General features: G+C 47.2%; 1 protein-coding gene and 3 long non-coding RNA genes across 8 annotated transcripts; 2 read left to right on the top strand and 2 right to left on the bottom strand.

Annotated features, from left to right (window-relative positions):
- Nucleotides 1-28,865: 28,865 nt before the first annotated feature.
- LOC127340644 (uncharacterized) lies at nt 28,866-32,712 on the bottom strand. Of its 3 annotated transcripts, none has more exons than XR_011754475.1 (6): nt 32,576-32,712; nt 30,809-31,003; nt 29,895-30,012; nt 29,706-29,774; nt 29,351-29,593; nt 28,866-29,237 (listed from the first exon to the last, which is right to left on the bottom strand). It is a non-coding gene; the product is annotated as an uncharacterized lncRNA (long non-coding RNA). The 3 variants fall into 3 exon arrangements; XR_011754474.1 differs by having other exon boundaries at nt 29,895-29,960; XR_007874662.2 differs by lacking the exon at nt 29,895-30,012.
- Nucleotides 32,713-32,806: 94 nt separating this feature from the next.
- Nucleotides 32,807-34,792, bottom strand: LOC139838351 (uncharacterized). 2 transcript variants are annotated; one of them, XR_011754477.1, is made up of 4 exons: nt 34,291-34,792; nt 33,763-34,015; nt 33,074-33,149; nt 32,807-32,895 (listed from the first exon to the last, which is right to left on the bottom strand). It is a non-coding gene; the product is annotated as an uncharacterized lncRNA (long non-coding RNA). The 2 variants fall into 2 exon arrangements; XR_011754476.1 differs by lacking the exon at nt 32,807-32,895 and having other exon boundaries at nt 33,012-33,149.
- Nucleotides 34,793-54,575: 19,783 nt separating this feature from the next.
- On the top strand, nt 54,576-59,427 carry LOC127340642 (uncharacterized). Of its 2 annotated transcripts, XR_011754479.1 has the most exons (7): nt 54,576-54,817; nt 55,395-55,540; nt 55,660-55,815; nt 56,503-56,688; nt 57,342-57,527; nt 58,811-58,973; nt 59,203-59,427. It is a non-coding gene; the product is annotated as an uncharacterized lncRNA (long non-coding RNA). The 2 variants fall into 2 exon arrangements; XR_011754478.1 differs by lacking the exon at nt 55,395-55,540 and having other exon boundaries at nt 59,203-59,425.
- A 1,655-nt stretch (nt 59,428-61,082) lies between these two features.
- On the top strand, nt 61,083-61,929 carry LOC127339027 (E3 ubiquitin-protein ligase SINA-like 10). The gene is made up of 2 exons (XM_051364932.2): nt 61,083-61,145; nt 61,207-61,929. Exons 1-2 carry the CDS (start codon nt 61,083-61,085, stop codon nt 61,927-61,929), a joined length of 786 nt encoding a protein of 261 aa, XP_051220892.1.
- The last annotated feature ends 10,160 nt before the right edge of the window (nt 61,930-72,089 follow it).

The following is a 72,089-nucleotide window of genomic DNA, read 5'->3' as shown; positions in this document are numbered from 1 at the left end:
TTCAGTACAATGTATGCTTACATAGTTGATATTATATTGATCTCTAAGTGTAGAAACGCCGTAGCTGTGCCACGTTCTACGGGTTTGGCTCGTCCTTTCCTTTCTTCTTGTCCTTCACCGTAGGCTCCTCTTGGAATTACTTCAAGAACTATGTATGGCCCCACCCATGGAGACTCGAATTTTTCATGGCTTTCTTGCTTGAGTCGAAGTACTTGATCGCCTACTTCAAACGACCTGGGCCGCAGACGTCGACTGTGATAGTTCTTGAGATTTTGTTGATACGTGGTTACTCTTGAAAGTACTTCATCTTTGGCTTCGTCGAGTGCGTCTACATCATCCTCGAGTGCCTTCCGCGAGGTTTCTTCATCATATTCTGCAACTCTGGGAGAATTATGCTCTATTTCTATCGGGAGCACCACCTCGGCTCCGTGAACCAGGAAAAACGGAGTTTCTTGGGTCGTTGTGTTGGGTGTTGTTCGTATGCTCCATAGCACATTGGGTAGCTCATCCACCCAAGTGTGTCATGCTTTCTCCAGTGGTGTCAGCAATCGCTTCTTGATTCCATTGCAAATAATGCCGTTTGCTTTTTTGACTTGGCCATTGGTTTGCGGGTGCGCCACCGATGCAAACTGTAGTTTGATACCTACGCCTTCGCAGTACTCTTTAAATTCTCGAGAAGTAAAATTGTTGCCATTGTCCATAACTATGTTGTTAGGGACACCGAACCGAAAAACTATTCCCTTGATGAAGTTCACCGCTGATGCTGCGTCTGCCGATGTTACTGGTATTGCTTCAATCCACTTTGTAAATTTGTCGACGGCTACCAGCAGATATACGTGTCCTCTAGGCCAGGACTTGTGCAATTTTCCGACCATGTCTAAGCCCCATTGCGCAAAAGGCCACACCAATGGTATGGGCATTAGTTCGCTGCTGGTGAGTGAGGTTTGGATGCGAACATCCGCACGCTTCACAAAGCGCACGATTTCCTTTGCGTCCTCTATTGCTGAGAGCCAATAGAATCCTGCTCGAAAAGCTTTGGCTGCTATTGCTCGGCTGCTCGCGTGGTGGCCGCATATTCCTTCGTGTATGTCCTTCAATATAACTCGCCCTTCCACAGGTGTGACGCACCTTTGCAGTACTCCTGAGATGCTTCGTTTGTATAGTTCTCCCTTGACCACGGTGAAGGCTTTGGATCGTCGAATAACTCGCCTTGCTTCGACCGAATCGTCGGGTATCTCTTTCCTTATGATGTATGCTAGGTACACTTGCATCCAGGGGATTTGGATCATCATGACTTCGTCTGGTTCCTCTTCATCTTCCGATGTATGTGTCTCTGAAGCTGCTGGAGCCCCCGAGTCTTTTTTGGACTTTTCCTTTTTCTTTGGCTGTTTTGGTACTTTCTTCGCCTTGGTTGATCTCTCACTTATCTCTTCCCAGAAGACTCCCGGTGGTATCGGGAGGCACTGCGAACCAATGTTTGCCAAAAAGTCGGCTTCATCGTTGCCGAGCTTCATCGATGTGATTGACTTCACAGCCGTCAAAGAGTTTTTCGAGTTCATTGTACACCTCCTTGTATGCTATCATGCCGTCATTGACCACGCCGCACTTGTTCATCACCTCGTTGAGCCACCAACTCGAGAGTCGCCGAATATTTTTAGGTGGATGGCACCACACGCCTTGCCATCTTCATCCCGTGAATCAAGGCTTCATATTCAGCTTCATTATTTGATGCGTTGGGAAAGGTCATCCGCAGTATGTACCTCATTTTGTCGCCTTGGGGTGAAACAAGTATTACGCCTGCTCCGGCTCCTTCCAGCCTCTTGGACCCATCGAAATTCATGTGCCAAGTACGCGATAAATCTGGAGGTCCCGTGTTTTGCAATTCCATCCACTCTGCGACAAAGTCAGGCAGAATTTGCGACTTGATCACCTTTGTTTTTTCATATGTGATGTCCCAAGGGGAAAGCTCGATTCCCCAAAGGGAGACACGTCCCGTAGCTTCTGGATTGTTCAATATATTTGAGAGAGGGGCCTCGTTGACCAAGATTATCGGTGTGCCGAAAAATAGTGCCTTACCTTTCTTGCTGACATGAAAACTCCATAAGCCAGCTTCTGATACTACGGGTAGCACTGTTTGGATGGTGATAAGACATCACTAAGGAAATATATTGGCCGCTGCACCCCGTGAATCTTTCCTTCTTCTTCTCGCTCTACCACGAGGACTGTGCTGACCACCTGAGGTGTGGCCGCAATGTATAACATGAGAGGTTCTTTGTCCTTTGGAGACACCAATATTGGTGGTGTTGAAATTGTGCGTTTGAGATGCTCAAAGGCTTTGTCTGCTTCTTCGTTCCACTCGAACTTTTCTCCTTGCTTGATGAGCGCGTAGAAAGGCAGCGCCTTTTCTCCCAACCTTGCGATGAATCTGCTCAATGCTGCGACTCGCCTAGTCAACTGCTGTATTTCCTTAAGCTTAGTTGGTTTCCTCATCGTCACGATGGCTTGTATTTTTTCTGGGTTGGCCTTTATTCCTCCGGGTCGATACCAAGTATCCGAGAAGTTCTCCCGCATGAACTCCAAAGGAACATTTCGTCGGGTTCAATTTGAGGCGAAACTTGTCTAGGTTGTCGAAGGTTTCTCGCAGATCATCGATGAGAGAGGACCCTTTCTTTGTTGTAATGCCGACATCGTCGATATATACTTGAACGTTCTTGCCAATCTGCGTGCCGAGACATTTCTGCATCATCCTCTGATATGTGGCTCCCGCGTTTTTCAACCCGATGGGCATTGTCATGTAACAGAACATGCCATAAGGGGTTATGAAAGCTGTTTTGACTTCATCTTCTTCTTTTAAGCGAATCTGATTGTAACCAGAATACGCGTCCAGGAAGGAAAGACGTTCGCAACCCGCTGTGTAGTTGATAATTTGATCGATCCTCGGGAGGGGAAAGTGATCCTTTGGACAATGTTTATTGAGACACGTGAAGTCGATGCACATGCGAAGGACCTCAGTGTTTTTCTTCGGGACCAAGATCAAGTTGGCGACCCACGTGGCCTCGGTGTGCAGCTCCTTGATGAAACCAGCTTCTTTAAGTCGACGGATCTCAGATAACATAGCTTTGTGGGTTGGTTCGGAAAAAACGCCGCAAAGGTTGTCGAATTGGTCTAGCTCTTGGATCTAGATTGAGAGGGTGCTCGGCAAGTTCCCTGGGTACTCCTGGCATGTCAGCTGGACACCATGCGAAGATTTTCCAGCGCTCACGTAGGAACTCGACGAGCGCGCTTTCCTATGCGCTATCCATGTTTGTCGATGGCTGTCGTTTTCTTGGGATCCGTCGGGTGAATCTGCACTTCTTTAGAGTTCTTGGAGGTGTCGAAAGCTTGCTCCTGCAAGGATCTACCTCCGTCGTGTAACACATCGTAGTTGGTGGTGAGCTTGGATGCTTCGTACTCAGCCTGCATCCCGAAGGTTTCGGAAAGCTTATGGAACTCCTTGTCGCATTTATCTGCCAAAGCAAAGCTTCCTTTCACCGTGATTGGGCCATTGGGTCCAGGAATCCTCCATAACAGGTATGTATAATGCGGCACAGCCATGAATCTGGCATACACGGGTCGTCCCAAGAGAGCATGATACTGTGATGGAAAATCGATAACTTCAAACTCCAGCTTCTCCCTCCTGAAATTTTCTCGAGTTCCAAACTGTACGTCGAGTAAGATCTTTCCCAGGGGATAGTTTGGCTCCTCAGGTGTAATGCCATGGAAACGCGTGTCCGTTGGTGTCAAATTTGCTAGATAAATATTCATCTTCCTCAAGGTATCCGCGTACATGAGGTTCAGACTGCTTCCTCCATCTATGAATATGCGCGAGACCTCGAATCCCGCAATCACCGCTGCTAAAATCATAGCTGATTGTCCTGGTCGTGGAACTTGAGGCGGGTGGTCCGCTTAAGTGAATCCTATGTCCTGTGCCGACCAATTAAGGTACTCGATGGTTGGTGGAGGCATCTTCTCTGCCATGTATACCTGCCGTGAAATTAACTTCTGCGCCCTATTCGAGGGTCTGCCTTTCTGAATCATCGACACTGCTCCTGTTGGGTCAATGTAGTCACCATTGTTGCCTGGAGGTGCCGCCAACTGCAACTGATGTTAGTTTGCATTGGTAATTGCAGGTGGTGGTGGCAGGTGAATTTCACTCCTTGGCCCCTGTACATACCCCCTGTTTGCCGCTTGAGTGTTGGCGTTCTCCGCGTACCTGTGTAAGGCTTGGAAAGTTCGGCAGTCCTTCTGAAGATGGCCTGACTGTCTTTTTCCTTCACTGTCGAGGTAAAAATGCATCTGACACGGCCCGTTCATAAGATCTTCGGGAGATATATTGTATGGCCTTGGAAACCGTGGTCGATTATTTTGCCTGCTGGAGCCTGGCGCATCTCTATGATCATTGCGCTGGTCGTTGTCTCTCTGATAATCATCTCGATGATTTCCCCCATTATTTCCTCGGAAGCCAGCCGCCACTTGGCTGGGACCGTCATTATCTGAGAAGTGGCGATAACGTCGCCTATTTTGATTGTTGTTTCTATTGCGATCCTCTTCGGGTGACCTATGTCGTTTGTTTTGGACAGCGTCTTCACCATCCGCCCAGCGATTCGCTATCTCCATGAGTTCTGCTATTGTCCTCGGGTTGGATCTACCCAAGTCCTCGATTAAATCCCTTCTTCGCATCCCTGCGACAAATGCATCGATTGCTCTTTCATTGGATACGTCGTCAAGTTTTTTATGATGCTCCATCTCTGGATATACGCCCTCATCAACTCGTCATACTTCTGCTTGCAGGCCCTCAGCTTCTCTATTGATGCAGGCTTCTTGCACGTGGAATGAAAATTTTTCACGAATAAGTCCTCAAAAGTCTCCCAGCTGTCGATGGATCCTCCTGGTAACTTCTTCATCCAAGATCTTGCGGCTCCACTAAGGTGAACTTGGATGCTTTGCATGGCTGTTGCTCTAGTTCCGCCCATCAGCTTCACTGTTTCCTGGTAGTTGACCAACCACCATCCGGATCTTCCAATCCATCGAACTTTTTATAGTTATCAGGTAGCTTAAAGCCAGAGGGAACCCGAGTTTTGCGAACCCGTCGGGTAAAGCAAGGGAGTCCACACATGTCTTCTTTGCTAACTTCCGGTGAGTACCGGCGCTCTCTTCTATTTTCACGGTCCCTCTCCTGTCGTGCTCTATCGACTCGTGCTTGCGTCACTGTATTTCTTGCGTCACCTTCTCGTGGAGGATCTCGCACCGCCGTAGTGGGTCGAGGACTATTTTGTCTTGGAGCACTCTCGGGTTGCGGTGTACTTGATCCTTGTATTGTTGTCCCCATGATTCCAACTCCTGCCATGGCCATGTTATACAATGCTTCCCTCGATCTCCTCGCAGTGGTTTGGATGCTAACATGAAAGCATGTGTTGCTAGATATCCTGCTTCTAGCGTTTTTGGGATGATGTGCCCTCTCGTGTCTATTGACATAAAGGACATGTCGAGGTTTTGGATCAGGTTCTTTCTTTCATGCTCAGGCACGTTTGCCAGTCGAGATTTTCCTCTTGCATGGGCGTCTCTGTGATTGTCTCCCGACGTTCCCGATTATCGACTTAGTTCGGCCCTCGCGCGCACTTGACGCAGAAGCTGCGGCTTCCCTTGCTTCGAGTACTCTTCTCTGTTTCCCTAACTCTCTTCCGACGCGAGCGAGTTTATATTGGTATGTTTGCAACTCTTTTGGTGTAGTCGTGGTAGTCATCGGCTCTGTGCCATCCATAGCCCTCTGAGCTCTATCCCAAGCTGCTTGCGATAGTTGTACCTTCTCTCGCGGCGTGGGACCGACGTATTTGTTACCTGTTCCGCGCGTGAGATCTGCAGGGTCGATGTATGGATTGCCCAAGTCATCGAAAGCTTCCGACGCTTCGTCCTCTTGTCGGCTTGATTCCCCGATTGCGTGACTTGATGATATATTGTAGTTGTGTATTCATCATCTTCAGGATCGGTGACACCGTCGTATTGATCGGTGAAGACCTCCCGAATAGAAGTAGATCTGTCGATGAAGTCGGTTGTCGATGCTTTCCGAGTCGCTGCTCAGATCGGAGCATGAACGACCCGAAAGACATGCAATGAGCAGATTGGCGAGTTCTTCGCCGATGGCGGGCTTTATAAAGCTTGGCAGCAAAACCTGCTCGTCGCCCGACTCGATTGATGATGATGATGATCCCGAGAAATCGGAATCGCCGCTAACGGTCCCGAAAAAATCGGTGCCGCGAGACGATGCGATCCTTCTTTCCCGACGCGGAAGTGGAAACTCCCGAACGTCATCTCCATCGACTCCTCCAGATCGGCATATGCATGCAAACGGGCGGGAGGGTGAGGAACAAAATCGACGAGATCAGGTTGGGCCTGTTTACTTCCGTCCATCACGTTGCTTGCTGTCGATGATTTTGACGATGTTGACGATGCCATCGAGATCACCTCCTTGTCACCTCTAATCCCCACAGACGGCGCCAATTGACAAGGGATTAACTTGTCAATTCCTACAGATTGTAGACTTAGGGTTTCGTAGAAAGTAGAGGGCAAGTAGATCTCGAAGGTTCAGCCGAAAAGGTGCTCGACTATGAAAAACTAGGGTGTATGTTGACAATGGATTCGATTCTCTCTTTCTCCCTCGGCTCCCCTTTATATAGGAGGTGGAGCCGAGGCTTTCGTATCGTATAAGTTACAAACTCCGGGAGACTATTTGAGTCCTTCCCGTATAATTACATGACTCTTTATTCCTAATCTAGCTCTATCTTCTATATCAATGTTTACTGGGCTTCCGGGCCTTGAAAGCTTCGGGTCGTAGGTCTCCAAATATCCTCGGGTACCTTATTCGGCAGGCCCATTGGGTATGCCTACGTCAATCCTAGATGGATATAAACCCATTGCAATGGAACCTCCACCATACTCATACCATGGTTCCATTGCCCACCACATAGTCATATTCATAGTTATGAAAATAGTATTTTTGCTTTTCATGCAAGAGTGATAAGTATAGTACTTTGCAAGTAATTTGATAAAAATACTCAAAGTGACATGAGCAAGCGATGAACTTGCCTTTCTTGACTGCAAGATTATGCAGTCTAGGACTTCGATACGGGATAACTCTAAATTCTGAAATAGCATCATCGTCCGGTAAGGACAATGTTTAAAAGATTAGCAAATATGCTATAATGCATAAGTATGAGATGTAATCGCTCTAAGCGTGACCTAACTCCGATGATTTATGATTAGTGAGTTGGAGTGATTGGTTTAGGGTGTGTTGCACTTTTAGAGTGATTCCACAAACAAGGTTCTTATTAGGGTTTGGTTGTCTTAGTATCATAAACAAGTGGTATAATGCATCATAACAATCATACACACCAAGAAATAGTAGTTGCATTGTAAGTAAAAAGCAGTTGTTAATTTTAAGTCCTATAGTGCATGGTTGATGATTACTTATTATATACTTCAAAAGAATAACTTTTGAAGAACATGTTCCTTAATAAAGAACAAGTATGATAATTAGGGTTGTGGAGTTCTATGGTTTACTATGGGTTCCAAATTAGTTTCTTGAGTAAGTATTAGATGGATCACAACAAAGTTGGATTGAGTTCCTGGTCATGTAATGGTTGCATGGTTTGGGTTAAGCAGGGGCATATTACGCAATTGATTATAAATGGTTGCTACCATGGTTGGTTATATCTTACTGGTGATAGGTAGCTACTGTTTATAGGTCCTATTAGGCAGTGGTTGTTGACTACTTTTTGTCTACTTCAAAAGAATAACTTTTGAAGAACATGTTACTTAATTAATAAGAAGTATTTCAATTAAGGCTTATGGTTCCTAGGGTTTGCTCTTGGATTCACTAAGTAAGGAATAATTGGTTCCTAAATAGGATGATTCATAATTCTCTAGTACTTGTAGGGTTTAGTGGAGTATGGGTAGGTAATGCAAAATATTGGACATGGTTTCTATTGGAGTTCATCACAATGGTGTGATCCTAAATATGGATAATCATGGGTGATGACTTTGAGTATAGGAACTAGGGTTTACATTTTTAAGTGGTCCTACTTGATCATTTAGGTTTTATTAGTATGAACACATGAAATACCAACTTATTAGTAATAAGGCTTATATTATTTTATGAGGACATGAACATGTATTTAGTTGCTAATTATGGATCTATAAGTCAAAGGAAAATAACATGATCATATTTTATAATTCTTAGGGTTTAAGGTTAGAAACAATTTAGGTTTTCATAAAATAATAGAGTTAGGGTTTGATTCACAAAGGAATTAGGGTTTTAGGGTTTCACATGAAATTATGAGGTTATAGTTTTATTTATAATGGAACTAGGGTTTCCTATTTGTGACACAATTCTTAAGGTAATAACTTGGTGCTAAAGTTGAAGTTACTAACACCTTTGAATTAAGAAAATAATAATGGACTTAACATTTTAATATTTTTTAAATGATTAATAATTAAGATAAATACCATTTAAGGTTTAAATCCTTCTAACAAGGATTTAATAAGATAATGATAAAAGAAAATTATTTTTAGTGTTTTATTTATTTACTGAATGGTTTTTATTTATTTTTAAAGGTTTTACTAATTAATGAATTTTATTTGAATTTAGGCTAAAAGAAAAGGCTTAAATAATAAAGGTTAAACAATTAAATTTTTATTTAAAATAAAATTTTCATATTATATTTTTATTGGATAGAGTTTATTTTTATGAGCAATTTGATATCTCATTTGTATTTTTCTGAGTTGAAATGAATTTTATATAATTTGGCAAACTTTCAGATATTTTTTGGAATTTGAATTTAAAACGAAAATATTAAACCTACCCGGCTAAAGCTACCCGCAGTCACTGATTGGTGGGCTAGTGTCCATGTAACATGCCACGGTGGCTTTGACCGAGGTCAAAATCAACGACGTGGCATGGTTCACGGTGGCTGGGACAGACGTCATCGACGACGATGATTTCGGCCGTGCGAGGGCGAGCGACTGGTTCCGTTCGAACCAACATGCCAAGACGAACTAAATGGTGGCGGCGCCGCTCCGGTTAGGTCACCGGAGCTTGGCCGACGACGAGGTACCACGGCGGTGGTTGCAGGTGAACGGCATGGCATCGCTACGGGACATAATCGAGCAAGGCGAGTATACCACTCGATTGAGGAGCTCACCAGGAGCACGCAGAGGTTGACGGCGAGGTCGGAGATGTCCTGAGTCACCGGAATCGATGGCTCCGGCCGTCGGAGAAGATGAGCTCGGCGAGGATGCTCCGGCTTGATTCCTCGCGCAGGTTGGGCATGTCGAGGGTGGTGAGGACGACAAAGGACCACGACGGTGCTCGGGGAGGCTCCAAACATCGGCGACAGGTGGTGGTCGGGACAAGCTGGGGTTTCGGTATTTCTCTCGATTGGAACGAAGAGGGGTCGTAGAGAGGGCTTCATCGCCTTTTATATCGCCCCTGCGTGCGCCGGCGGTCAACAATGGCAGCGGCGGCCACGGGACGTGGAGCTTCGGCGTCGTGCCGTCGATCTCTCGTGCATTTGAACGAGGCGGAGATGAAGACAATGACAACCTCCTCGCTGGATGGATAAGCGAAGCGGTACGGTGGGCTGGGCCGTGGCTGGGCTGCTCCTTGGGCCAAGTGTTGGTGGGCTGCTACGGCCACAGTAGGGCTCTCCTCTCTTTTCTTTTATTTATTTCATTTTTCTGCTTTATATTTTCAGTTTTAAAATCTAGTTTGTTATTCAATTATGTTTTGCATATATTTCTTATTTGAATTTTACCAGAATTCATCTAAGATACTTTAGAGATTATTGTTGTGTATTACAAAATCTAATATGGAGACTAAAACAGTTTATTAATTACTATTGGGGTTTGAATTAAATATCTCAATAGGTAAGATTTTGAATATCCAATTTGAAAGTTTTAAATTATATTTCAAAAGGCCTTTCTGATTACCTAGTGATAGGTAGGACTTTAAGTGGGATTTCTTTGGAAGAGTTAATTTACAAGGTAAGTTTATAATTCAGGTTCTTATTTATGAATGTGATTACTTGCCTATTATTTTATGTGCTCATTTATCTGATAACTTGGGAATTAGATTAAATCTATTCCAAGTTTACTACCATTATTATCTTTAATCTAGCTTTGAAATATCTAGAGTGGCTATGGTTCTCATCATGGTTGCCTTTGGTTATAAGGATGAATGGTTATTCTCACCATATTAAGTATAGGGTTTGGCACTAAGGTTTTCATTGGGATCACCCAAGTGATGCTCAAGTTAAGTTTGGGACATGGAAATATAGTGCCATGGGTGTGCTGATGTCATGCTAAGATTACTAGGGTTTTCTTTATGCTTACACATTGAAGCATAATTGAAATGGGAAGGTGGTCTAGGGTTTCCAAGTATTGAAGGACATGGGAGTTAATGGATATGTTGAGGATATGCTAGGGTTTGCTCTTCCTCGCCATTGGTAGGATAACATCTTTAAGATAATTGTAGGGTAGACATAAGTGCTTGGCTAGGTAGGGTTCTATTGTCATTCATTTGGTTCTTTCTACTAAGGATGTTGAATATGATCTAAAGTTGTTTACTAGTAGTTTCCCTATCATTTTATGTGATGGATGATATCTACTTATCATGTAAAGTTTTATCTAATACTAATATATTTGCAAAGCATGATCATGCATTAGAGATGATCAACTCATTCACAATAGCTTCTTACCTAAGGGTTTATGATCATTACCAAATTGTGATGATCAAGGGTTTGGCTTCCTAAGGTATTTCTGATGAATGGGGTTCTCATCTCCAATATCAAGTATTGTCTTGATCAACTAGGATATAATACTTCTATTATACTTTCTTGGATGGACATGGCTATGGTTGACTCAATAGTTTATATCCCAGGGAAATGCCTGGGATAATAACTTAGAGTTCTTCTCAGGGAATGATGATATAATCATCTGGGTATATGGATAGTTCTCTCCCTCAAAACCAAGTCTTGGCTCACTGACTTGAGTGTAACACCATAGCTTGAGCTCTTTTATATGGGACTGGATTATTCTAGGGTTTATGGTGTACTCACAAGATCTCTTTAGGTATCTAGACTAAGGCTCCACTTGGCTACATTAGTTGGATTAGACTCTTCCTTACTTCATCAACTCATGGATATGGTCTTATTCCATTTAATACTGGATTATCTCACCACTCCAATATGAGATAGATTATATCCTAATGCTTTAGTTCAAAAGTTATCCATAATTCTTTAATAGGCATAGCTAAGGTTGGCATGAATGGTTTCTCTCATTTGGGAATGACTTAAATAATACCCTAAGGTTATGCTCCAAAGATAATGATGTGATCATCAAGATCTATGATTAATATAAATGGTTTCTCTCTCTAGGAAATGTCTTGAATAACACCCTAGGGTTCTTCTTAAAGATGATGATGTGAGTATATGGATATATGGCCAAGGGTTTAGCTCAAGTATTGACATTGATTCTCTAATAGATTTATAACTCTCTCTTCTCTAGATTATGATATATATTAATTTGGATAGAGAAGAATAGAATAAGGGAAACTAGAGAACAATACGAGTGTTGATCTCCTTGTCATGAATCCAAGAATTAAGTGGAATGAATACCATGAGGTTCACGGTAAGAACATAGATTAGGTTAAGACATGGGAAAGATAAGTCAAGAATAGTTTCTCTATTTTATTATTACTTGATTTACAGTTGAATAGATGTTCATATGTTATGGCAATGAATACCATATTATGATCTTTTATAAGATCAAGTAGTTGATCCTGGATTAATGTGTTATTGGGTTAGTTTTAGTTCCATTTGATCTAACCCATAGATTAATTCATCTCTACCCAAAACAAGGTTTTAGCAGGGTCACATTGAGGTTTATATCGCTTGACTTGATGAGCTACTTCAATTCCATCAAGTCAAGTGAAACTTCAGTTACTGTGACATGTTTTATTTGAAAGCGTAAAAATTCCCTAGATTTTCTATGCATGAATGCAATGCACACATTTGTTTCCTCTATTTTTGTAACCCCAAATCCTGGGATATTACATCGGCAGAGACATGAACGTGGAGGGTGCTGGGGGAGACGCCGACGCAGCTCGCGCTGCCAGCACCTCTTGGCTGATGCGCTTGCGGTACATCTCGTGCCACGCCCGCGTGAACGGGTCCATCTTCTCCATGTCGGCCATCAAGATCTTGGATTCTTGAGACATCTTGGCCAACGAAAGTGTTGGAGATATGCCCAAGAGGCAATAATAAAGTGGCTATTATTATATCTTTGTGTTTATGATAAATGTTTGCATCCCATGCTATAATTGTATTAACCAGAAACATTAATACTTGTGTGTTATGTAAACATAAAAGAGTCCCTAGTAAGCCTCTTGTTGAACTAGCTTGTTGATTAATAGATGATCATGGTTTCCTGATCATGAACATTGGATGTTGTTAATAACAAGGTCATGTCATTAGGAGAATGATATAATGGACACACACCCATAATAAGCGTAGCATAAGATCATGTCATTGAGTCCGTCTTGCTATAAGCTTTTGATACATAGTAACCTAATCCTTCGACCATGAGATCATGTAAATCACATACACCGGATGTGTACTTTGATTACATCAAACGCCACTTCGTAAATGGGTGGTTATAAAGATGGGATTAAGTATTCAGAAAGTATGAGTTGAAGCGCATGGATCAAGAGTGGGATTTGTCCATCATGATGACGGATAGATATGCTCTGGGCCCTCTCGGTGGAATGTCATCTAATTAGCCTGCAAGCATGTGACAAGGTCACAAGGGATGACATACCACGGTACGAGTAAAGAGTGCTTGTCGGTAACTAGGTTGAACTAGGTATAGAGATACCGATGATCAAACCTTGGATAAGTAAAGTATCGCGTGACAAAGGGAATCGGTATCGTATGTTAATGGTTCATTCGATCACTAAGTTATCATTGAGTATGTGGGAGCCATTACGGATCTCCAGGTCCCGCTATTGGTTATTGATCGGAGAGGAGTCTCGATCATGTGTCTGCATAGTTCACGAACCGTAGGGTGACACACTTAAGGTTCGATGTCGTATAGTAGATATGGAATATGAGATGGAGACCGAATATTTTTTTGGAGTCTCAGATGGGATCCATGACATCACGAGGAGGTCCGGAGAATAAGATTCATTTAAGGCAAGTTATTTTTCGGGGTTCGAAAAAGTTTGGGATTTTTCCTGTGGAAGACCGGAAGCTTCTAGAAGGTTTTGGAGGGTCCACCCATGGGCCCACGACCCCGGGAGGGGCCACCTGAGCGGAGGGGATGCTGCCTAGCCCTAATGGGCCAGGCGCACCAGCCCCTCAAGGCCCAGGCCGGCCATACCCCCTAGGGTTTAGGGGAGACCCTAAATAAGGTAGGCTTGGGGGGAAGGAAACTTCCCCCTCCCCGTTGCGCCGGCCCTAGATGGGTTTGGCCTTGGGGGGGGGCAACCCTAGCCGACCCCCCCACTATATAAAGAGGGGAGGGGTGGCCGGCCAAAGCCCCCACCTGAAACCCTAAGTCTGCCACATCTCCTCCCTCCCAGTTTCTCCTGTTCAGGCTTAGGCGAAGCCCTGCAGGAATTCTCCTGCACCACCACCACCACGCCGTCATGTTGCTGGGATTCTGAGGGATCTACTCCTCCGCTGCCCGCTAGAACGGGGAGAGGAAGGATGTCATTGACACCGTACGTGTGACCGAGTACGGAAGTGCTGCTGGATTGCAGCACCGAAACGATCGTCTACATCAACCACGAGATCGGATCTCGTTAAGGCTTTGGATCTTCGAGGGTTAGTCTCTCTTCTTTATCGTTGCTCTGATCTCATAGATTAGACCTTGGACTTATTCGTCTTTGCGGTAGAATTTTTTTGTTTTCCATGCATCAAACCCTGATTGGTATGACCCCGCCTTAAATGTCATGATTGTGGACAACAATGATGATGACCCTGCGACGTATGAGGAAGCAATGATGAGCCCAGATTCCAACAAATGGCAAGAGGCCATGAAATCCAAAATGGGATCCATGTATGATAACCAAGTATGGACTTTGGTAGACTTACCTGATAGCCGCAAGGCTGTCGAGAATAAATGGATCTTCAAAAGAAAAACATATGCTGATGGTAATATTACTGTCTATAAAGCTCGACTTGTCGCGAAAGGGTTCCGACAAATTCAAGGAGTTGACTACGATAAAACTTTCTCACCTGTAGCGAAGCTAAAGTCTGTGAGGATATTGTTAGCAATCGCTGCATTTTTCGATTATGAAATTTGGCAGATGGATGTCAAAACAGCGTTCCTTAATGGTGACATTGAGGAAGAGTTGTATATGGTACAACCCAAAGGTTTTGTCCGTCCTAAAAATGCTAACAAGGTATGCAAACTTCAGCATTCCATTTATGGACTGAAGCAAGCATCCCGGAGTTGGAACCAACGCTTTGATAAGGTGATCAAAGACTTTGGATTTATACAAACTCAGTGAGAAGCTTGTATTTACAAGAAAGTGAGTGGGAGCTCAGTAGCATTCCCGATATTATATGTAGATTACATATTGTTGATTGGGAATGATATAGAACTTCTAAGTAGTGTCAAAGGCTATTTGAATAAGTGTTTTTCAATGAAGAACCTTGGAGAAGCAGCGTACATTTTAGGCATCAAGATTTATAGAGGTAGATCAATACGCCTAATAGGGCTTTCACAGAGTACATAACTGGATAAGATTCTAAAGAAGTTTAGAATGGATGAAAGCAAAAAAGGGTTCTTGCCCATGTTGCCAGGTAAGATTTTGAGTAAAACTCAAGGTCCGGCTACGGCAGAAGAAAGAGAAAGGATGAACAAGATCCCCTTTGCCTCGGTAGTAGGCTCTATCATGTATGCCATGCTGTGTACGAGACCAGATATCGCACATACTATTAGTTTGACCAGCAGATATCAAAGTGATTCTGGAATGGAACACTAGACAACGGTCAAGAATATCCTGAAGTACTTGAAAAGGACTAAGGATATGTTTCTTTGTTATGGAGGTGACCAAGAGCTCGCTGTAACCAGTTACACCGATGCTCGTTGGAACACTAATCCAAATAACTCTAAGTCTCAATCTGGGCACATGTTTATTTTGAATGGTGCAACAGTGAGCTGGATGTGTGCCAAGCAAAGCGTTGTGGCGAAATCTTCAACTGAGTCGGAATACATAGCTGTTTAGGAGGCTTCATCAGAAGCGATATGGATGAAGAGGTTCATTACTGAGCTTGGTGTGGTTCCTAGTGCTTTGGACCCGATGACCATCTATTGTGACAACATGGGTGCCATAGCCAATGCACAGGAGCTAAGGTCACACAAGAAGCTAAAGCATATCAAGCTGCGTTTTCATGTGATTCGCGAGTATGTTGAAGATGGTGACATAAAGATTTGCAAAGTACACACAGATCTGAATGTGGCAGATCCGTTGACTAAAGCTCTCCCTAGAGCAAAACATGACCTACACCAGAACACCATGGGTGTTAGGTACATTACCATGTAATCTAGATTATTGACTCTAGTGCAAGTGAGAGACTGTTGGAGATATGCCCAAGAGGCAATAATAAAATGGTTATTATTATATCTTTGTGTTTATGATAAATGTTTGCATCCCATGCTATAATTGTATTAACCGGAAACATTAATACTTGTGTGTTATATAAACATAAAAGAGTCCCTAGTAAGCCTAATAGATGATCATGGTTTCCTGATCATGAACATTGGATGTTGTTAATAACAAGGTTATGTCATTAGGAGAATGATATAATGGACACACACCCATAATAAGCGTAGCATAAGATCATGTCATTGAGTTCGTCTTGCTATAAGCTTTTGATACATAGTAACCTAATCCTTCGACCATGAGATCATGTAAATCACTTACACCGGATGGGTACTTTGATTACATCAAATGCCACTTCGTAAATGGGTGGTTATAAAGATGGGATTAAGTATTCAGAAAGTATGAGTTGAAGCGCATGGATCAAAAGTGAGATTTGTCCATCATGATGATGGATAGATATGCTCTGGGCCCTCTCGGTGGAATGTCATCTAATTAGCTTGCAAGCATGTGATAAGGTCACAAGGGATGACATACCACGGTATGAGTAAAGAGTGCTTGTCGGGAACGAGGTTGAACTAGGTATAGAGATATCGATGATCAAACCTTGGATAAGTAAATTATCGCGCGACAAAGGGAATCTCGGTATCGTATGTTAATGGTTCATTCGATCACTAAGTTATCTTTGAGTATGTGGGAGCCATTATGGATCTCACCTGACACGGAGGGGTTGCAGGCGGAGTCGACGAGGCGAAGGGGAGGATACCGGACGAGAGTGCTACACGGCTGGGCGGGCCTTGGCGATGGAGAGGTGCAGATCGAGCCATCATTTGCAACCAAGAAGAGGGGAATTGAGATCCTGTGCGACGGAGAGGAGGGCGTGGCGGTGGGCGTCTTGGAGGAGGAGGGCGCGCGGTGGTGGTGGGCAGTTGGCCGGGGTCCGTGGTCGTGAGGTCGAGGGCGGAGCTGTGGTGGAGGGCAACGGGGGTGAGCCTCAGCTGTGGGAAGGAAGGGTGGTGTTGCAGGCGGGGGCGGCGAGCCGGTGGGGGGGCGGCGAGCCGGTGGGAGGGCGGCACAATGGCGGAGGTCGGGGGCGAAGATGAGTCTAGATGAGTTCTTGTAGGGGGGATTTATTTGGAGAAATATTAATATAGAGACTCTGTCAATGAAAAGAAAATTGTACATTAGCGGGAATGACTAAAAAATTCCCTCCACTATTTTTTCACTCTTAACCAAAATAACCAGATTGATAGAGAAAATATATTTATTCCTTTTTGTGAAAAAAAACATTAGATCTATTGGTCAAACTAGCAGAATAGCCACCCCTAAGAAGTAAAGAAAATAAGTCAAGATCCTTTTCTAGTGGAGGTTTGAGAATTAAACGCCAAGAAAAGCCGGAGGAGGGGTGACGGCGTGGTGTGCATATTTCTTATCGCTATTACATTTGTGTGTCTTATAATTTTGTGGTATATGTATTTTGTACATTTTTCTATTGATTTATGACTTCACACCATAAATTCTGCCACTGCAACTATATTAGATTAGTGATGGCACGGGTGCTCTATAATTTTATTTGTTTGTAGATTGTTTAAGTCATCCGATAGATGCATATGCATAGATCATGTTTTCTTTTGATAAAGGGGTGTACCAATTTATATTTTCACTTGTAAAAATATACATATCTAATATATAATATTAGGAAAATAGTTACATATCTACGCTTACTTGTTCCCATATACACAATTTTCAAATTACAAAGAAATTGGCTTACTATCCAATACTATTTTGATACATAAATATTATGTGACTCATGGTTCTAGTTTCGCACCGAGCCCCAAAGAACTCTGGATCGGCTTCATAATAAATCTTGTAACACTCAACACATGATTATGTGTTACTCTCACTAAAGTGTGTAACACACTCCCAACAACACATATTTTTGAGTTACTATTTCACTATACTTGTATCACATTACCTTCCACACATATTTATATGTTACTGTGTCGATATCTCTGTAACACAATTTTGGGTCTTATATATGTTCTGTTACTGTCGGTCGTTGGCACACAAATTATTTGTTACTGTAATTTTCTCTGTAACATATTTTACTATGTGTTACATGATTGTGTTACCAAAGCTCTGTCCTGTTGTAGTGGGAAGAAATGGCTCAACTCCGCGAGCACTCGCCATATTTTCTCGGGGAGATACCCTCGAAGCATCACCGGCATCAGCCGCTCAATCCATATATGATAGTCGTGACTCTTGAGCCCGGTGACTTTTCCCGTCGAAAGATTGACTCCCTTGCTCATATTCGAACAATAACCATCAGGGAACATCACAACGTATTTTAGCCACTTGAATGCCTCCTTCTTTTGGATGGAATCAAGGCAGAAGTCGGCGTGCGGCTTGAACCAATTCTTTCGACGGCCAGTAGGACGTTGCATGTGTAATTTCTTCCTATCACAGAGCTTCTCAACATCGACTCTAGCCTTGACATTATCCTTTGACTTCCCGGGAATGTTTAGGCACGTGTGAAATAAGGACTCCGCGACATTCTTTACGGTGTGCATCACATCGATGTTATGGGGAAGTTCGAGGTCCTTGTAATACTCGAGCTTCGTTAAGGCTGCCTCGTGAGTCCAGTTGTGCGTTACACCATATCCCTCAAATTGATGGCCAGCTTCCGATGCCGCTGGCACGAGAGCACGTAGCTCGGCATCAACAGCTATACCATCGAACTTTGGCACCTCTGTTACTTCATGCACAACTTTGCCTTTCTTGAAGTTCTTTTGTCTTCTCCAACGGATGCCTCCATTTGAGGTACTGCCGATTCGTGTCAAACGCAACATACTTGCGACCCTTATTTAGCCAAAGGAACTCAAGTCGATGCCGCACACCGGGCATGGCCATTTACCAGCTGTACACCATCCGCATGTTAGGGCGTACCGGGCATGTCATGCATGGTATACCGCAACCAAACTTTCATGCAGAAGTTTGTCTTCGATGCTCGCCGTACGTCAACATCCCGTGGTGCCAAGAGTGGTTCAAATCATCCACAATCGGCCGCATGTAGACACTCAAGTTCTTCCCCGGGTAATGGGGCCCCGGAATGATCAGCGACAGAAACATGGTCTTCCTCGTCATTAGGACTCCGGGAGGGAGATTGAGCGGAATTACAAACACGGGCCAACAACCGTAATTGGCATTCGACATACCATATGGATTGAAGCCATCCGTAGCTATCGCAATTCGACATTCCGAGCATCCGCTGCCCTATGGGGGTATTTTCTATCAAAGTTCTTCCATGCATTGCCATCGGATGGATGTCCCATCTTCGTCCGCCCCTGATTGTCCTTTATTCGAGTCCCCATCTTGTGCCACATCATCTGTTTGGCGGTCTCCTCGCTCAAGTAAAGCCGCTGGATTCTTTTTATGAATGGGAGATACCGAAGAATCGACTTTGCGATCTTTGACCGCCTCACCGACCATCCTTTCCCGTTACCTCTTCATACCTAGAGGCCTTACAAATGGGACAAGTACTTGTCCTCCGCAAACTGTTTCCGTAAGAGAACACAGCCTTTTTCACAACAGTCTATCCTTTGATAATCCATGTTGAGCGCCGACATGAGTTGCCTCGTCTCATGCAGGCTTTTAGGCGTACAATGCCCTTTGGGCAACATGTTACCAGTTGTTTTCAGACTTGCTTCAAGCCGTCACGGGTGGTGTTGTACCAGGTCTTGTCGGCTAGACATTGGGAGATGGCATCGAGCTGAGAAATCTCGGCGCCATCGTACGTAGGCGTCTTAGCAGCGGCTATCATATCATAGAAGGCCTTCGCTGCCGCTCGGTTCCTCCGGTTCGAGGTTCCTCCGGTTCGCGGTTCCTCCCGTGAAGGTGGCGACTCGGCATGTGGGCATCGATAAGATCATCTAGAAAGTCTCTAACACCATCGTACTCATTGCCATTGAGCCGCTGCCGCATCACCTCACCTCTGTCACGTTCGTGCTCATCAAAGTCGATCTCGCGTGACGTAACGAGGCATATACCCATATTGCGTAAGGTGTTTAAACTTGTCATCCTTTCCACGACGGTGATGAGTCTAGCTCCGATTGCTGGGGCAAAGTGGCTGAACCTTCTGTTTTGTAACACGCGCCAACTCCTTCACTAAATGCCAAGTCTTCCTTATCCACTCATCTGTTTTATTAGTCGCACTAACACGGCCGGTGTACATCCATCCATTATCAGCCATCCTCTGCTCTATTGGAAGCCAAACGACAAGCATAGCATTTATATCAAATAGGAAAATGCATCATATTTTAATTTTTTTAACAGGCAAAACGAATGCATCAACCTACATCTCTACTAGGTGGGCTCCTAGCAGCCGCCGGATCCGTAGATTGAGTCGTTCTCCATGCTCTACCCCGGTCCGAGTCAAAATTTCGGCAGCACCTCCTCGCTGCTCTCCCGATACACGTCTCGCCAAAAAGACAAGAGGATGTGCATCCGGAGAACAACGGTGAGGCGCTGCCGAAATCCTGACTCGGACCGGAGCAGCATGGAGAACGTACCCAACTACGGATCCGCCGATCGTCTCAGAAATGCCGCAAGCGTTACAGTTGAAAATATGCCGACCACTAATGCATATTTATCCGCGTAACGCTTGAGGACGGGAAGTGACACCTAGGTGACGCAACTTGACTTGGAAAATGAATCTAGTGACATAAATAAAATGCGGAGAAGAAGTTGGAAATTTTGCTCACCCTCGGCTGTAGAGGAAGTAGTCGAACAACCGACTGTCGATGTCGGTGACCGTCGAGAAGCGCATCACGCCGGGGTGCTCACGACGAGGCGGTCACGGCATAGCCTATTACAAATCCGCATTCAGGGTCAGCGTTAGTGGAATAGAAACATAGAATCTACATACCAAAAGATGACAAATTCACAAACTAGCAACTGAACAAATAAACTACAAACAGCGGCGCATCATATCCCAGTAATTTGACAGCAATTGGACAATATTTGTGTCTTAGAGCAAGTCCAGTAATTGGAGTTTGGAGAAAACCTCACTTAATTTCCCAAACAATTGGACTTCATCCACAAATTAATTGGATAGAAAGCAGTACCAAATAACAAACAGTAGCAAGCACTAGCAAAATAAACAGAGAACTTATGCAATAGGTTTCAAATTCAGTAATAAACACTCAAGCTGCAGAATTTGGAGGCTGCCATCGCGCCGCATATGTGGGCAGTCTAAGTACTATTCGACTTTGGAGAAGACAAAAGTGTACCCAATCAGATCTAAACCACCAAGTTATTGCAGCCATGCAGTCAATCTAGCTAGTACTGCTCTACAAACAGCGTCAAATTTCTAATACAACAATTAAAGCATAACAAAAATGAAAAAAAAAACAGGGGCTAACCTAGCTTACCATGTGCAGGCCGGGTACTGGGCAGGGGTGCGAGGTGGAGGAGGGCGGCGCGAGGAGGAGGCCGGCGACGGGAGGAGGGCCGGGCCGGGCAAGGAGGTGGGCGGCGCCGGGAGGAGGGCCGGGGCGAGGTTGGGGACGAGAGGAGGGCGCGGGGCTCGGGTCGAAACGAGGAGGAGGGCACGGGGCTCGGGCGGCGGCTCAGGTGAGGAGGAGAGGGCGGCGGCGCGGGGCTCAGGTGAGGAGGAGGAGGGGCGGCGGCGGCAGCTCAGGTGAGGAGGGGCGGCGGCGGGCGGCGCGAGCGGTAGGTGGCGGCGCTGGCCACGAGCGGCGTCAGCGCGAGCAGCGCAGGTGGCGGCGGCGGCAGGAGGCGGCGGCGTCGGGCAGGAGGCGGTGGCGGCGGGACTTGGGAAGAACCTGAGCGGGAGTGGGAAAACGCGTGCTAGAGGTGGCCGACCAGGTGTGTTTTTCCCAGATCCCGATCCCTAGCTATGCCGAGGGCCAGGCTATGCCGACGGCTGCCCTCGGCATATCCACATTTTTTTTTTCAATTTTTCATTTTTTCTTCTCTCAATTATTATTATAATATAGTATATTAATTGAATATGTAGTACCAATATAGTATAATATATTGGTACTACATTTTTTAGGTCATAGGACATGTCTATCGGGCGCGCGGGTGGTCTCGCGCAAAACGGCCGCCGGGACATGCGGTATGGCCGCACCGGGCGCTGCGCGCACCCGTCCGCCAACGCGCGAAACGGAAAACATTTAGCACATAAAATGACGCGTCCTAGACCTAAAAACATTTTTCCCTCCATTTATTGAGCGAAGGAAAGTGTCGCCCCAGTTCAAATCCGGTCAGTTTCCAGCGGATTCGGCGGGGCACCGCAGGAAGCGGGTGGGATTCCCAGATGGCTTCCGCGCGCATATGGCATGTGATAGGTGGTGCGTAGGAGGTATCCTACCGCTGCGCGGAGGTCCCGCGCGATCGAAATGCGCACCATGTAGCCGATTCACAAAAAGCCATTCCGCACCCCGAAAATGGAAAAACCGTCGCCCGTGGTTCGGATTGGAAATCCGCGATCGGGGCCTTGCTTCCCATCCTAAGGCCCAAGCACGTGCCAAATATGGCCTCGTTCCGACAAACTATGTGGTGAAACGGGCCGTTTCCTACTCATTTCCCCTAAAAGCCATAGAACTCCGGACGAGATAGCCCTGTTCGTGAAGGGTTTTCCAAGATAATTGCCGTATCCCAGTTCCGTCTTTTGCAGTGGTTACTAGGACACATAAAATGACGCCATGTGGCTCCGCTCGATTTTTTGGCTCCGTTTGCTTTGCCAACTGCGCAAAACGGGGCCGCCGGGACATGCGGTATGGCCGTACCGGGCGCGCGCGTGCACCCGTCCGCCAACGCGCAAAACGGAAAACATTTAGCACATAAAATGACGCATCCTAGACCTAAAAACATTTTTCCCTCCATTTATTGAGCGAAGGAAAGTGTCGCCCGCTCAAATCCGGTCGGTTTCCGGTAGGATTCGGCGAGCACCGCAGAAGCGGGTGGGATTCCCGGATGGCTTCCGCACGCATATGGCATGTGATAGGTGGTGCGTAGGAGGTATCCTACCGCTGCGCGGAGGTCCCGCGCGATCTTGAAATGCGCACCATGTAGCTGCTTCACAAAAAAACCCTTCCGGCACCCCGAAAATGGAAAAACCGTCGCCCGTGGTTCGGATTGGAAATCCGCGACCGGGGCCTTGCTTCCCATCCTAAGGCCCACGCACGTGCCAAATATGGCCTCGTTCCGACAAACTATGTGGTGAAACGGGCCGTTTCCTACTCATTTCCCCTAAAAGCCATAGAACTCCGGACGAGATAGCCCCGTTCGTGAAGGGTTCTCCAAGATAATTGCCGTATCCCGATTCCGTCTTTGCAGTGGTTACTAGGACACATAAAATGACGCCACGCGGCTCCGCTCGATTTTGGCTCCGTTTGCTTTGCCAATCGCGCAAAAACGGGGCCGCCGGGACATGCGGTATGGCCGTACCGGGCGAGCGCGTGCACCCGTCCGCCAACGCGCGAAATGGAAAACATTTAGCACATAAAATGACGCGTCCTAGACCTAAAAACATTTTTCCCTCCATTTATTGAGCGAAGGAAAGTGTGGCCCAGCTCAAATCCGGTCATTTCACGGATTCGGCGGGGCACCGCAGAAGCGGGTGGGATTCCCAGATGGCTTCCGCGCGCATATGGCATGTGATAGGTGGTGCGTAGGAGGTATCCTACCGCTGCGCGGAGGTCCCGCGCGATATCGAAATGCGCACCATGTAGCCGCTTCACAAAAAGCCCTTCCGGCACCCCGAAAATGGAAAAACCGTCGCCCGTGGTTCGGATTGGAAATCCGCGACCGGGGCCTTGCTTCCCATCCTAAGGCCCACGCACGTGCCAAATATGGCCTCGTTCCGACAAACTATGTGGTGAAACGGGCCGTTTCCTACTCATTTCCCCTAAAAGCCATAGAACTCCGGACGAGATAGCCCTGTTCGTGAAGGGTTCTCCAAGATAATTGCCGTATCCCAGTTCCGTCTTTTGCAGTGGTTACTAGGACACATAAAATGACGCCACGCGGCTCCGCTCGATTTTTTGGCTCCGTTTGCTTTGCCAATCGCGCAAAACGGGGCCGCCGGACATGCGGTATGGCCGCACCGGCGCGCGCGTGCACCCGTCCGCCAACGCGCGAAAGGGAAAACATTTAGCACATAAAATGACGCGTCCTAGACCTAAAAACATTTTTCCCTCCATTTATTGAGCGAAGAAAAGTGTCGCCCAGCTTCAAATCCGTCGGTTTCAATGATTCGGCGGGGCACCGCAGGAAGCGGGTGGGATTCCCAGATGGCTTCCGCACGCATATGGCATGTGATAGGTGGTGCGTAGGAGGTATCCTACCGCTGTGCGGAGGTCCCGCGCGATACTGAAATGCGCACCATGTAGCTGCTTCACAAAAAAAAGCCCTTCCGGCACCCCGAAAATGGAAAAACCGTCGCCCGTGGTTCGGATTGGAAATCCGCGACCGGGGCCTTGCTTCCCATCCTAAGGCCCACGCACGTGCCAAATATGGCCTCGTTCCGACAAACTATGTGGTGAAACGGGCCGTTTCCTACTCATTTCCCTAAAAGCCATAGAACTCCGGACGAGATAGCCCTGCTCGTGAAGGGTTCTCCAAGATAATTGCCGTATCCCAGTTCCGTCTTTTGCGGTGGTTACTAGGACACATAAAATGACGCCACGCGGCTCCGCTCGATTTTTGGCTCCGTTTGCTTTGCCAACTGCGCAAAACGGGGCCGCCGGGACATGCGGTATGGCCGTACCGGGCGCGCACGTGCACCCGTCCGCCAACGCGCGAAACGGAAAACATTTAGCACATAAAATGACGCGTCCTAGACCTAAAAACATTTTTCCCTCCATTTATTGAGCGAAGGAAAGTGTCGCCCGCTCAAATCCGGTCGATTTCAGCGGATTCGGCGGGGCACCGCAGAAGCGGGTGGGATTCCTGATGGCTTCCGCGCGCATATGGCACGTGATAGGTGGTGCGTAGGAGGTATCCTACGCTGCGCGGAGGTCCCGCGCGATACCGAAATGCGCACCATGTAGCTGCTTCACAAAAAGCCCTTCCGCACTCCCGAAAATGGAAAAACCGTCGCCCGTGGTTCGGATTGGAAATCCGCGACCGGGCCTTGCTTCCCATCCTAAGGCCCACGCACGTGCCAAATATGGCCTCGTTCCGACAAACTATGTGGTGAAACGGGCCATGTCCTACTCATTTCCCTAAAAGCCATAGAACTCCTGGACGAGATAGCCCTGTTCGTGAAGGGTTCTCCAAGATAATTGCCGTATCCCGGTTCCGTCTTTTGCAAAGTGGTTACTATGACACATAAAATGACGCCACGCGGATCAGCTCGAATTTTTGGCTCCGTTTGCTTTGCCAATTGTGCAAAACGGGGCCGCAGGGACATGCGGTATGGCCGTACCGGGCGCGCGCGCGCAACCGTCCGCCAACGCGCGAAACGGAAAACATTTAGCACATAAAATGACGCGTCACACTTGTACATATATGTTAGGGGCAGATGCAAGTTTTCCAACAATTCTGACGCTCCGGTGATCTGTATCTTGGGAAACCCTAGGGCGGGGACCCCGCAGATCTACCCCTATAGCTTTCTCCGTGTGAGGGTTTACCAATGGACTTTTTTACTTGCTTTGGTTTGTTTAGGACATATGTACATGGAAACCATAGGTTGGGCATACTTTACCATAAAATAGGCTCTGTTTGAGCCGTGGCGGGAGTTTCCACATACAGATCCAGGATTTTACCAAGTTCTAGCCCATGTATGCCGGAAATCGTCAATGCCGGGTACATGCAAGGTTAGCCAAACCTTACATCACACTTGTACACATATGTTATGGGCATATGCAAGTTTTCAAACAATTCTCACGCTCCGTGATCTCGTATCTTGGGAAACCCTAGGCGGGGACCCCCGTATCTACCCCTATAGCTTTCTCCGTGCGAGAGTTTACCAATGTAATTTTTTACTTGTTTTGGTTTATTTAGGACATATGTACATGGAAACCATAGGTTGGGCATACTTTACCATAAAATAGGCTCCATTTGAGCCGTGGCGGGAGTTTCCACATACAGATCCTGGATTTTACCAAGTGTTGGCCCATGTATGCGGAAATCGTCAACAACGGGTACATCCAAGGTTAGCCAAACCTTACATCACACTTGTACACATATGTTATGGGCATATGCAAGTTTTCCGGCGATTCCGACGATCCTATGGTCTGTATCTTGAAAAACCCTAGGGCGGGGACCCCGCAGATCTACCCCTATAGCTTTCTCCGTGTGAGGGTTTACCAATGGACTTTTTTACTTGCTTTGGTTTGTTTAGGACATATGTACATGGAAACCATAGGTTGGGCATACTTTACCATAAAATAGGCTCTGTTTGAGCCGTGGCGGGAGTTTCCACATACGTATCCCGCATTTCACCAAGTGCTAGCCCATGTATGCGGAAATCGTCAACGCTGGTACATCCAAGGTTAGCCAAACCTTACATCACACTTGTACATATATGTTAGGGGCAGATGCAAGTTTTCCAACAATTCTGACGCTCCGGTGATCTGTATCTTGGGAAACCCTAGGGCGGGACCCCGCAGATCTACCCCTAGGGTTAGGGTTAGGGTTAGAGTTAGGGTTAGCAATGTATGTGGAAACCCTAGGGTTAGGGTTAGGGTTAGAGTTAGGGTTAGGGTTAGAGTTAGGGTTAGAGTTAGCGTTAGGAAACCGTAGGCGGGGACCCCGCACATCTACCCATATGTACATCAATAGCAAATGTTGGGCCTAGTGGCTCCTGTTGACCCGTCTGCGAAGAGCGTCACTGTGGGACCTACATATGCCATCTACCAATTCTTAAAAAATAGAACCATTTTTTACATAATTCATACTAGTACATAAATAATACAAACATAATATAAAGTAATATAAGAGAGGAAAAATAAAAAATAAACCCTACGGCGGGGACCATGCAAATCTACCCCTAGGGTTAGGGTTAGGGTTAGCAATGGACTTTTTCCTTTTTGGTGATGCACTATGCGGGAGAGAAACGACGGGAAAAACTTGGCAGAAGAGAAAAAGGGCGGGAGAGAAAGAGTGGGAAAGTTTGGCAGGAAATCGGGCGGGAAAAAGAAAAACAGCGTGGTTATGCCGACGGTGGCCCTCGGCATAGACTTCGAGTGTGACATCATCTGGCAGGAGGAGAAGAAAAAAAAATGGACATGCGCTACACCGACGGTGGCCCTCGGCGTAGGCTTGACGTCGTTAGAGGGACGTTAGGGCACGGTTGGGCTGGGCTGTCTACGCAGGGATACGCCGAGGGGCAGGCATACGCCGAGTGCCACCGTCGGCGTATGCCTGGCTACGCCGACGGCTTCACTACGCCGAGGGGTGAGCCGAGGAGCTGGGCTGGCCGGCCCGTACGCCGACGGCCCCGATGTTTGGCCGTCGGCGTATGACACGGCCGCGTCGGCACCTCGTGCGATTCCCGTAGTGGCTAAGGCAAGCCACAAGGCTCCATCGATATCGGCTGGTGGCCGCCCACCAGGCTTCGCCCCGCTTAGTCTCCAGGCTTTGCCGGATGGGCCACCGCGTTTCCGCTGCGTTCCCGTGCACAGCCGCCCGCGCTCCCTTCCCCTCCGCAGACCAGGCCGGCGGCGCCCCTCCGCCACCCCCGATCTCCCGTACTCACTGTCGCGGAAGCCGATCGATATTGTGGGAAGAAAGTGGGCACCGACTTCCTCGACGTCTTTGTGGTTTGTGCAGGGACGCCAACCTCCGAACCTCCTCAAAAACAACCATAGCCTCAAGGTCGCCAACACGATCGACCTGCGCAGCCTCGCGGTGGCAGCGTATTGGTAAAACAGAACTCCGGGCAGTACGGGTTGTATCTTGCAGGCTCTGGTGCACGCCGTAATTGGAGCCGAACTTGAGAAGGTAGAGAAGTTGACCATGGGGCGACTACAGCAAACTCCACGGATCCATCCTTTGATATATCAAACAAATCAACCAAAGAAATACATACCGATCGAGCCGACAAGGAAACAAATATACGACCGTGAGAGGCCGGGAAGAGCGGCTCTCGAGTCGCGACTAGCTATGATGGCCAAAAAGCAGAGTATCATCTCCTCTCCTCTCCTCGACGAGTAAAGAGTCAAAGTCTAAGTCGTCACACACGACGCACGCGTTGGCTACACCCCCTCCTCATATTTATAGGCAAAGTTAAGGTTCGAAACTCGGAAAACTGGCGCCACTTTTTCGTCGCTACTTTTCGCCTCCCGCCGTTTCTTCTGCCAATAGCTCATGTTCCAATCCATCCGTCCATCACCATTAAGCAGATGCTATGATGGACCGTCCACATCGTGTGTTGCCACGGATTGATGACATGGCATGTCAAATAAGGAAACCTCCTAGCTATTTACTTTGGGCGATTAATGTCATTCCCAGGAATCTTGCATAACCGGCCGGCAGGACGTCTGATTTGGACGTGGCTTTGTTTGGAAGATCATTAACTCCAGAGAAATTAATGCCGAGCGTAGTAAGGCAAGAGAAACGTGATTTATGTACGTTACACCGTTTGCTTGGAAAGGACTTGCTTTCTTTGCGCGCCTTCTTTTTAAGACCCATGATTTTTTCCTCGCTATGTTTCATGAAGCTATTCTGGCTTTTTTCCCTAAAATTTCGGTGATTAGTTTCCTGACCACATCCAGTAACTAGCTCAATTTGGGTGCTCCTCGTATAGAGTATTTCGGTGATTAATTAGTTTCCTGAACATCTAGTAACTAACTCAAATGGAATGCTTCTCATATACATTATTCAGGTGATTTGTTTCCTAACCACATCCAGTAACTAGCTCAAACAGTATTCAGGTGCTCCTCATATAGAACATTCCGGTGATTAGGAGGAGTCAAGATGTGGTCATCGTTTCACAACTCGGCAGAATCTGCTGCTTAGATCAATACACAGCTAGTCAGCTACCATCACATACAAAAAATCAGGTTGTCAACCACACAAGCTGGATAAAATGCTCAAAACACCCATGTCGGTATAGCCTACACCTCAAAAATACAATTCCGCAAAGAGAAGATATAATAATCAGTAGCTACACAATTTATTATGACAAATCATTAAAAAAAGAGTGCATATTATTAGACCAGAGCAAAGCTGAGAAAGTTACATTGCAATTATACGGCCAGACTTGCTAGCAGCCACGGGAACCAAACTGACTCAATCACTAACCAAGCTAAATTATGCCAACATATATATTAGCTACTTGACACATGCAACCTGCCCATATCAGAGAAGCACTATCCGTTCTCATATCCAGAACAAGCATTATACTTTCCGCAACCAAGGTTCCCTCCTGGCCACCTATGCGTCCTTCACTGTCGCTGCATACATGCCGACTCCACTTCTCCCCTTCGCGAGCGCCATGGCATTTGACAGATCCAGCATCACGTCCAGCTACCACTGGCCAAAGAAGGCTCAGCTCGCCAAATACCTGCAAGGCAACAGACAAGAAATGCTCAACAATTCTTACCATTGCTAAGAGTATTATAGCTATGGTAGCCGAACAACACACATAGCCGACAAGTCCAGAAATGAAGGGTCTACCTTCATATGGTAGAGCCACCTAGATTAAGACAGGCAGCAGTGGCCTTGGGAAGAGAGAAGCCGGCATTTCCCTCTGCCTTCGCTGGCTCTGGTACAGCCGCACCGATAGGAACCGAGTCTGGAGCAGCCTTGAACTCCAATTCCTGGTATTGAAACATGCCCTCTCGGACAGACCACGTTGTTTTGGGAAGACCGCTAGATCCGCCAATGCTCCGTCAGTGATATCGCGCCTCAGCTCCATGCCTGCAACCCAAAAAGAAGGTGGAAAGTGAGGACGGTAGCCTATGGCCTGCACGCAAATAGTTGGGCTCACGACATACATGGGGTCCTTGGCATCGAAGTTATAAGTCAGTACCTGATGCTTTGGCAGACACTCCAACAAACAATCCTCAACCTAGACACCAACAAGCTTTCTTGTTAGCACCTGAAACAAGAATAGTATTCCTTGTACGCCATCACACAAGTTGTGGAGAGAAAAACTCGATACAATCACAGAGATGAATACACTAAAATGCACGGAATATACAAGAAAGCTTCATCATACCGGGTGGCACGCATCAAGAAACATCTCCTTTAAAACCTGTCCAGGTACTACTGCTTCTACAGTGCACTGTTTACCAATGAAAGTAGGCACTACTTCAAATTGCTTACCCCAAACAAAGCTTCGCAGAAAACGCGAGACATTAGCAAAAAGTATCTATAGTGTAGTAACCCAACACAAAACTGATGCATGATGCAGATAGGCAAGACTCAAGAGTGTCAGGAAACAGAGCTTTCGAAGATCTTGACTTCATCAGAGGAAGGAAAAAAGGAATCACCATAAGCTCAAACTATTTACAAACATAAGTACAACCGTACACTACTTCTACCTAATGTACTGGCATTTGCAACCAGGTGCTGTGGATATAACTCCATGTGAAATCAAAGCTCAAAAATATCTTGAACATATACTTGATTATAGCAGCAAATCATTCTAAAGTGCATGAATCAGACTAAATCATTTGTGTATGTATAAATAGCACATACTAAGTAATCTGACTCAAAAAAAAAAGAATGTGCGCTTCATCGATATACATGGACACATATTATTGATCATAACTTGTTCAATAGTACTCAACACATCTTCCCAAACAAAAGCTGCCCTAATCACTTGATAGGGGGATTATCAGCAAAGTTAGTACAGCAACATCGTGGATGATAAGTGTGTATATGCATGTCCACACCCTCCAATATATTAAAGGGTTAACCATTAAAGTACATTTCTTTCGGCAGAACTATATATAGCTAGGGGCAGCCTGCTACGCAGACTATAGATCATATCGATGGATGGAGCATCATCCAACTGCCAATCCAGAGACAAATCAATATCGTGTAGAGTATAAATGAGAAATTTTCAATCACCAGGCAGCACACATGCAGAAGGAAGATAAAGGAAGAGCAGGGATGGAGGAATCTCACCTAGAGCAACAATCGATGATGACCTGGAGCCACCACCACAGGGAGTTGATCGCAACCGGGGTCATGGTCGCACAGTGAGATGGCAAGGACCAGGACGAGGTGAAGCTCTTCAACCTGCAAACGGAGGTTGAAATGAAGAAAGACGAGCTCCAGCCGCCCGCCTCTGTGTTTTCCTCCCTTATATTGCTCGAAAAACTATACAAGACCAAAAGCATCATAAGGTACAGAATGTGGAATGTGTCCACGCTTGAGAACTGAACTAAATTTCTTAGCCCTGATGCTAGACCTAGTTGCAAGAGGAAACACAAGTGAACTGACAATACAAATGATAAATCGAAGAGTACCAAACAATTAAGTTCTCCTGTAACACATTGTGACTTTTTACCCCAGAATAATTCTCCAGAGTACATAATACAATGCCTTATAGACAAAGGCTTCTGCATGCCTATACATGGGAGAAACAACAAAATTTAGTTTCTCGTTTAGTTTTAACACAAAATCATCAACGTCAGTGATTTAATGTTTGCAGCAGATCTAAAAACTTTCATCAAAACAGTACATATTTATTTTAAGCACAATATCGGAAAAAAATCTCTAGATGCAAGGAACAATCCCAGATTATGGTATTATGGTAAATAATATTTCGTTGACTATCTCAGATTTCAGGATAACCAATAATAGATTATAACTAAGGGCACTACACATATGGGATTCACAGGGGCCTACACGAGGACTCTTGTTCAAGCACACATGCAAAACCTCGGAATCCATTTGTTGATGCCAAATGGCACCAGCAAGGCTAGCAGGTTCCTTCATGCAACTTCCCATTTGCATGCCAATGGAGAAAAAGAAAAATGAATTGTTGGACATATAGTAAGTGGATTAAAAATACCGAATCCTGGTTCAAAGTGTCTATGAGAAATCCATAAAATACAAAAATTAATGACTTCCTTTGTTGATATAGCTAGATGTATATAATGCACACCGCAAAAACAATAGCAGAACGGAAATCAAGAACCGTGCAATCCTTAAATTTTCGAGCTAGTGTAGGCCCAGCTTGGAGAAACATCAATAGTGCTGAAGAGCTGGACTTGGGAGTTGGGAAAGCTAGGGGCTGCCTACATATGCCTCTATCTGCCCATTCATAGCTATAATATAGCCATCAGCAACATTGACCATTCTCCAGAAAGCATTAGAACTAGACTTGACATCTAAATCAGCTACCTGTGCACGTTCGCCATAAGTTGTCAAATTTCTTCAAACCATTGGGCTTAACATTAAAGAGATCCAATAGCAGATATCTCATTTTTCTATATGTATAACTATCATTCTGTACCATCGAATTTGGGGTCACACTTCAAATTCTATCAATAAGTAAAGTGTTCAGACAACAATTTCTTAACGATCTGCAAATGTTATCACTGTCATTTATTCTCTTGCATAATAACACTATATAAAGTATACAGTAATGCAATCTAGAAATATGGTATAATTAGTAAGTTTTTGTCACCGGAAAATCATGAACCAAACAAGACAAGAGATGCAGAACTGTGGTCAACTACTTCGTCCAGTAACAAGGAGATGTAATGCAGGGAAACTTTAGGAGTAGCATGTATTTTGTATTAACTTTATGAGACATTCTCATGATTCTGTTTTTATAAAATGTATCTTGGAGACTGAAAACACCAATTTCCCATGAGTACATATTCGGGGAAAGCACAAACACATCCAACTGGAGAAGAACAGATCAAGGAGTGGATAACATACATTAGGTGCTTCAGGATTTTAGACCAGCCGGGACAATTCTTCGGCATGCACCAAGCTGTAGAATGCCCTCAGCGATTGGAACAACAAGTCCAGCACCTACCACATCAACGCCATCACAAGGAAGAATAAGACCCATCTGCGTATGCAATTGACAAGGACATGAGGAAATATTTCAGAACGGAGCAGCTGATGACAAAGGGGGATTAATCAGATTTAGTTCCAAATTCTATACCTCCTTGACGCTTCCGACGGCTTTGGAGCAGGATGACGAGAATTTGATGTTGGTATGAGTAGTCCGGGGTGTGAATGAAATCACTGGCCTGCAAAACATACACAAGCATTTGAGGTTCATGGTTGAGAGTTTTCTAGCAAAACAACACAAGCTAGAGTTTTTCATGCACCTCAGTTGGCCCCGATTTGGCCTCCGCATATGCATTCCCGGAATATCAAGCGGGAGACGCAACAACTAGCAGCATGAATTTGGTGGCGGCGGCGGACCAGAGGTGTTCTGTAGGCCCAACGGAGCCATGGTACACCGGATGATGATAAGGAGAATCCAGAGTCACCAACTTGCCTATAATGCCATCAAGATAAACAACAATGAGTAACAGGATCAGAGTTTCAGAACAAGGATAATAAAGACGTATATCAGAGTTTCAGAACAATGAGTAATGGGAATTTTTGCCTCATGACAAAAGCCATGCACCCGTGCTAGCTTTTCGTAGCATCTTTTTTACGAAAGAAGAAACAAATTGGTGGGCATCAGATGTATATTTTGAATCAGTTACTTAATGATCAATAAGTAGTTTTTTTATTGCATATATTAAAGTTCAGATTTTGGAGAGTCATATGCCAGCTCTTTACAAACAAAGAAGTTATATATCATCGTCATCGACTAGCTCTAAGAACAGCGGTAGTTGCAAGAAGATGGATAATGCCATGGCCATGAAAGAGACAAAATGTCCATGCTCTGGATACAGTAACAAAAGATCTCAGTTTCAGCAACAAAAGTCACTCTAAAAATGAAATGGTGATACAAGATTCCAACTTAGTGTTATACCCTGACAATATCTAATTGGTGTGGAAAAAAACTTAAGGATAGCAGCCAATTAGCCTACATAGAATAAGAGCTGATAGTTGCTACAATAAACACTGAGTGGAGGTCTCATATAAAATGTGTAGCTCACCACGAGACTTGCTTCAACCTAGGCAGACGGCACCCACTCGTCCTCCTGCATCCCGCAAGCCGCCATGACATCCCGCACCTCAGCCGTCCCAGAGCTGGCATCGGTGCATGCATTCCCGGAATAACCAGCGGGACAAGTGATGACTAGCATCAAGATGTTAGTGGCGGCAGCGCTGACCAGAGGCGTTCTGTAGTCCCATCCGAGCCGTGGTACAGCGGATGATGATAATGAGAAACCAGAGTCACCAACTTGCCTATAATGCAATCAAAACAAACACCAATCAGCAACATGATCACAGGTTCAAAACCAGGATAATGAAGACGCTAATTTTATGCACAACTAGGAGATGATGTGAATTTTTATCATGCAGGCCATACAGTCGGGTTCACAGAGAAATTTTTCGTCAATTAGGTACGACATGGCAGTGTTCACAGAGAACATTTTTGCCACAATCTAGTCATTGTCCACCACTCAAAAACATCAAATGCGCATGGTCCTGGATAGCTCTAAGATCAGCTCATGAATTACCTAGTAGTGCATACGTAGCAGAATTGGACAGGTTCAGAGAAGTCCTGTTCTGGGCGTCAACTACAACTGCATCTACTCCATGGGCAGTGATGCTGCAGGCAAACTCCATCCTCGCGGCGTGCCACGGAGGAAGGACCTCCATGGCTCGCGTCGCGGCCGCCGGCACGTCCTCGTGGCCGGTACCGTACCCCTCGCCGGCGTGAAGAGGACGGACCAAACCGCCTCGGCCGTAAGGGTGATGCGGACAGGCGAGTTCGGCGGCACCGCGCGCACCGCACCAGCGAACAAGCCGGGCGCGAGATGCCATGGCTCCTGGGCGGCGCCGTGCGCATCTCCCATCAGCGATTCTGCAGTGGCGGTCGACCTGATGGTGGGTGGGGCGAGTGGGGGAGGAATGGGGGAAGATGGGAGCGGAAGACTCGGAGGGGATGAAGTGCCGGAGTTGGGGCAGACGAGGCGGCCGCGGAGGGTACGCCGGCGAGGTGAGCGGCGGCGGCGGAGATGCTGTAAAGTTCAGACCTTGTTTTTTCTTAGGAAGACAAGTACAGAGATGTAAAGTTTATTTCGGGCCCAAAAAACACGGGTACGTAAATGGCACGAGTGAAAATATTTCCCCGGTTTTGTTGTGCACGCTACAATTACGGAGCTGATAATTACACTACACGGCTTGCCAATTTAGGGAACTACATCATCACCCCTAATTGGTGAAGATGGCACAATCTGCAGTAATCGTACATGTTCAGAATAAACACTGAATCGTAAGGGTGACGCGGCTTCTATCGACTTCGTTTTTCCTTAGGGCATCTCCAACGGGGCGACGTGTGCGACCGTTTGTGTCCGCGCGGACCGAAAATACGTTCGCACTGCCCTCGCGGCGGCACATCATGTCCGGCGTTCGCCGCGGCGCAAATGTGCGGCACGTTATGCGTCTCCGCGAACGCTGCGGTCGCGCTAGCGTCCGCCGCTTCCCCACGGCCCATCCGGCGACCATGGTTCGATCGGCCTCGAATTAAAGCACAACAAGCGCGCCAATGTCAACCGCCGGAGTGGCAACCACGGAGATCAACCCGCCAACCACCGGAATGAACCGCCGTCGGACTCGGAGAGCGAGGGCAAGCTGCCCGGATGGCTGCATTGGTAGGAATCCACTGCGACGCCAAGCGATCCAGGCTCCACGCCGAGTGAGGAGGAGGAGGACTGAGGCGCCGATGCCAGCGACGGCCAGGAGGAAGATGGAGGCGGCGCTGGCTGCGACGGCGAGGAGGAGGAGGAGGAGGACTCCGACGCCAGGTTCGCCCGGCTGGAGGCACAGGAGGCGGTGGACGACAAGGCGGCTGCAAGGAAGGAGGCCAGGGCCCGGGTAAGGGCGCAAGCGCGGGCCGCGCGTGGTCATCGTCCGTTCACCGACGACGACGACGAAGACGACACTACGTCCGACTCCAACTCCTCCACGGACGCGTCGTCCGCCGCCCTCTTCCGACGAGGAGGTGACAAGCAAGAGGCGCAGGAGTGAGGACGACGAGGCAGGTCCTTCTAACAAGGAGGCCAAGAATTAGTTTTTAGTTTACTTGTTTTTAAATTTGTTCTTGTTTGTATGTTAAATATGTTTGAACTTTTTTGATTCGAGTAATCTATCCGGTGAAATATTTATGGCAGCAACAAGATCATTCAGTACTACTTGTTTTCGCGTTTAAACTTGGTCATTCATACAAATTGGTGAGTCCTTCAACAAAAATGAAAAGAAGGAGCAGGAAAGTTGCATGTACAAAATGCGTTGGAACTGGGGGTGACCCCGACGCAAACGGACATTTCACGCCTCGCGGATATTTTCGCGTCCGCTAGACGATGCAAACGGACGCCCGCAGACAATTTGAACGTCCGAAATGCGTCGCCCCGTTGGAGATGCCCTTACCAAGGGCAACCAGGTTCAGAGATGAAGTTTAGCTAGCTGTTCATCTCGCTCAGGTTAAGAGGAACACAAGCTCTTCTCCTCCATCAGAAATCCAACAAAGTCAAACTACTGAGTAAAACTAAAGAGAAACGATGCGTAAAAAGAGGCCAACAGCAGAAGATCGGATAGCAATCAAGAAGGGACAGACAGACCACGTACGTACGCGCGCGTGCGTGCTGATTAATTAGCGAGTGTCTGACGCGCGGCAGCCAGCGCGCGCGGACAGACATATCGCACCACCATGTCTCCAACCGCTGGCTGAACCACGAGTCCACCAAGCGATTACTCTGAAGAAGAACATAACAAGCCTGTGTGACACCACCACAATTATATCAGATCAAGAAAACCAGGTTCGGTTTTTCCTGACGAAGGCAGCAACTCAAAGACAACCAGGTTCAGAGATGCAAAAAAGGTTCAGAGATGAAGTTCAGTTAGCTGTTCAACTATCACAGGTGAAGATGGCCTGCCTATGTTTAGGACACACTGAATAACACTGCATCATAAACCACCACCACAAGTGCCCAATAAAATAGTTTGGCTGCAACATTTGTGCTAGAGGATTAGACACTTGAATTGGGATTGGGAAGTGAATACGTACTTCGAATTAAGAGGAAACCTCAAGATCCAACCAAGTCAACTGAGAAAAATTAAGAGGAACAATGCAGAAAGAGAGACCAATAACAGAAGAAGATCTGAGAACAACCTTTACGTATGCTGCTTAGCAAGTGGCAAGACAGGCAGATATATGAGTTTAAGCAAATTGGCAATGCACGACTGTGTTCCAGCCTTTGGTTGCCGGACTGTCTCGCGCCGGAAAATGTGTATGACTAATTCTACATGAATTTCATGAGCTGAAGATGAAGGAATTCGTGGTAGAGGTCGTGAGGTCTGTGGCCGGAGAAGGAATGATGTGACATTGGAGGAATGAGGGGATTTATATCGCGGGCAGCGCATCGGCGGGACGAACAGCGGGGAATGCGGAGAGACGACAGATGGAAGCGCGATCCGTGTCACGAGCGCGAGGTGAAGCTGCAGCCATCGGATCGATCGCGGGAGAGGCCGCGTCAAGCACAGGGCTGCACCCAGGATATTGATTGACTTTGCATGGCCTTAATTGGATCTGATTTGATTTCATTGTGGAGAGATGTTCGCCTGGATTTCCTCTTCCGATCCAGCCGCAAGGGATCACATGATGCCGCGTTATTGGGAGAAGAAATTGAAGTGTCCGCGAGTTAGAAGCAAGATAATAGCCTTCAATTGACTATAAGACATTAAATAATATATTTTAGATGAGTTGGAGGAGAGAGAAGAGGAGAGAGAAGGGAGGTGGGCTAATTTCTTGTCACGATAGGAAACGCTGACGATCAGCCGGGGATTAGAAATCTAATCGTCCCTCCTCCGCGTGACGCATCGCCGGGCAGACATGGCGGGCCCCATCCCATCTTTCTTCTTCCCTTTCTTTTCAGCCACACAGCGAGCCAACCAACTACGCCTCCCCCCGCACACGCATGAGGAAAGCAACCGCGCCGCCGCCGCCCGTTGGCCGGCCTCGCCCCAACCGCCGTCCTTCGACCGGCCTCCGCGCCGTCTCCTTCTCCCTGGGCTGCTGGACGACATCCGCGCCGCCGCCTTCTCCCCGGCTCTCGGCCGGCCTCCGCGCCATTGAGGCACTCCAAGCGGCCGCGGCCGCCGCAGCTTCGCAGCCGCCGCGGGCCTTGCAGCTCGCGGGCAATTGATTCGCTCCGCCGCGTTCCATCGGACCCGCCGCCGCGCCCGGATCTCACGCCGCCGCGCCTTTGTGTCGGCATGGAGCAGATCGTCGTGGCGCTGGAGCTGCCCACCGGTGGGAGAACACGTTGAAGGGGCAGGGGCACCGAAGACTTATTTTGTGGTGTTGCTACAATTTTTGTGTTCTTTTGCTACTATAGCATATTATTTTTGCTACCATGTCTCCGATGAGGTCTCCAGTGACATCTCCGGCGAGGTCTCCGATGAGGTCGCTTTTGCTACATTTAGCAGACCTTTTTCGCTACAATATTCTATTTTTTTTGCTACAACATCTCCGGCGAGAATCCATTGAAATTAGTGTTTGCTACATTTGTTATAGGTGTTTGCTACAATAGTATATTTTTCTGCTACAAATTCTCCGGCGAGGTCTCCGCGAGTCTCCGACGAGGTCGGTTTTGCTACAATAGCAAAACCAAGTTGCTACAATCTTTGTGTGTTTTGGCTACTATAGCATTTTTTTTTGCTACTAAGTCTCCGGTGAGGTTTTCAGTGGGTCTCCGGCGAGGTCTCCGGCGACATCTCCGGCGAGTCTCCGGCGAGACTCCGGCAAGTCTCCGGCGAGGTCTGTGTTTTTAGGTGAAAACAGAGTTTGCTACAATTGAACCGTTTTTTGCTACTTTGGTGCATTATGGTAGCAAAAGTGGGAGAGGAGACTGGTTGGTTTGATCTGACGGCCGGAAACGTTTCAGATCTGTTGATCGGACGGTTGGGGACCTGGGGATTAGATTTCTAATCCCCCGGGGGACGCCCAGCACTCCCCTATGCAATAGCCAGCTCTTGCACGTGCTCCTAGGCACCTTGTGAGAGTGAAAGGTGGGTCATATATTAGTAAAGTACTACATTCTTATAGCCAACTATTGTACATGTTAGCTATATGATGACTACAAATAATATGACAACTTGTTATAGCCAACAGTTGGCTATACTATTGGAATTGCTCTTAAGGGATTGGTTCTGATTTACCTTAATTGGCTTGTTGCTTTAATCTCGGATAGATCGTCGCACGGATTTCCTTTTCCTATCCGGCCGCGCGCCATGCATGTATCTACCAGGTGGGTACGATTCCTTGGGTCAGACAATCGCTGGCTATTTGCCCATATAGCTTGGTGACTTCTTTTTTTTCTCGATTGGCTCCATTGTGATTAATTAGCTAAGTATGTAAATGCTCTTCACTCTATCTAATGTTCCATATGTAAATGAGTAAATCTATGCAAGAGCTAATGAATCAGTTTGGAAAAATGTTACTTAATTTCATCTATATTGTCTATCCTCCCTCTTAATATTAATGGGTTAAATAAATGGAGCACACATATCTCCGTACACATATCTATGAGGCGTGACAACCTTTCTTCATAGAACAGGGGAGTCGCGAAAACAGGCATAGCCAGCGGTCAGTTCCATGCATCGATCACATGCTCCAGCTTCCGCATCACAGCCTTCGCCATCGACGGTGTGGTGAGGAGGCTAGCGAGCGGAACCGACATGCAAAGGTGGCGAGGACGGCGTCTACTGCAATGGTCGGTTCTACTCCATCGCCTACTTTGGCGACCTTGCGAAAGGCATGGGAGCACGACCATTAAGCTTGCAGCACGTTCACAGTAGAGGTGTCAACCAAAGGTTTCCCATTGAAGTGGATATATTGGAAGTACATTGTGGGTTGTGGCAGCGTCATCTGATAGTCACACATGCAATGACTACGAGGAGACCATGGACGTGAACCACTGGCCTCGATGGACGTGTGTGCTCCTTCAAGGTGAGATACCTCGACGTCGATGGCGGGGAGTGGCCTCCCGTCAAGTAAAACCATCTCCTTCCCTCCCACTACCCACCAATTGAACACCGGCCTCCAGGCCCACCCTCCTCAGATGACCCATGTGTTTCGACACCGTTGCCGAGCTCCACCATCAGCGCCGCACATCTAAAATCAACTTAGTAAAACATGCTCACATACATGCTTATCTAGAAAAAGTTCAGCCATCATTTTCACGCCAGAGGGTATATCATAGATTTCTTGCATAATACAAGTGCAAATAAATACATCTCTACTTTTAAGTAGGTCTAAAATATGTATATGCGTATTCATTTGCTAGATTCTAGTGGTGTACTTCTACATGGAGTGCTCACTCAAGTGAGGAGCAAGTGCATAGTATTCTTAAAATGTCACCGAGTACCTACAGGAAAACACATCTTTTGTCGTGTACTTTATTCTTCGTCGGGTGTTTTTTCTCGGGTACACCGCAAAGATGCTCTTCGCTGGGTGCCAAAAACCAGTACACAAAAAAGAATAATTTGCCGAGTGTTAACACCCGGCAAATAATAAGAACCCGACACAATAGGGAAAATACACTCGGTAAAGAAAAACACACGGCGAAGAGGATTGCCATGTGGCAAGTAACGCTTACGGCTGACAGGAGCATAACGGCGCCTTTCTTCGCCGGGTGTCTCCAGTTAGACACCCGGCAAAGAGCGTCTTTGCCAGGTGTTTTCTGAAGATACACGGCAAAGAAAAAAATTCAGGAAGGCGCGAGCTTTCTCGCCCAACTATGTTTTTCTTCGCCGTGTGTATTTTGGACGGTACACGGTAAAGAACCTCTTTGCCACACATTACATTAAGGTACTAAGCAAAGACATCATGTTTCATCCCATCGAGTGCGGTAGTTAACCTATTGGGAGGTGCGCGAAACCAAAATAGATGGGCACATAAAATGACGCCTTCCGGAGCTAAAAATGTTTTTCCTGAAAATCAGGGGCATGGAAGAGTGGTTGCGTAGTTCAAATCCGGCCCATTTCTATCGGCATCGGCTGGAGATGGCGGGGGGGATCCTACGACTTCCCGGAGAGTTAGCGTGTGGGGCGGGTGTGTGGAACGCGCTGCGCACGATTTCTTCTATCCTTGTGCATGGGTTCCTCAACCCTAGTTCACGCCCCATTTACCCACTTCACAAAAAAACCGTTTTTGGCACTCGGTAAATGGGAAACGGGTTTTCCGTGGTCACGTTGTCAAAACCCCGCAAACAGCGTTGATTCCTGTCCTAGGGCACACACATGTGCGCGATATGGCCTCGTTCTGGCAAACTATGCATGCCCGTTGGCCATAACCTAACTCGTTTGACCTAAAAACCCATAGAACTTTCGTGATAGCTCATTTCGTGAATGTTTTTCCGTAATAACTTCCCGATTCCAAGTTTGATTTTTCCTCATATGTGGGTCACATAAAATGATGCCTCGGAAAGGTCTCACATTTTTCTGATTTTTTTTAATTAGTTGTGCTCAAAATGGGATGCACCAGACGTCTCATTTCGCCGCGACGTGTGCGGCGGTGCACTTGTTGGGAGGCGCGTGAAACCAAAAAAGATGGACACATAAAATGACACGTTCCGGAGCTAAGAATGATTTTTCCATAAAACCAGCGGCGGGGAAAGTGGGCGCTTAGTACAAATACGGACGTGCGTCGATGGCGGGGAGTGGCCTCCCGTCAAGTAAAACCATCTCCTTCCCTCCCACTACCCACCGATTGAACACCGGCCTCCAGGCCCACCCTCCTCAGGTGATCCATGTGTTTCGACACCGTTGCCGAGCTCCACCATCAGCGCCGCACATCTAAAATCAACTTAATAAAACATGCCCACATACATGCTTATCTAGAAAAAGTTCAGCCATCATTTTCACGCCAGAGGGTATATCATAGATTTCTTGCATAATACAAGTGCAAGTAAATACATCTCTACTTTTAAGTAGGTCTAAAATATGTATATGCGTATTCATTTGCTAGATTCTAGTGGAGTACTTCTACATGGAGTGCTCACTCAAGTGAGGAGCAAGTGCATAGTATTCTTAAAATGTCACCGAGTACCAAATATCACTACAGGAAAAAACATCTTTTGTCGTGTACTTTATTCTTTGTCGGGTGTTTTTTCTTGGGTACACGGCAAAGACGCTCTTCGCTGGGTGTCAAAAACCAGTACACAATAAAGAATAATTTGCCGAGTGTTAACACCAGGCAAAGAATAAGAACCCGACACAATAGGAAAAATACACTCGGTAAAGAAAAACACACGGCGAAGAGGACTGCCATGTGGCAAGTAACGCTTACGGCTGACAAGAGCATAACGGCGCCTTTCTTCACTGGGTGTCTCTAGTTAGACACCCGGCAAATAGCGTCTTTGCCAGGTGTTTTTTTAAGATACACGGCAAAGAAAAATTTCTAGGAAGGCGCGAGCTTTCCCGCCCAACTATGTTTTTCTTTGCCGTGTGCATTCTGGAAGTCTTCGCCGTGTGTATTCTGGATGGTACACGGTAAAGAACCTCTTTGCAACGCATTACATTAAGGTACTAGGCAAAGACGTCATGTTTCGTCCCGTCGAGTGCGGTAGTCAACCTATTGGGAGGCGCGAAACCAAAATAGATGGGCACATAAAATGACACGTTCCGGATCTAAAAATGTTTTTCTTGAAATTCAGGGCAGGGAAGAGTGGTTGCGTAGTTCAAATCCGGCCCCTTTCTATCGGCATCGGCTGGAGATGGCGGGGGGATCCTACGACTTCCCGGAGAGCTAGAGTGTGGGGCGGGTGTGTGTAACGCGCTGCACACGAGTTCTTCTATCCTTGTGCATGGGTTCCTAAACCCTAGTTCGTGCCCCATTTACCCACTTCACAAAAAACTCGTTTTTGCCACTCGGTAAATAGAAAACGGGTTTTCCGTGGCCACGTTGTCAAAACCCCGCAAACAGCGTTGATTCCTGACCTAGGGCACACGCATGTGCGCGATATGGCCTCGTTCTGGCAAACTATGCATGCCCGTTGGCCATAACCTAGCCCGTTTGACCTAAAAACCCATAGAACTTTCGTGATAGCTCATTTCGTAAATGTTTTTCCGTAATAACTTCCTGATTCAAAGTTTGATTTTTTCTCATAGCTGGGTCACATAAATGATGCCTCGGAAAGGTCTCACATTTTTCTGATTTTTTTGAATTAGTTGTGCTCAAAATGGGACGCACCAGACGTCTCGTTTCGCCGCGTCGAGCGCGGCGGTGCACTTGTTGGGAGGCGCGTGAAACCAAAAAAGATGGACACATAAAATGACATGTTCTGGAGCTAAAAATGATTTTTCTGGAAAATCAGCGGCGGGGAAAGTGGGCGCTTAGTACAAATACGGACCTTTTCCAGCAGCATCATCGGGAGATGGCAGGGGATCCTATGGCTTCCCGGAGAACTAGCGTGCGGGGCAGGTGTGTGGAACGTGTTGAGTACGTGTTTTCTATCGTTGTGCATGGGTTTCGCTCAACCCTAGTTCGCGCCAATGTACCTGCTTCACAAAAAAACACATTTCGAGACTCGGAAAATGGAAAACGGGTTTTCGTGGCCACGATGTCAAAACCACGCACACATTTTTGATTCCCGTCCTAGGGGCACACGCATGTGCGTGATATGGCCTCGTCCTGACAAACTATGAATGTCTGCTGGCAATAACCTAACCAGTTTGACCCAAAAGCCATAGAACCATGTAGGTGATAGCTCATTTCCTTAATGTTTTTTCGTAATAACTTCCCAATTCCAAGTTTGATAATTTTTCATCGTAGCTGGTCACATAAAATGACTTCTCGTGAAGGTCTCAAGTTTTCTTTTTTTTTTGAATTTTTTGTGCTCAAAATGGGACGCAGCGGATGACATAGGCATGCCGGAAGGGTCTGCCGAATAAAGTACCTAAGGTTATCTGGAGGCCCACGTCCCGAAGAATTGAATGCCTAGAAGCCCATAGATCCCCGGTAAGGGGAATAGAGTTGTATTAGGAATCATGTAGCAAGATAGGAAAGGCCCAATGCGCCTCTCGACAGTTTGTAACTTGTACGACACGGAAAGCCTCGGCTCTACCTCCTATATAAAGGGCAGCCGAGGGTGAAAGAAATGATCGAATCTATTGTCAACACACACCATATTTTCTGAGTCTAGCACCTTTTCGGCTGAACCTTCGAGATCTACTTGCCCTCTACTTTGTATGAAACCCTAAGTATACAATCTGTAGGCATTGACAAGTTAATCCCTTGTCAACGGACGTCTTGTTTCACCGCGTCGAGTGCGGTGGTGCACCTGTTGGGAGGCGCGTGAAACCGAAAAAGATGGATAGATAAAATGACACATTCCGGAGCTAAAAATGATTTTCCCAAAAAAATAGGGGAGGGGAAATTAGGTGTGTAGTTCAAATCCGGCCCATTTCCAATGGCATCAGTGGGAGATGGCGGGGGATCCTACGACTTCCCGGAGAGCTAGCGCATTGGGCGGTGTGTGGAACACGTTGCACAGGCATTCTTCTATCGGTGTGCATGAGTTTCCCTCAACCCTAGTTCACGGCCATGTACTTGCTTCACAATAAAACCCTGTTTCGGCACTTGGAAAATGGAAAACGGGTTTTCCGTGGCCACGATGTCAAAATCCTGCACACAAAATTGATTCATGTCCTAGGGCACACGCATGCGCGTGATATGGCCTCGTTCCGCCAAACTAGGCATGCCCGTTCGCCATAACCTAGCCCATTTGACCTAAAATACATTGAACTCTGTAGGTCATAACTCATTTCGTGAATGTTTTTCCATAATAACTGTTGTATTCCAAGTTTGATTTTTTCCCTCGCAGTTGGGTCACATAAAATGACGCCTCACGAAGGTCTCACATTTTTCTGATTTTTAAATTAGTTGTGCTCAAAATGGGATGCACGGGATGTCCTATTTCGCTGCATCGAGCGCAGCGGTTGACCTGTTGGGAGACGCGCGAAACCGCAAAAGATGGGCACATAAAATGACACGTTTTGGAGCTAAAATTGATTTTTCCAGAAAATCAGGGGCAGGGAAAAGAGGACGCGTAGTTCAAATCCGGCTCGTTTCTAGCGGCATCGGTTGGAGATGGCGGGAGAGCCTACGACTTCCCGGAGAGCTAGAGCGCGGGTCGTATGTGTGGAACATGTTGTGCATGCATTCTTCTATCCTTGTGCATGGGTTTCCCTCAACCCTAGTTCGCGCCCCATTAACCCGCTTCACAAAAAAAACCATTTCGGCACTCAGTAAATGGAAAACGGGTTTTCCGTGGCCACAATGTCAAAACCCTACACACAACATTGATTCCCGTCCCAGGGTACACCTATGTGCGCGATATGGCCTCATTCCAACAAATTATGCATGCCCGTTGGCCATAATCTATCCTGTTTGACCTAAAAGCCATAGAACTATGTAGGTCATAGTTCATTTCGTGATTGTTTTTCGAGAATAACTGCCAGATTCCAAGGTCACATAGAATGATGCCTCGCACCTGGGTCACATAGAATAATGGGTTTTCCGTGGCCACGATATCAAAATCCCCCCGCACACATCGTTGATTCCCATCCAAAGGCACACACATGTGCAAGATATGGCCTCGTTCCGGCAAACTATGCATGCCCGTTGGCCATAACCTAGCCTGTTTGACCTAAAATCCATAGAACTCTTTAGGTGACAGCTCATTTCGTGAAAAAAAATTCTGGAATAACTGCCTGATTCCAAGTTTTGTTTTTTTTCCTCGCAGCTAGGTCACATAGAATGACGCCTCATGAAGGTCTCACATTTTTATGATTTCTTTTCAATTAGTTGTGCTCAAAATGGGACGCACGAGACATCCTGTTTAACCGTGTCGAGCACGGCGGTGCAACTGTTGGGAGACGCATGAAACTGAAAAGGATGGGCACATAAAATCACATGTTTCGGAGCTAAAAAAGATTTTCCAGGAAATTAGGGGCATGGAGAAGTGGGCGAGTAGTTCAAATCCGGTTCATTTCTAGAGGCGTCGGCTGGAGATGGCGAGGGATCCTAGGGCTTCCCGGAGAGCTAGCGCGTGTGGCGGGTGTGTGGAATGCATTGCGTAGGCGTTCTTCGATCATTGTGCATGGGTTTCCCGCAAACCTAGTTCGCGGCCATCACTACTAGGAAAAGGCCTAGCCGTAAGATGGGTGTTAGTGGCGCACTAGGAGGGCAGTGCGCCACTACTACTTAGCAGTGGCGCACCGGAAAGTGGTGGGCCACTATAAAAAATATAGTAGTGGCGCACCTCTTCTGTGGTGCGCCACCACTAAGTTTGACCATGGGTTTGACCCAGCCTTATACATAGCAATGGCGCACCATGTAGAGGTGCACCACAGCTATTTTATGTAGCAGTGGCGCACCTCTACATGGTGCGCCATTGCTATGTAAAGGGGATGATGGAAATGCCAAACATTTCCACCACCAACCCCCCTCCCCCCCCCCCCCCCCCGTGGAACGCCTTTTCGGGTTTGGAAAAAAAATGAAATAGATAGAAATTTCAAAAAATAGAATCCTTCGAGATGCCCATGTAATATGTCATCTAGGTTTAGTGCAAATTTAAAAAAATGAATTTTGATATATTATGCAAAATGGCGTCATCTTTCGGTAAAACGGGATTTCTGGTTGCATACGATCTCCGATGAAAAACTTTTTATATCAAAATCTATCTACGCGAAATTTCCTATTCGAATTCAACGGCCGTACCGTTTGGACAAAAAATGGATTCCTCAATTGGAAAACAGAAACGGGACTTTTTGCAGGTTTTAGATTTTGATGAAATTTTTTCAAAAAATAGAAAAAAAATTAGCGGTGGCGCACCCATGCCTTGGTACGCCACAGCTAAGCTTCCCGCCCACGAATTTCAAAATGGCCGAGATTCAAAGTGGGAGGAGCTAGCCACTTACCCCCTCCTCCCTCCTCCCTCCTCCTCCACACTTCTCCTGCTCTCATTCTCCTCTCCTCCTCCTCTCCTCTTCTCTCCTCCTCTCTTTTCATCCTTTTCCTCTACTTCTCCTTTCACTCCGGCGACCTCCTCACTATGTCGACCTCCGGTGGCCTTACTTTCCGGCGAGCTCCTCCGCTATGGTGACCTCCGGTGACCTTACTCTCCGACGACCCTACGACGACCCTCCGACGATCCTCCGGCGACCCCCGGCGACCCTCTGGCCTCCATTACCTCTAGCCTTCATCCTCTTGTTCATCCTCTCCTACATCCTCCATCTCCTCACCTCTCTTCACCTCTCCTACCTCTCTCATCCATCCTCACCGGCGGCTAGGCTAAGAAAAATGAGAATGAACATTGCACAAATAATTCTAGCAACAAAAACGAGAAAAATAACGAGCCAAAAAAATTCGAAACAAAATGTGCCAGATCCAGATCTAGAAATTTCAAATTTTAGTAGTGGCGCACCTTGTTTCTGTCTAGTGGCGCACCTCAGACATTTAGGAGTGACGCACCATGAAGCTAGTAGTAGCGCACTACCTGGTGCGCCACTGCTAAGCCAAATAGTAATGGCGCACCACTAGTGCGCCACTACTAGGAGTTAGCAGTGGCGTGATAACAGTGGCGCACCACTAGTGCGCCACTGATGGCTATATGTGGTGCGCCACTGATTGCCTTTTTCCTAGTAGTGCATGTATCTGCTTCGCAAAAAAACCCATTGTCACTATGTCCAAATCCTGAACACAACGTTGATTCTCGTCCGAGGGCACACGCATGCGCGGGATGTGGCCTCGTTCCGGCAAACTGTGCGTGTCTGTTGCCCTTAACCTAGCCCGTTTGACCTAAAAGCCATATAACTCTGCACGTGATAGCTCATTTCGTGAATATTTTCCGGAATAAATGTTGTATTCCAAGTTTAATTTTTTGGCTCGCAGCTGGGTCACATAGAATGACGCCTCATGAAGGCGTTCTTCTATCGTTGTGCTCATAATAGGAGGCACTGAGCGTCCCGTTTCACCACGTCAAGCGCGATGGTGCACATGTTGGGAGGCACGCGAAAACTAAAAGGATGGCAAATAAAATCACATGTTCCGGAGCTAAAAATGATTTTTCTAGAAAATCAGGGGCAGGGAAAAGTGGGCGCGTAGTTCAAATCCGACCCGTTTCCAACATCATCGACGTGAAATGGTGGGGATTATATGGCTTCCCGGAGATCTAGCGCACGCGTGGGGGTGTGGAATATGTAGCTTAGGCGTTCTTCTATCATTGTGCATGGGTTTCCCTCAACCCTAGTTCACAGCCATGTATGTGCTTCACAAAACAAAACCCATTTCGGCATTTGGAAAATGGAAAACGGGTTTTCTGGGGCCACGATGTCAAAACCACGCACACAACGTTTATTCCCGTCCTAGTGCACACGCATGTGCGCGATATTGCATCGTTCCAACAAAGTATGCATCCATGTTGGCCATAAGCTAGCCCGTTTTACCTAAAAGCCATAGAACTCTGTAGGTGATAGCTCATTTCGTGAATGTTTTTCCAGAATAACTGCCTGATTCGAAGTTTGACCTTGCGGGTGGGTCACATAGAATGACGCCTCGCGAAGGTCTCACATTTTTCTAATTTTTTTGAATTAGTTGTGCTCAAAATGGGACACACGGGACGTCCCATTTCGCCACGTCGAGCGCGGTGGTGCACCTATTGGGAGGCGTGCGAAACCGAAAAGTATGGGCACATAAAATCACGTTCCGGAGGTAAAAATGATTTTCTAGAAAATCAGGGGCACGGAAAAGTGGGCGTGTAGTTCAAATCCGGCCCGTTTGTAGCGGTATCGGCGGGAGATGGCGGGGGATCCTATGGCATCCTAGAGAGTAGCGCTCTAGCTAGGTGTGCGTAACGCGTTGCGTAGGCATTCTTCTATCATTGTGCATGGGTTTCCCTCAACCCTTGTTCGCGCCCTATGTACCTGCTTCACATAAAAAACCGTTTTCGCAATTGGAAAATGGAAAACGGGTTTTCCGTGGCCATGATGTCAAAATCCCACACACAACGTAGATTCCCGTCCCAGGCACACATATGTGCGTGCTATGGTCTCATTCCGGCAAACTATGCATGCCCGTTAGCCAGAACCAAGTCCCTTTGACCTAAAAGCCATAAAACTTTGTAGGTGATAACTCATTTCGAATGTTTTTCCGGAATAACTGTTGTATTTAAAGTTTGTTTTTTTTCCTCGCATCTAGGTCACATAAAATGACGCCTCGCGAAGGTCTCACATTGTTTTTTAATTTTTTAGTTAGTTGTGCTCAAGATGGGACGCGCCCTGTTTGCCCGCGTTGAGCGTGTCGGTTAACCTGTTGGGAGGCCTGCAAAAACCAAAAAAGATGGGCACATAAAATGACATTTTTCCAGAAAATGAAGGACAGGGAAAAGTGGGCATGTAGTTCAAATAAATCCCATTTCCAGTGGCATTGGCGGGAGATGGCGGGGGATCCTACGATTTCCCGGAGAGCTAGCGCACGGGGCGGGTGTGTGGAACGTATTGCGTTGGTGTTCTTCTATCGTTGTGCATGGGTTTCTCTCGACTCTAGTTTGCCCATGTACCTGCTTCACACAAAAAAAAACTGTTTCGGCTCTTGGAAAATGGAAAACAGGTTTTCTGTGGCCAAGATGTCAAAATCCCGCCCACCCCCATCCCAGGGCACACGCATATGCGTGATATGGCCTTGTTCTGGCAAACTATGCATGCCCGTTGGCCATAACCAAGCCCGTTTGACCTAAAAGCCATAGAACTCTTTAGGTGACAACTCATTTCGTGAATTTTTTTCCGAAATAACTGTCTGATTCCTAGTTGATTTTTTTCCTCGTAGCTGGGTCACATAGAATGACGCCTCACGAAGGTCTCAAATTTTTCTGATTTTTTTTCAATTAGTTGTGCTCAAAATGGGACGCACGGGACACCCCATTTCGTCGCGTTGAGCGTGGCGATGCACCTGTTGGTAGTCGCGCTAAACCAAAAAAAATGGGCACATAAAATCACATGTTCCGAAGCTAAAAATGATTTTCCAGAAAATTAGGGGCATGGAAAAGTGGGCGAGTGGTTCAAATCCGTCCCGTTTCTAGAGGCGTCGGCTGAAGACGGCGGGTGATCCTACGTTTTCCTGGAGAGTTAGCGCGTGTGGCGGGTGTGTGGAATGCGTTGCCTAGGCGTTATTCTATCTTTGTGCATTGGTTTTCCTCAACCGTAGTTCGCGACCATGTATCTGCTTCACACACAAAATCCCTGTTTCGGCACTTGGAAAATGGTAAACGGTTTTCCATGGCCATGATGTCAAAACCCCGCACATAGTGTTGGTTGCCATCCCACGACACACACATGTGCGCGGTATGACCTTGTTCCAGCAAATTATGCATGCCCATTGGCCATAACCTAGCCCGTTTGACCTAAAAGCTATAGAACTTTGTAGAGGATAACTCATTTCATGAATGTTTTTCTGGAATAACTGTTGTATTTCAAGTTTGATTTTTTCCTCATAACTAGGTCACATAAAATGACGCCTCGCGAAGGTCTCACATTTTTCTGAATTATTTAATTAGTTGTTCTCAAAATGGGACACACGGGACACCCTGTTTGGCCACGTCGAGCGTGGCGGTTAACTTGTTGGGAGGCGCGTGAAACCAGAAAAGAGGGGCACATAAAATGACATGTTCCAGAGCTAAAAATAATTTTTGTTTTCAGAAATTCAGGATAGGGAAAAGTAGGCGCGTAGTTCAAATTCGGCCCGTTTCTAGCGGCATCGGCTGGAGACGGCGGGGGATCCTATGACTTCCCGAACAGCTAGCGCATGGGGCGGGTGTGAGGAATGCTTTTCGTATGCGTTCTCCTATCGTTGTGCATGGGTTTCCCTCAACCCCAGTTTGCGGCCCCTGTACATGCTTCACAAAAAACCCCGTTTTGGCACTTGGTAAATGCAAAACGGGTTTACCGTGGCCACGATGTCAAAACCCCGCACACAACATTGATTCCCGTCCCGGGGTACACACATGTGCGCGATATAACCTCGTTCCAGCAAACTATACATGCCCATTGTCCATAACCTAGCCCTTTTGACCTAAAAGCCATAGAACTATGTAGGTGATAGCTCATTTCGTGAAAGTTTTTTTTCGAATAACTGTCTGATTCCAAGTTTGATTTTTCCCCTCCCTCACATAGAATGACGCCTCGCGATGTTCTCACATTTTTCAGATTTTTTTCAACTAGTTGTTCTCAAGATGGGACGTCCCGTTTCGCCGCGTCGAGTGCGGCGGTGCACCTGTTGGGAGGCGCGCAAAACCGAAAAGGATGGTGCGTAGTTTAAATCTGGCATGTTTCTAGCGGCATCGGCTGGAGACGGCGAGGGATCCTACGGCTTCTCGGAGAGCTAACGCGCGGGGCGGGTGTGTGGAGCACGTTGCATAGGCGTACTTCTATCATTGTGCATTGGTTTCCCTCAACCCTAGTTCGCGCCCATGTACCTACTTCACACAAAAAATATTGTTTTGGTACTCAGAAAAATGGAAAACATGTTTTTCATGGCACACAACATTGATTCCCGTCCCTGGGCACATGCATGTGCATGATATGGCCTTGTTCCGGAAAACTATGTATACCCTCACCTGCCGGCTCCTTTTCCCCTTTATTCCCTCTATCCTTTTTCTTCTCTTCTTATCCGGTCGGTTCCTTCCCTCTTCCTTGTCCCATGATTCTACCCAGTATTGCAAGGCCACGACCTTCATCGGCACCGCGTGACGGCCAACTCTGCCTTGCGACTCCGCCGCCTCATCGCGCGAAAGCTCCTCCACCTCGCTGGTCACCGCCGTCTTGCACCGCCTCCGCCCCGAGGTCGCCATCCCCTGCCGCCCGTGAGGTATTGCTCCACCCCGCCGTCGCCACTTTCCCCTGCAGCCCATGATGGAAAGCCCCGCCATATTCCCCCTGCTGCCCGCGACAGAGAGCTCTATCCGCCGTACCTGCAGCCTGCGGCGTCGCGCCGGAGCCCTCTCGTAATGTCATCGACCTCCTCAGCCGAACGTGACCTCGAGGGGCGGCGATGGGCGACGGAGACATGACATATCAATGCGGTTGTTGCTCCGGCTATCCCGCATGCATTGTCTTTTCTTAATACCAAAATATCTCTTTGCCGTGTGTCCTCACCAGAAAACACCCAGCGTTTGTACTTCTTTTAATCCTTAAACAAGTTTTTGCCGTGTATCCTCACCAGAAAACACCCGGTGTTTGTACTTTTTGTAATCCTTAAACAACTCTTTGTCGTGTACCCTACCAAAAAACATCCGGCCGTGGCTTTTCATGGTCTTTGCCGTGTGTCACTCTTAGAGCTACTCGGCGAAGAGTGGGAGATGACGTGACCGGTTTCTACTATTTTCCCTGTACCAAGAAAAAGAGACACAACAAAGAAAACATGCCGTTAGACGGAATGAAAACGGAGATGTGCTTTTCTTCGCCGTGTGTCTGGGTTTGACACATGGCAAATGCTCTTTGCCATGTACCCGCAAAAAAACACCCGATGAAGATTCTTCGTCCGTCAGGTCTTTGTTTTGTTGTCTTGGCGGAGTGTTTTTAGTAAATACCCAACAAAGATATCGTTTCCTGTAGGGGTAGTATATACTACGACTATGTCTTTATTAAACTGCCACGTGGGGAAAGAAGACAATGAGCAAACCCTGGTGCCGATTGGAGTCAATTTGGAAAGTAGGAAGTTGGAGAGAGGTATTGGCAAAAAAAAAAGTTGGAGAGAGATTTAATTCCCCAAGTAACATGCTCATTAATTAATTTCCCTTTACTTTCCTACAAAGATGCTAGTTGATTGGGCGGGAACCGCATTCCGCCCGGAAATCAATTCCTCGGATTGTTCACCAAATTTTCTGGTGAAAGTTATTTTTCTTCCTAATTCACGGAATTTGACCCTCTAGCATTTCAAATATTCTTGCCATATCCAAATATCTGCGCCCCTAATTAATCTCCGTTATTACTTTTTTCCTACAAACATGCTACTAGTTTTTTTTTTTGAGAATTTCTCTGCATTCATATCACGGAAAGATACAAAGTTGTTGACCCTTACAAGCACAGAGAAACACAAATACAAAGGACCAAAAACACCTAGAACACCCTAAGACCACCATAGCCCATGAAGATCTTCGGAGCCCTGTCTCATCATCCCATAAACTTGAGAGAAGACCCCTGCAGAAAGAACTACAACCAAGCGCAAGCAGGTCATCATCTTCGACCACGGTGCAATTGCCACCACGCTGCTTCCTCGTTCCTTGACACCAGTGATGAGAAGGCATGGACACCAATCCAACACGCCTGCAGTAGCCGTCGCCATCTTTGGCTTTGAGTACCGCGAAAAGTGTCCCTTCCGAAAGGAAGGGAACTCGAGTCAACCGACCGGTCCAGCACCACGGCCGGGCCATCCGCCTGGGCAAACCAGGAACTCCCTCCAGCATCAGCGCCGAGGAGGAAGGAAAACAGCAGCAGCAAATCATACCGACAAGGAGGAAGAAGGGTCTTTCTCCCGACCATCTGGCCGATTTTGGCGTCGCCACGTCAGACCGCCTCCTCCCCTCGCCACCAAGGCCGGCCAGAAGAAGCTGCAAGACGTGATAGCCGCAAGCCACCAGAAGAACACAAACCCTAAAAAGGAAGACAGTGGTGCCATCTCCTTCCTCTCCCTCGCCACCACGGCCGGCCGAGGAGAAGGCAACAACATCAGCACTCCTCCGACTCCAGAACAGACTCCGCAAACTCCACGGCATGGTCGAAATTCGACCGTGCCCGGGGAATCCACCCTCCCCCGATCCGCAGATCTGAGAGGAAACCAGGCCAGCAGCTCACCGGCGCCTCCACAAGTGGCCTTGCCGAGATGGGGATCGAGCTCCGGCATCCTTATTCCGACGCGACGTCGCCTCCACCATCTTGACGCCGTCCCAGAGCACCACGCGAAGACTAGGCCGGGCGCTTCCCGGCGCAGCAGAGGAAGAGCCCCCGCCGCCGCCACGCCACCGGGGCTTTGCCCGGCGGCGCCACCGGCGGCGGCGGCGGGAGGAGGGGGTGCGGTGGGTGTGGCGGCTAGGGTTGGGGTCGTGGGTTGTCACGGGACACGTATGTCATGCTACTAGTTGATTGGGCAGGAGAATAACCGTGCGCTTGGATCCCCTCTAATTCCGCTCCAAAATTAGTTCCCTGATTGATTTTTGTTCACTTAATAAATTCTCCTACATTTTAGGCACGAATTGAATTCTACCGATTATTCAACAAATTTTCTGGTGATAGTTAATTACTTTCCTGGTTCCCGGGATTTGACCTTCAATCCGGGGGAGTAGCTTCAAATGGTATGCTTGATTAATTGGCTTAATTAGATATACGAGTACTAGCTTCAAATGAGTATCCTTGTTTACACAAAATGTTAGTCGCGTCATTTTGGAATACCTTTTTAACACTAGCATAGATTACGGCTATTAATTAAATTGGAGAGAGTAATTTTTTAATTAAGAAACTTACCTATATTTGACATTTTCTTCAACCATAGTAAGCAGTCAATCTTTAGATTAATCACCGTATAAATATTCCATCTTGGCATGAATCAGCCAAATTAACGAAATTTCCCATTTCCTTTGCATCTCCCGCGACCGCGACAGAGGCGGCGCCGGTCGCCCACGAACCACGGTGGCGCGGCAGGCCCGTCCGCCGGCGCACGCGTGCGTGCACGTCGAGCGCGGATCCGTCGTGGCCGAGGGCGGCTGCCGCTGCACGCCGGCGAGCCGGCCACCAGGACGCGCCGGCGACGACGCAGGCCATGGAGGGCTTTGGCTGCCGTCGTCCTCCACGCGCAGCGCGTGCCTCGGGGAGCCCTCCTTCCCGGCTTCCTCTACGAGGCCAATCTGCCACAGCACTACTCCGACGTGATGCGTCCCGGCGGCAGTCTCCTCCCACGACCTCGCCGGGAACAAGTCCGCCCCCGTGTGGCCGGTGAGGCTCCCCTCCTCTTCCCCCTCTCTCCAATCCCTAAAACGAACCAGTAAATAATTTTGCTGATCTCGTTTTGATTGGACCTGGGTTCTGATTTGGGAATTGCAGTCCGTGTGTGTGCGCCAGGAAACTCAATATCAGTGCGTAGATGATTTTTAGATCAGAATTCGGGAGCTTTTGGTTGTCCATGTACGTGATACATAAACTACCTAGATATATTGATGCCTGTTGGTTCAGTTCAACGAAAATACATGTACAGAGTTTGATAACAGCACACTTGTTTGCTGTCAGTGCGTCACCTAGGAGCACTAGTTTCTCCATAGATTAGACCAGCGCAAGCCCTTTCGGTTAATTAACTCGAGGAGCCAACGTTGCTGCAAAAAGATGCTGCTAGTATCTTCTTTTTTGGAGTACATTGTTAAAACCTGATGCAACCTGGGTGTTCTGCTGTGCAAGCACTATACCTGTTTCTGTCCAATTCACCTCTTAATGGCACATTTTCCTGCCATCATATTAATTGTCACTCCGAACTTGAGTTTGAAGTTTGACAGTGAAGTTGCGGTGCATTTTCTTTCAGACCTGAGCCCACCGGAATCGACACTGCTATGTGGCGTGGTGGAGGTAGGGCGGCTCCGGACCTTTGTGCTGGAGGATGGGAAGACGAGGCATGCGTTCGACGTACTGGTCCAGTAGCCCCTCAAGTTTGAGTGCTCAAGTGGCTGGGTAAGCTTGGCGGTGTGGTTTTCCTGAACGTGAAATGATGATACAGTGTAGTCATATTTGTTGTCACTCCGAACTTGAATTTGAGGTTGACAGTGTAGTTGTGGTGCATTTTCTTTCAGACCCGAGCCCACAAGAATCGACACTGCTATGTGGTGGAGGTAGGGCGGGTCAAGATCTTTGCGCTGGAGGATGGGAAGACGATGCACGCGTTCTACTTCTACATACTTACCCTGTTGTGCCTCAAGTTTGAGTGCTCGAGTGGCTGTGAGATACGGGTAAGCACAGCGGCGTGGTTTTCCTGAACGTGAAATGATGATACATGTGCAAGCATTTCTGTTCGTTGTCAGTACGTACACCTGTTTGTTGTCAGTACTAGTTTAGTCATGGATTAGATCAGTTCAAGCTTTGAGGTTAGTTAACTGGAAGAAGCAAAGCAAGGACACATCAATAATTCAATTGGTTGAATTTCGAATCTAATGGTTCCTGTGTGCTTTGATTCAAATTACAGCAGTACACTGTTGCTAAGTGTGAGTACTTTGTCAAACTGGAATATTAATCTTGCCTGTTTAATTAACTTGAAGGACTAGTTAATAATATCTTGTCAGTACGTCCAGTAGGACTAGTTAATCCACATATAAGATCAGGATAAGCCTTGAGGTTCAATAACTCGAGGAGCCAGGCCAACCTTTCTCCAGAAAATGCTAGTGTGTAATTTCTGATACATACAGTAAATAGTCAACATTGTTTTCTAAACATCGCCCTCTTGTCTGTGCATTGTAGAAAACTATTTCTTCAAGGCGATTCCGATTAAGTGCTTGGTCAGAGCAGATTAATGGGGCTGTTTATTTTTACTAATGATATATTCTGTTTGATATGTCTTGTTCCGATAAACTTTCCCTTGAACTCAAAAAGGTTGAAATTGTTGTGTGCAATTTACTCCAATCGTGTCTTTTTTTTGTTAGGGAAACTTGAAGAAGATGTTGGCCAAGGCTGAATCCGAACTCAGCAACTGTGTATTATTTGGCGTTATGGCGGTGCTATATACAACAGTGTCCACCTCAAGTGGTCGCTGTTTTCGTGACGACAGTGTTCTTCTTTGGCTACAACCATACTGGCTTCATCAAACACACCATGCAGATCATCTGCCAGTGAGACCTCTCATCCCTCGTCTTTCCATTTTCAGCGCGTGGAGTTCTTTTCATGTTCAGAACTTTGCGTGTATATCAAAGGAGATGAATATTTTCACTAGTTGTCCAGGAACACTTGTTTGTTGTAACTACTAGTTTACTCTAGATTAGATCAGTTCAAGCTTGAGGTTAATTAACTGGAAGAAGCGAAACAAGGACAGATCAATTAATTCAATTGGTCTGATTTCTGAATTTAATGGTTCCTGTGCGCTTTGATTCAAATTGCAGCAGTACACTATAGCTAAATGTGAGTACTTTGTCAAACTGGAATATTAATCTTGCATGTTTAATCAACTCGGAAGGACTAGTCAATAATATCTTGTCAGAACAAGCTTTGAGGTTCATTAACTCGAGGAGCCAACCTTGCTACAAAAAATGCTAGTGCTAAATATTGTTTACTGAACATCGCCCTCTTGTCTATGCATTGCAGCAAACTATTTCTTCAAGGTGATTCTTATTAAGTGCTTATTTAGAACAGATTAATGGGGCTGTTTATTTTTACTAATGATATATTATGTTTGACATGTCTCGCTTTGATAAACTTTCCCTTTTACTCAACATGGTTGAAATTGTTGTCGAATTTACTCCAATCGTGTCTTTTCTTTTTTCGTCAGGGAAACTTGAAGAAGCTGTTGGCCAAGGCTGAATCCGAACTCAGCAACCGTGTATGTTCTGGCGTTATGATGGTGCTGTATACAACAGTGTCGGCCTCAAGTATTTGCTGTTGTGGTGACGACAGTGTTCTTCTTTGGTTACAACCATACTTGCATCATCAAACACACCATGCAGATCATCTGCCTGTGAGACCTCTCATCCCTCATCCTTTATTTTCAGCGAGTGGAGTTCTTTTCATGTTCACACAACTTTGCGTGTATATCAAATCTGATGAATATTTTCACTAGTTGTACTGATATGAACTATTAACGGAGCTAGTCGATGAATGCTAGCAAAAATATGAACAACTATTGATATGAACAATGGATGTGATGGTAATTGGCAAGCCTGGATTAATACTTTGATGGAAACACACAAAAATTGTTTGATTCAGGGGTTTTTATGAACACTTTTGTTAAAGGAGTTTAAGTGTTACTTGCAGAATTTATGTTGCTCCGCTGCCTACAAATATAATTGCGTTTTCTTTAAAATTTAGAGCACCAGGATGATGACTTGAAGGATTCATCACTCAGTCCTCACAAGCATGTAGTGCAACTTTTCCAAATGATAAACTATAATTTTGTCTGGCTGGATGAGATAATCAAGTTTGGATGGCTCTCTAAGCCATACAAGGGTATTGGTGTCTGCTTTGAGCAAACAATAAAGGGCGAAGATTTAGTAATGTCATCCTTACTTCCCAACTCAGGTAGCTATCCCCTAAAGTTTCAGGTGTTCTAAAGATCAGGCCTGACTCTGCCAAACGCGTACGGAATCTTTATGTTTAGTTGTGTGTAGGAAAACAATACCTTGATGTTTACAGTAACATGCTCATGCTGGCCTGGAGTCTCCAGTTTTGTGTCTACATCATTGCTGGTCTATCTTTGGTTTCCCTTGAATGGATTGCAGCCATGCTTGCTATACAATAGTGGTTAATGATCATGACGTTCTTGTTGACATGTTTCTCTATGCCCCTGTGACTTGTGGTTGGGCTCTGTTAAGAATTTAGGGCCCGAACTAGTTTCGGAATTGCTAATTTGAGTGTCTTGATAACTCTGCAATCCTAAACGCGGTGACCTGCTTTGGTTTGTAGGAGTTGGTTGTGGCACTGATAAGTAGTGTTTTAGTTGATTGTTTCTGTGATTGGTCGGATTCCTTAATGTTTGATTTCAGGATTGGAGCTTTGTTTTGGTTTTGAAAAATAGGGCCCATGTGTTTTGCAATATGTTGTACCCGCATGAAGCTTGTTTGAAATATGATGTTAAGTAAATTGGTTGTTGGTAATGTCAGGTTGTCCGGAATCCATGAGCTTTTATTGTTGGTAGGACAAAAACAATCCCTTGATGCTTTACAAAAACAGTTGTATATATGTGGTTGAATTGTTGTCTAAGCGCTGGAATGCTGAAACTTTGCGTTGTCGTTCTTGCTGCAGGGGATGGTGAGTCGCCGGCGAGGACGACATGGCCAGGGCCATGTGCTGTGTCTAATCTTTGTCTGATTTAGTCGGGCATCCATCTCTGGGCTGTTGCGCGGCTGCTTGTTTGTCATCCGGTGAGACCTCTCATCATTAAACACACCATGCAGATCATCCGCCCGTGAGACCTCTTATCCCTCATCTTTTCATTTTCAGCGATTTGAGTTGTTTTCATGTTCAGAACTTTGCATGTATATCAAATGTGATGAATATTTTCACTAGTTGTTCTGGTATGAAGTATTACCGGAGCTAATCGATGAATGCTAGCAAGAATATGAACAATTAGTGGTATGAAGAATGGATGTCTGAGTGTTGCTATTAATGCTGAAACTCTGCATGGTCGTTTCTAGTGCAGGGGAAGGTGAGTCGCCAGCGAGGACGACATGTCCAGGGTATGGTGCTGTGGCTCATCTTTGTCTGGTTCAGTCTGGCGTCCATGTGGCGGATGTTGTGCTGCTGCTGCTGCTTGTTTGGTGTATTTGAAATTATGTTTCTGAATGGTTGTATTATAGTTGAAATGCTGAGAAAGCTTGCCACAAAGCTTTGTATGTGCTGTGCGTGCTGTCAGTTGGCGGTATCCTTTTGTCGACGTGGCCATCCCGTGTGGTTTGGTGTGGCTGCAGTCTCGACAGCAGCTATGTGAAAAGAATGCTTCAGTTGCTGTAATATGGGTGTATTGTAATGCTCCGGTCGAGAAGCTATGTGAAAAAAATAAAAAATGCGCTTTGAGAGGTTTACTTTTTTGTCTTTTGATGATGATGCGAGCTGTGAAGAAAATATGGATGGTCGTGCCAAACTTTTGGATTGCTAAAAAGTTCCTTTCTTTTTGGGAAATTCCGCCTATCTAAAACAATCATGAGCGGCGGTACAAGTAGAACCAAAAGTGCAGTAGTAATTTTTTTTTTGAATTGCTAAGTTAATCATTTGAACTTGAGAATTGTGTAAATTGCAAAGTTATCGAGCAAGTGCACTTGGCAGTTGGCCAAAATAATTAGCATATATAGTAGGCCACGTAAAAATGCCAGCATTTTAGTCCTTGACAAACAAAATGTGCCAGGTGGTGAAACGGGCATGTTTACAAGCTATAAACTTGTATCGATCTACTAGTTACATTTTTCCCTAATCCATGCATCGATCACGTTCTCCAGGATGAGCGTTGCAGCCTTCGCCATCCGTGGCGGGGGGGAGCGGAACTCTCACGCAAAGGTTGCGAGTACGATATGTAGTACAACAGTCGGTTCTACCCTATCACCTGCTTTGGCGACGTGGGGAACACGACGATGAAGCGAGCACACGTTCGCCGGAGTGGCCGTGAACTACTAGCCTCGGTTGTTGTGCTCCTTCAAGGTGCAGGACCTCCTCGACGTCGATGACGCGGAGTGGCCACCCATTCAAGGTTAAGCCTTGTATTTCGACACCGCCAATGCTGAGATCCACCATTTAGTATGGCGCTCCTAAAACATATGACGAATGACCCTGGAGGTTCGGCGTCTTTTCCGGTGTCCGTCTCGGTGGCGCTGGAGTTGAGCAGCATGGTTGTCTAGATAAAGTAAAGACATCGGTTTGAGGACACGGAGGGAGTAACGTGGAGTATTATTATTACTTGCATAATACACGAGTGCAAGGAGATACATGTGTACGTATTTGGAAGTAGACAAAGTTTGATTTTTCACGGGCCGGCCGGGAAGAGGAAAGAGGGAAAGGAATTGATCACGGTACGTAGGATTTTCAGATTTGTCGGGTTTAATTCACGGTAGGAGACGTTTAATACGTACCCTAGATATCATATCCGCCTCCCTGATTAACTTGCGTTTGATTGGGCCGCATGGAACGAAAACAATTGATGATTTGGACTTGAGCGACGTAAGTGTAGTACTAGTAGGAGGGGATGCAGTCAGGTGGAAGCCAGCTGTCGGGAAAAGGATAAAAAGAGCTCCGGCGCGCGGAGTGTGTGCACCGCACGCACGTGTGACGGACGCATCCATCCATCCAGTTTCACGTGCACGTGTCACACCGATCGATCCAGTAGAGGCAGCGAACCAATTAAGTAAGAGGACAGATGCATGCGCACGGAGGGCGCCGATCCATGCGACCCAGCCACGATTCACGACCGTGCTGCTTTTCTTGATGCAGGGCGCGGCAAGACGTCCTTGCCTTGAAACCGCGACCGGGGGAGAAAAAGGCGGCTCGCCGTCGTCGAGAGAGATGCATGGATGTAGCCATCGTGGAGATGGACATCAACTGGTTCCGCTGCCCCGACTGCTCCCTCGTCCTCACCCCGCCCGTCTTTCAGGTACAAATCCTCTACCACCTCACCTTTTTTTTCTTGGTCTTCTTCAACATCACCAGATCAGACCGATTTCATCATCTCGTACGTCATGCAGTGCAAGGAGGGGCACCTGGCCTGCGACGGCTGCCGCGCCGGAAAGTGCCAGAGGTGCAACGGCACATTCAACACCCGGAACAAGGTGGTGGAGCACATCATCTCCGTGTCCAAGTTCAAGTGCCCCTTCACCGGCTGCCACGGCTTCTTCCCCTTCCGCGACCTGCGCGCCCACCGCGAGGCGTGCCTCCACGCGCCCTGCTTCTGCGCCGAGCCTGGGTGCACCTTCGCGGCCCCGCCGCCCACGCTCCTCCGGCACCTCGTCGTCGACCACTTATGGCCCGCGCACCCTGTCGTCTACGGCCAAGTCCTCCGGCTCCGCGCGCCCCTGTTGGAGCCGCGCCGCCTGCTGCACGCCAAGGAGGACGGCGGTGTGTTCGTTGTGGTCATCGGCGCGCTAGGCGCAGTCACCGCCGTGTCGGTGGTGTGCGTCAGGAAGGCGGGCGGCCCGTCCCAGCCGTGTTACACGGCCGAGCTGCGCGCCAGCGACCCGCCGCTGCCGGGCGCGGGTGCAGCCAGCATGATCAGGATGCCAATGGAGACGGTGACGAGCACCGACAGGCCCGGCGAGGTCTCCGTGGAGAAGCTGCCTTGGGTTATGTCAGTACCGTCGACGTATCTGCTGGCCGGTGTTGATGGTGATGGGGCGTCAAAAAAGCTGCACCTGAAGATCCAGATTAAGAAAATTTCCTGATTTTGGTGAACATGCATCATGGATTGTAATATGATCCATGTGGTAAGTTGTAGTCAACCGAATTCTACGGTTTGTCATGGCACTGTTGGACAAGGACCTCGTCAGTGACTCGCCAGAGACCATGCCGGAGGCTCGCCAGAGGCCTTGTAGCAAAAAAAATTGTACTAAAGTAGCAAAACCACATACCATTTGTGGATACAAAATTATACTATCATAGCATCATCAACTAATCCTCACCGGTGCATCCCAACTCCGGCTAGCAGCACCGTCGCTGACCATTGGTAGCATCATCGATGACTGTTTGCAGCGCAGTGCCACCTTGGCAGCATCATCGTCGTGCCATGGCAGCAACACCATGCCACCTTGACAGCAACATCCTCGTTATGTGGCAGCACCTGCCTTGCAACCCCTCGGTAGCACCGCCGTGCCACTCGTAGCACCAGCGCCACGCCTAGCAGTATCGACACATGCACCCTAACAGCATCACGACCCCACCTTTGTAGCTCCGGCAACCAGTTTTTGTAGCCTCCGTACTGAACCTTTGGAGACCTACGCGCCCACCACGAGGCGTGCCAACACGCACCCTGCTTCTGCGCAGAGCCAGGGTGCACCTTCGCGGCCCCGCCAACCAGGCTCCTCCGGCACCTCGTCGCCGACCACTTATGGTCTGCGCTCCCCATCGCCTACGGCGAAGTCCTCCAGTTCCGCGCGCCCCTGTCGGAGCCGCGCCGGCTACTGCATGCCAAGGAGGATGGCCGTGTGTTCGTTGTCGTCATGGGCGCGCCGGCTCTCTAGTGCTCGTAGTCTTCGCTAGGTGATCCAAAGACCTATTTGTAATTTTTATTACCTTTGACTTTCTTTGTACTCCTATTTTTTATGATGATTAATAGATCGGGTGGACTTTTCGCAAAAAAACTTTCTGTAGACTGGGAACCGTAGTCGCCCCTCAGACCTCAGTAACTATTTGAATTTTTTTTTAGGGATGATAAAATTTATTTCTTCTCAAAACTAAGGAATTCCAAATCGACGATGTCTGAGTTAAACCAGAGAAATTCGACACGGGTCGTGCAAAAACCTAAAAGCCCACGTCTGGCCCAGCCCATCACCCCACTCTTCCTTCCCCGTCCCGTCCTAGCCTCTTCCTGTTCATCATCTTCATCTTCTTCTCCGCCAAGAAAGATAACAAAACAAATCCCACTCTTATAAACCATCCCATCCCGAAATTCAGAACAAACAAATTCCTCTGCTCTCCCGACATTAGGCTCGTGGGGGATGGGGGGATCTGTTGCAAGTTCGCTCACATGGTGCTGAACATCGAGGCTACATAATGTGCTTGTCATGCAGGAAGGAGAGTCGTGCAAAACAGAGAGAGCTTTTAAAGATAAAAAAAGAAGAGATGAAGCAGAGGAAGAAAACCCAAGCCTCAAGCATGCTAGGGTCCATATAATTAAAAGCAGCGGGCCGTTGAATTGTAATATCAGCGTAATAAAAAATGAAATTTTATGTCTTAATAAAATAAAAGTAATAGCAACAACTTGCTAGGGTGATGGCTAAAAGAAAACACAGAGCTAGACTGATAAAAGGCAACTCGCAAATACACAAACATGTAAGAGCGTCTCCAACTGACGCGCGCACTTTCGGCGCGCTAATTTTTTTATACATGACCGTGTTAGGAAATCAACCTTACCATCTTTGTGTAAACCGAATTACTCCAGATTGAGTCAATCAAGGGATTCGGTAGGTAAGGTTGAGAATAGATGGCAAGGCATGATTGAGTCAATCACCCGTGTCCCCTTCCTTAATCAAGATTGTAGCCGTTTGTAACCTTTTTTTTTTTTTTTTTGCGAAACACAGTACAATTAAAGACTCTCACACATACGCACACACTCCCTATGAACGCACGCACGCACACCCTACCTCTATGAGCATTTCCTGGAGACTGCGTGGAAGAACTGATCCGAACATATCTCTATAGTACATAGGACTCTAGGTACAACATATTTTTTTAGGGAGGCAATCTGTGATAGTTTTGGCACGTACAGGATGAAGCACATAAAGCAAGTCTGGCTGGAACGAGATGGTTACATACGTATCAAAGCCATAAAGTCTTATAATTAAGATATGCCTTAAACATATATACATATGCACCGTAAATAGCTGTGTTGATTTGAAAATTGAGCCGTGCACGTGTGAGTTGTGACTATGGGCAAAAAAAAGTATGGCTGCAAACGTGGTGGCAAAGCGATTGGAGCCACTAGGATATGGAAAGTTTAGAAGAAAATTATAAATTGTAAACTCATCGGCTCATACTTTCCGTTTTTTATTTACACCGTATTTTGAATTTAAGCAAAATCATATTTGTAAAGTTTAGTCAAAGATATAGCAAAAACTATCAACATCCATAATAGTAAAACCATTAACCTCGCCGCAGTAACCTAGCAGAAAGAACGATGGGAGGTAAACCATCGGTTCCACAAAACATGAGAGACCGGTTTTCGCTTTTTTGGGTGAGGGCGTGTCTCTAGGTTTTCCAGACGCGCGAAAAAATATAGCGCGGAAACAACGCTTTACCATACGCTGTAAAATACAGTGCCGAAAACAAGTTTTGCATACATATGATTAAAAATAAGATCAAACATATTAGTAAAAATAGATTTTAAAACGACGACAAGAACGATAATTAACCGGATACAATACATCTAAAAATCAGAGAAGTCGGAGTCCGATCACGACGACTCCGACAGCTCAGTCAAGACCAAATCCGTCCAGCGTTCATCGTTTTCGTCGATGGTCGTCGGGCAGGCTTCCTGCGCCTCGATGAACCGCTTGCGCGCGCGAATGCCCTCCTTCTCCGCCCTGCGCTCCGCGTTCTTCTGCGCGTAGAAGGAGCGCTGGTCGAGGACGTCCTGCGGGAAGGCGGCGGCCCACGCCTCCATGGCGCGTTCATCCGCCTGCGCAATGGCGAGGCGGCGCTGCTCGGCGGTGACGAGGCTGTCGAAGCTGGCCAAGAACTCCGCCTCCTCGAGCGAGGCGCAGTACTTGAAATTGAGCTCCTGGCGGGGGCGGCCGAGGCGCCATGCCACCATGTCGTAGGCGCGCGCCGCCTGCTCCACGGTGGTGAAGGTGTCGAGGGTGAGGCGAGCGCCGTCAGCGCGGATCTCCGCGTAGAACGTGCTGCTTGAAAATCTCCGCGTAGAACGAAATCGGATGAGTTGCGCCGAGGGGCCATGGCGGCGGCCTGGTCTCGGTGGTGGTGGTGCGCGTGGAAGGGGAAGTGGCGCGTGGCAGGCGAGAGGGTGGCGCTTGGCGGGAGGGACTTTTCAACGGCGGTTGAGGACGCGTCGCCAAATCTCCCGCGCGCGCAGCCGCTTTATCCCCCGCGCACGCTATTTTTGTGGGTCAGTTTTTTTACCGCGGGCGCCTTTTGGCGTGTCTGTTGGAGATGCTCTAAGTAGCATAACTGAATTTTGCATACATAAACCATTATATATCTGAATTTTGCCTAGCAGTATAAACCAGCGGTCAAAAGGTATAATCTAGAAACAACATCAATTCATAAAAAGAAAGTCCCGTCAACTTTCTGTAGGCTGAAAGTAGAGCGAAACGGTACGAGAGGTCAAGGATAGCATGATCTCGTGATCCCTAGGCGGCGGCTAGGGTTCTCGTGCCCTTCGCCGGTAGAGCTGCCGGCCCTCGCTTCTGATGGCCTTTTAGGCCTTGGAGGTGTGGCGGCCCTCGTTCTCTCACCGGCGGAAGGATTCCCGTTTTCTGTTTTAGGCTTTTCAATGTCTTCATCGGGATGGTGAGGCGGCAGCTACATCATGATGGCAGAATAAGGTCCTCCCCACCCTATCCGGCTCCGGTGGTGCGTCTAGCACTGACGGAGAGTGTGTGGAGTTTTGTGTCCGGCGGATCTCATGGGATCCGGTCCGTCTTCGTGTTCAGCAGTGTGGTCACAGGTTTGGCTCTTCCGATCTACGGTTCTCATCTTTGGCGTTGGTTGCTGCTCTCCTGCGTTGGTCCTTCAGGGCTTTAGCACGATGGCTTTTCATCTGTCTACTGCAACAAGCTCTACTTCGATAAGCCTGTCCGCTTATACTACGGTTTCTGCTGCAGCTCGTGGGAAAAAGGCGGAAGAGAGAGAAAACCTTTTCTTGCCCGCCCTTGGTTGGACGGGCTTTTCCTTCTCTTTTCGCAGCTCGTAGGAAGAGCGAGAACCGCTTCTTTTCAATAACTTTTGCTCCTCGACCCTCGTTGACTGATGGCAATTTCGCGCAAATGTTATTCCAAGACAAATGGCCGAAAATCTCAACTAGTTAGAGCATCTTCACCGGCACTCCCCGTATAGTCGCCGGCAGGGGTGCCGACACACCGGCGCGTCCCATACGACAACCCCAATAGATTATTTAAATTGAAAACTCAAGCAAAAGCATAGAAATTTAAATAAGTTTTCGAATTTAAAGTTTGAGCCAACACACGGCCACCAAATTCGAATAGGTTTTCGAATATGAAGTTTGGGCCAACATACGGGCACCGAATCACCGTCTCCGGCCGCAAAAAACAAATTCGGCTTCCAAGCCAACTGATCAGATGAACGGGATCAGGGGCGGCTCAACCTCGACGACTTCCTCATCATCGGCGAGCCCCGGCGGCAGCTCCGTCGCTGCAACAAGATCCACGGTCGCCGGGGGAGGCATGAACGTCGACGGTGCCGGCGGAGACATGAACGTGAAGGATGCCGGTTGTGGTGACCCAGCATACCACTGCATGGTGTAGTACGCAGGTCATTGACATAACACCAATGAAACACCGTTCCACTAGTATTACATCCCTCAGAGTGATACAACAGAAACATTTGCGGGTCCTAGGCATGTCTATAGAATTACACACGGACTCTTTACAGAAGATCAGCACAGCCTCCTAGTTTATAATGAGGTAAAACTGCAAGTAAACTCCAGAAGAACAACGCGTAGTCTAACTTATTACTAACTCTATCTATATAGATGATTTGACTGGCTATAGAAGCTATGACTGGATTCTAGCTAATTATGAACTAGGATTAGGGAGCTAGTTCCCTTCTACTGCTAATCTAGGTTTTCTCCATGGTGGATGTAGTGTTCGACTCGTCTCGAAGAATCTTATCTCTTGAAGCAGTTGTTGACTTTTCAGTCTTCGAGTTGCACTGTAGATCTTTCTTTAATGCCTTCAGATCTAAGCAGGGGATTCAAAGAGGGATGAGTACGAGCGTACTCAGCAAATTCATTATAGGAAAGAGGTGTTTAATGCACTAGCTACAGCCATGGACCAAAAAGTCATAGGCAATGCAAGTTTTTGTAAACATTTCTTCAAAAGGTTGCTTTTATTCTGAAGAGCTATGTCCATCAGCCTTCACCGGGTGTCTAGAACTTCATGGAGTTCCTTTCCAGTCGCGTTCGCAGTTCCAAACCCAGAACAGGGAGTGACAAGCCACGATTTGATACACTCTGCAGAGGTGTGTTGCTTTACCCACAAGAGATCTTAACCTTGTTGCCAACCGGGCTATAGACTCCGTCCACACTTCCTTGGTGTGAGGCCAGGTATAAGGTCCTAGCCAATCATTGCATTTCTCCGCGACCCCGCACACTCACCCTTGTTACAGTTCCGACCTTGGGTCCTCGCCGGTCTGTTCCGACCTCGACTAATATCCCAGCCGGTCAGCATAACCCATTGGGTATCATCCGACCTCGATACCTTCACCGGCCTTCTGCAACCCATCATAGACCGCATTACCGTGAGGACTTAAAGGTTCCCCACCCATCTGTTTGTTCCCTCGGGACACAACTGCTACGGTAAGCGCATCCGTTGATGTGCGAAAGGAAGAAATACAACTGACTACTCCGTCCCACTCTAGATCTTATGGTTAACACGGGTTTTACGGCAGAAGAATCACTGGACGATATTTGTTGTTAATCCTTGACAAGGGATTAACTTGTCAATGCCTACAGATTGTAGACTTAGGGTTTCGTAGAAAGTAGAGGGCAAGTAGATCTCGAAGGTTCAGCCGAAAAGGTGCTCGACTATGAAAAACTAGGGTGTATGTTGACAATGGATTTGATTCTCTCTTTCTCCCTCAGCTCCCCTTTATATTGGAGGTGGAGCCGAGGCTTTCGTATCATACAAGTTCCAAACTCCGGGAGACTATTTGAGTCCTTCCTGTATAATTACATGACTCTTTATTCCTAATCTAGCTCTATCTTCTATATCAATGTTTACTGGGCTTCCGGGCCTTGAAAGCTTCGGGTCGTAGGCCTCCAAATATCCTTGGGTACCTTATTCGGCAGGCACATTGGGTATACCTATGTCAGTAGCCCCCGAGATTTTGTTTGAATCGTAGAATCAAGGAAAATCTCCAATGTAGAATCAGACCATATCTTTACATACCGATGAGTCGAATATTTCTGTTTGACGTCTATTTTGTACAGGGATGCTGGTAAATGGGGCTGGTTCATCTGGCGGATCAGGTACCAGTTAACTGCTCTTGTGGCAAACCCGCATAAACCTACTTCAAGCTCAAGTCCCTGGACTTGAACTCGGGATACTGGCGTAATTCGACACGCGCCGCTTAAGGACTTATCGTGAACCGAATTCCAGTTATATTTTATCGAGTACCTAACGCGTCCACTAGTATTTTTCTTCGTGTCTGTTGACACGGATAAAGTAGTAGAGCGCATTCGGGTGTGATACCACGCCACACAGGACGGATCCTGGGGAGTTACCTTCGTAAAATATTACGGCATTCAGAGTTTTACCGTGGCGGACACGCTCAGAGAATATATTGTCGAGTGCCTTTGTCGGCTGCTGGAATGGTGTATTTACTCGAGTCATATGATGACATAATATCTTGATCTCCCGATGGAAGTACATGACGAGTTATTTATAACTCGAAGATGTACGATGAAAGTTCTGTCGATTGTAACTGTATATTGTCTTGATATCCCGATATTTCTTCTTTCTCATATTTCATCGGGTGCGCGACCAGCGCTCCCGATGGGAGTAGCCCCCAAGGCTACAGCTGAGTGTTTGCACTTGGTTGTAGGCTCAGCTTTTGCTATTTTGATCAACTCTGTATTTTCTTTTTCACCTTATTCTCTTATCGAAGTATATACCATGCTTCGATAAGAGTAGCCCCGAGCATATGGGCGGATGCTTGCATTTGATCATAGGCTCCCGAAGTTTTTCTGTTGGAGCACTCGAAGTGTTGTTGTCACTATATTTAGTTAAACCACTCGAAGCTTTCTTGAATGACGTCGTTGCTGACGATAGCCACGACTCCCGCCTCGGAAAGCCACGACTCTCGTCACCTCACTGGGTAGTGGGTCCAAAATTCTGCGCCATCGACATGTCGCGCAAGTGGGGGACACACGTCCTCCGTAATTTCCGGCACGCGCGCAGTAACTTCCGTCCAGTAATTTCAGACTGATAAGACCCTTTTACCCTTTGGACACCCGTAGGGCTTAGAATGCTCGCCCTTATCATCCAATGGCTTGGCGGATCAGCTTCCCTCTATAAATTTACCGTGTCGTCCTCATTCGTCCCCTTCGCTGCGCCGCACATCTGCTCCTTCTCTCTCTCCGCCGTTGCCGTCCCTTGGAGCTCCTCGCGCACTTGCTCTTTTCTCTCCTGTTCCTCCACCAATCTAGTCCCCATGGCCCCGCGCACGAAGCTATACAGGAATGCCGCTCCGGGCACCGACGAGCTTGAGGAGAAGGCCAGGATTTCGGGATGGGAACGCTCCAAGATCTCCGCCCAAGACCAGAAGACACTGAAGAAGCTGGGCTTGCTGAAGAAGAAGGAGGCATTGCAGATGCCCGGAGATGAGAGCGTCCCTCATCCTCCTATCGGATTCCGGGTAACCTTTGTCGACTTTCTCATTCGCGGCCTTTCCGTTCCAATCCACGAGTTTCTTCGTGGGCTCTTGTTCATCTACGGGATCCAGCTACACCAGCTGATCCCAAATTCCGTGCTCCACATTTCTATCTTCATAACCCTTTGCGAATATTTTCTCGGCATCCATCCCCATTGGGGCCTGTGGAAACGTATTTTCTATCTCCGGCGCAACAATTCTCGGAACGTCATCTACAATGTAGGTGGCGTTTGTATCTGCGTCTGTCCCGATGTTGATTACTTCGATGTTAAATTCCCCGACTCTGTCCAAGGCTGGTGCAAGAAATGGTTGTACATCCAGGACGAGTCCTCCCTCTCCCAGGAATATGGCATTGCGCCGTTCGAGCCTGCCGAAGAAATTCAGAGGCGCAGATCTTGGGACACAGAAACCACTGCCGAAGAAAAGGAGGCCACTGAAGCCCTGATGACCCGTATCCATCAACTCCAAAACATCGACGGAGAAGAACTCTCGGGTGTTCAAATAATCGCCTACTTTCTTAGGATTCGGGTGCAGCCGCTGCAGGCTCGCAAAAACCCTTTATGGATGTACTCAGGAGCGAAGGATGTCGACCGTTGGTCCAAGGATCTTTCTGTGAAGAACTTGGAGAAGCTCATCCGACGTATTACCTCCTTGAGCAAAAAACATGAAGTCCCTTCATCCTGTCGTGTGGAGCCATATAGTGTTAGCCACGCTCTCCCCCAAGTAAGTGTTTTTCTTTCGGGTCAAGTTCGCTATTTTTTCGACTTCCACTAGTTTCCCTTGTGTGCTCACTTTCTTGTATTCTCTTTATTATGCGCTATGCAGGATCACCAAATTCTTTCTTCTCTTCCCCCCCTACCTGAAGGTGGAGAGGTGGATGGTCGAGTCATTGTTACCGACGATTCGCAAGAATCCTCTCTTCCTGAGAGCGAAGCCACGGAATCGCAAAAATCTGCGGGTTCCTCCGAAAAAGAAACGGAGTCAGAGCAACACTCTGATTCTGCCCACTCCATCTCTCCTCCTCCTGCCACTTCTCCGGATGGGCGCAAGAGGAAAAGAGACACTGTCGAAGATTCCGGCGCATCCAAGCCTGCCGAAATAACCGCTGAAGAATCTTCCCCGGAGGAAGAAGGCGCCTTCGACCCCTTTGCCGATGCGGGCGCTGTTAGCTTGTAAGTTGCTCTTTTTTATCTTTGTCTGTCTTATGTTTCTTTCGGTACTCTCATATTTTGCTTTGTTGCTATATTGTCAGGTCTACTGAAGGGGCAAAGGAGGAAGGACCCGCAGCTCATGGAACAGCTCCTACGAGCACTTCCAACACCCTGGTTCTTTCTAAAGAAAACCGCACTGCCGCGGAAACTTCGCCTCCCCTGGAACGTAGCCCAAAAGCGTCGACTCCCGTGCCCAGCCCCCGAGCGCCTCCAACTAAGAAAGCTAGGACCGGGGCTAGAGGCACTCAAGAAGTTGTTGCTGGGAGTTCGTCGACTCCCTTCCTGGAAGATGTAAGTTCCCTTTTTTCCTACTGACCATCTCTTTTGCTTGTCGAGTTTTTTCCCTTCTGACGGTATTTTTCTTTCTTGTCGAATGTTTTGTACAGCCCTTAATGAAGGATTTGATCAACCTGGGTTCCCAATTTATTGGGTTCCACGATGAAGCTGCCACTTTGAGAGGTAATACTTGTGCTGCTCTTAGTACGTTTCTTGTTTCCGCCATGGGATTCTTCGTCCTCTAACGAGGATTCTTTGTCTTTTGATCTTTCCATTTCAGAGACGCTCCGTCGTGCCGAAGAACATGCCGATGCGGCCGGCGCCAAGCTTTAAATCAGCGAGACGGCTCGCAAGAAAGCCGAGAAGGATGCCGCAGCTGTCGAGGGTCTTCGTCAGAGGCTCAAGACTGCTGAGGACACTTTAAGCGATAAGGTGGCCCAGCAGATCGCACGTGAAAATGCCATAGTGATGCGCTTCGACACGCAGAACCGCAGATTTACAAGTAAGCCGTTATTTCGCTCGCCCTTTGCTTCTGCCTTTGTTTGTTTCTATGATATTGACGAACTCATGGTTTTCTCCAGCAGGGCGGATGGGTGAGGAGTATGCTTTGCAGGAAGAATCCGACGATCATCTTCTTAACGCTCTCGATATTCTTGAGTTAAACTGCGACTTGGCGCGCACCAACATCTCTTCTGCCCGAGCCGTGCTGAAGCGCTTCTTCGCCCACTTCTTCCCCAAGGAGACTCAACCGAAGGTCTTCTCCAAGCTCG

Source organism: Lolium perenne, chromosome 3 (assembly GCF_019359855.2).
Source record: "Lolium perenne isolate Kyuss_39 chromosome 3, Kyuss_2.0, whole genome shotgun sequence".
Taxonomy (NCBI): domain Eukaryota; kingdom Viridiplantae; phylum Streptophyta; class Magnoliopsida; order Poales; family Poaceae; genus Lolium; species Lolium perenne.
This window is presented reverse-complemented; position numbering and strand designations above follow the sequence as displayed.

Excerpts from the sequence above, each read along its gene's own strand:
- LOC127339027 (XM_051364932.2), top strand. The coding sequence starts at position 61,083 with ATGGACATCAACTGGTTCCGCTGCCCCGACTGCTCCCTCGTCCTCACC. Across the intron at positions 61,146-61,206 it reads TCACCCCGCCCGTCTTTCAG|ACCGATTTCATCATCTCGTA; the intron begins GTACAAATCCTC and ends TCACCAGATCAG.